This window comes from Tiliqua scincoides, chromosome 6 (genome assembly GCF_035046505.1).
Source record: "Tiliqua scincoides isolate rTilSci1 chromosome 6, rTilSci1.hap2, whole genome shotgun sequence".
NCBI classification, from domain to species: domain Eukaryota; kingdom Metazoa; phylum Chordata; class Lepidosauria; order Squamata; family Scincidae; genus Tiliqua; species Tiliqua scincoides.
The window spans coordinates 71357032-71429120 of record NC_089826.1 but is presented as its reverse complement, the minus strand read 5'-3'; the positions used below and the strand labels follow the sequence as shown (position 1 = coordinate 71429120).

General features: G+C 42.8%; 2 protein-coding genes across 2 annotated transcripts in view; one reads left to right on the top strand and one right to left on the bottom strand.

Annotated features, from left to right (window-relative positions):
- SMIM14 (small integral membrane protein 14) overlaps positions 1-20232 on the bottom strand; it is a 26332-nt gene extending 6100 nt beyond the window's left edge. Inside the window, exons 1-3 of the mRNA XM_066632686.1 lie at positions 20090-20232; positions 10024-10140; positions 6183-6231 (exon numbers count right to left, since the gene is read on the bottom strand). Of these exons, the coding sequence (XP_066488783.1) occupies positions 6183-6231; positions 10024-10098 (124 nt within the window). The 5' untranslated portion in view covers positions 10099-10140; positions 20090-20232. The remainder of the gene's footprint in view (positions 1-6182; positions 6232-10023; positions 10141-20089) is intronic.
- A 9834-nt stretch (positions 20233-30066) lies between these two features.
- On the top strand, positions 30067-64147 carry UBE2K (ubiquitin conjugating enzyme E2 K). The gene is given in 8 exon segments (XM_066632371.1): positions 30067-30152; positions 30154-30283; positions 53649-53742; positions 56459-56517; positions 58846-58928; positions 59752-59851; positions 62400-62528; positions 63164-64147. Coding segments are annotated over 8 exon segments (756 nt in total). The 3' UTR covers positions 63239-64147.
- The last annotated feature ends 7942 nt before the right edge of the window (positions 64148-72089 follow it).

The following is a 72089-nucleotide window of genomic DNA, read 5'->3' as shown; positions in this document are numbered from 1 at the left end:
CCTTGCACGAGTTCTCCTTAGAGGAGATCCTTTGGGATCCGGCCATCATCCATTCTCACGACATGACCGAGCCAACGCAGGCGTCTCTGTTTCAGCAGTGCATACATGCTAGGGATTCCAGCACGTTCCTACATGGTATCAAAAACTAATATCAACATGTAATCCAACATGTAGGATGAAATAAATTTCTTGGTCACATGATGGTGCTGAATTCAGCCCTCTCCTGAATTCCAAAATGTGATTCTAAAACCAACATGTAATCCAATATCTTTAGATTAACATTTTAATTTAATTCTAAATTACAGTTTAAATAATATTTTTTTTAAATAAAAGAACCAAGCTCTGCATTTAAACCTCCATGCATAGAAGGACAAGAACATTTTTTTTAGTTTCCTTTGCTGTGTAAAGTGGCATATATTCTCAATACAGTATTATTTTTAATGCTGAAAAACTGGAAGTGCCTTTCTGAAGCATTTGGGAGGCCTTCTGAGGTACAGGGAGGCCATGCATTACCTCCCCACATCTCAGAAAACCTCCTGAAAGTGATTGGAAGGCACTTGAGAGCCTCCAGATGCAGGCTCAGCACTGGTGATGTCAAATCCGTGAGTGCCAAACCCATGGATTAGGAGGGTCCACTGTATAAGGCAGCTATTTTCAACCTTTCACTGACAAGGTCCTAAAATTGTCAAGGCACACCATCAGTGTTTCGACAATTGACAAGGCACACCAATTGACAGCAGGGGCTCGCATCCCTCAGTGGTCCTACTAACAAATGACTCTCCCCCAAACTCTTGTGGCACAGCTGCAGACCATCTGCGGCGCACCAGTGTGCCATAGCACCGTGGTTGAAAATGGCTGGTATAAGTATTGGCCACTGAAAGAAGAAACACATGGCAGGAAAGGGCTGAATTCAGCACCATCATGTGACCAAGAAATTTATTTCATCCTAGTTCTTGGGCAGAAAACTGGATAAGCCAATAGTCTGTTCCCTAGCCCTGTTATTTCTGCCTACCTCATCTCTTCTCAGTTTCCTAATTAATAGCACCATTTAATACAACTCTGGCTATGAAATATTAAGTGCAGAGGTTGGATCTCTGGGCTGCTGTGCAAAAAGATGTTCCCAGAAAATCCACAAAATATCTTCAAAGCATGTAACCTGCAAAAGGGGGGGGGGAGAGAAAGAGTGTGAGAGAAAAACCTGTAAGCACACACCACTTGAGCCCCTGATTCCAAGGACAGTATCAAGGGCTCCTTATCTGAATCAAAATAGCCTCCAGTAGACGTTGACTATTTGCATATTCCAAACCCAGCATATCTCCATGACATCCTTTTTAATGAAAGGACTATTTGTCAAACTGTGAAAGGTACCTTCAGCTTCACTGGGCAAAGGCATTAGCTGTCTGCTTCAGAGAACAAGGCTTACCAGGAAATACCCAAGCATGCACAGTTAAATGCACTTTTCAAGCCTCTGGATCAAGGATTCCTTCTGTCTTGATGACATGCTCTGTTCACTTACTACACACTGCCCCACTGACTCCCAACTACTCCTTCAAGGCTTTGCAGGAATATGAATGCTATGCAGGTGTAAATCAAGAGGTAAATAGAAAAGACTACTGTTAACATTTCTATGACCTGTTATGAGAATTCCTCATGATATGAGGACTGTATGAGATATTGTATATGAGGCATTTTGTATATTGTATATGAGGCATCTCATATACAATATGAGATAATGTATATGAGGCATTTTGAACACCTGAAGCATTCAAAGCACTTCAAACATTTTAACAATAATCTTTACAACAGCCTGTAAGATAGGCCAGTAAGGAGGCTAAGGATGAGAGACTAGCCATTTGCCTAAGATCACTGAATGAATTCATAGCTAAAATGATATTGAACTGGTGACTCCCCATTCACAGCTCACATTCTACAGTACAATCTTATGCATGTCTACTGAGAAACAATTCTCACTGAATTCAATAAGACTTGCTCCCAGGAAAGTATGTACAGCATAGGACTGCACCCTTAGGTACTATATCACATCAATTTGGACAAGGACAATGCTAGAATCCCAAGGCATGATCTGAGGTTCCTTGATATAATCACCTTGTGGTAGTTAAACAAGTGTGCATCTGGTCAGGGCCTGGATGAGTGACTACTTGAGAACCCCAAGTATGCTACCTTAAGCTCCATGATGGAAGAAGGATTTTATACACACATAAAACAGAATGAAGGATCATCTGGAAGTATAATATCTTCAGACAAGTGCACTGCAAATTCTATGCTTGGGATCATTAGAAAAGGTATTGAGAACAAAATGGCTAATATTATAATGCCGTTGTACAAATCGATGGTAAGGCCACACCTAGATTATTGTGTCCAGTTCTGGTCGCCACATCTCAAAAAGGAGATAGTAGGAATGGAAAAGGTGCAAAAGAGAGCGACTAAGATGATTACTGGGATAGGACACCTTCCTTATGAGGAAAGGCTACGGTGTTTGGGCCTCTTCAGCCTAGAAAAGAGACACCTGAGGGGGGACATGATTGAGACATACAAAATTATGCATGGGAAGGATAAAGTGGATAGAGAGATGCTCTTTACACTCTCACATAACACCAGAACTAGGGGACATCCACTAAAATTGCGTGTTGGGAGGGTTAGGATAGACAAAAGAAAATATTTCTTCACTCAGCGTGTGGTCAGTCTGTGGAACTCCTTGCCGCAGGATGTGGTGATGGCATCTGGCCTGGATGCCTTTAAAAGGGATTGGACAAGTTTCTGGAGGAAAAATCCATCATGGGTTATAAGTCATGATGTGTATGTGCAACCTCCTGATTTTAGAAATGGGCTATGTCAGAACGCCAATGCAAGGGAGGGCACCAGGATGCAGGTCTCTTGTTATCTGGTGTGCTTCCTGGGGCATTTGGTGGGCCACTGTGAGATACAGGAAGCTGGACTAGATGGCCTATGGCCTGATCCAGTGGGGTTGTTCTTATGTTCTTATTTTGTTCACTCAGTTCCTTGCTTTGGACACAAGACAATCTGGATTACGTGGGTTAAACCAGTGACAGTAGGATGTCACGGTTCTATACGAAAACATTTATGGTCAGTTAATATCATGGTTTGCTTCTCAAACCATCCTATATTCACTTTCTCATTGTGTGTTGAGGTACAGTACACTGGTGAGATGTGAGAGAACCAGTAGCGTGCTACAAGAATTAAATAATTAAAAGACTCTGTTGGGCATGCTTCAGTTCATTCCTCCTCTTACCTGGGCAGGTGATTCTGCTGTCTCTCTGTATTGGCTGCAACTGAACTAGCCAGTCACATATGATCCAGAAACATAACAGAATGACCTGCCTTCAAAGAAGCCTCCACATGGGGATTGCCTCTTTCCCATCTTTTGAGATGCAAAGATGAAATAGCAAAATAATATTTCTCGGGTCTCACAAGTTGCTATATGATTATCTCAAAACAACTATGAGACAACATGTTTTTTTGTCAAGCTGCTTCAGTGTGTCTGATGCAAAAACCGAAACAAATCTCACACCCTCATTCACAGAAAGACTGTGAATCTGCAAAATTCAGAGACTTTCTCCTCCCGTCTGGATTTTATGACTGTTTCGTTGGTAACAACATAACAACAGACGTCATTCTGACTTCAGCCACAGGCCGTCTGCTTCTCAAACCAAACCAAGCCCCACCTACATCCCAGCTGTGACTGCAGTATCTGTAACCAAAAGAAGGGGTTGTTTATAAGAGAAGCAGTTATGATATATCAGACAGGAAGCAAAAGAATCACAGGAATGAAGAGCTGAAGGAGTGTAGCAAGTAGTTTGGAAGTCAGATGGGGCAAGGAAACCAGAAAGAATAATTCGCCTCCATGTCTTCCTAGTTCCTGGGTCTTGCACATCCAGGAAATAACTATGTATCTGCTAGGATCTACACTCCTCCCAGCTAGGGGAAAGTAAGTGTTAAGGCAGACAGTGTCAGGGACTGCAGTTTGAACTGAGGGGTCTGGGTTAAGAAGTTAGCCTAATTGATATATGGATTGTGCATACACAGGCCTCAGAAACTTCCAAGAGCAGAAGTGTGCAACATCAGCTCCTGTGATTGGCCTACAAGCAGTCACTGGATTGACTGGGCCTGATGTAAATACTAGAAACTTGACCCCCTGCTGTTGCTTGCTGAACAGAACAATGCATTCTTCCCCTATTTAAGTATAAACTGACCAAGGCTATTCTGGGGGGGGGGGGAGGGAGAGAGAGAGAGAGATTATTTATATATATATAAATCTGGCTTTCTATGTGTGACGTCACTGCCAAATGTCCAGAGACACCACTGTGCAGCCATGGAAGGGGCCCATGCAGTGGCAGGGATTCCTTAGGGAGCACTACCAAGCACCTCCTCTCACTTCCTAGTTAGTTCTTTTAATTGTGTGGGCAAGACTGCTCATCTGAATCACATATCATGGTGTGGTTCAGATAAACTGCCTCCCCACATGATTAAAGAAATTTCCATGGAAATACAAGGAGGTACAAGTACAAAGATAGCATGTACATCCTTCACTGTAAGGGGCTGGTATAGGGTTAAAAATATTTTGAAACAGCATCATTTAGAACCAGCTCCCACTGGAATCAGAATAATAGCCTGACCTACTGGGCTCTGCTACTGATGGAACTAGTGTTCTGACAGTGGTAGCTATTTTATGGCTGTTGCAAACAATGCCCTGGCAGTGTGTGAAACCATATGCTTCTGGAGTGCTGCTGGAGCAACAGTAGGGACAGGAGTGCCCACCATCAATGGTGAGAAGGCAGGGTGGACAGAACGGGACAGGGAGAGGGCTGAATGGGGAAGGGTGAGAGGCATATCAGAAGTGGGCCATTCCTCCTTTAAAAATTAAGTAGTGAGCAGGCCAGGATTTTGGTACTGTTTGCTTGTATTTTAAAGAAGACTGCACCAATGCTTACTGTATTCATAATCGACAGAACAGGCATGGATTTGAAGTTAGAACTTTGGTTTAAGTATCCTTTTCAACTCTTGAGTTTGCAACTCAATAACTTTCTTGAACGCCAAGATACAGAAATGAAATGTTGCACACATGTTCACACCACAGTTCTGTAGTTCATGTTCCAAAACCAGCTCAGCTGCCAACCCTGTTTTCAAAGGAGGAGGAAAATGCAAACTATATTGTAATTGGAGGCCTGCCCTGAAGACTGAGATTTCAGAAAAAAAGCTGGTGCACCCATTCAGGACACCAGTTAAGAGTTTTCATATCTCAACACAAGCTGCAACCCTTGAATCCGTATTTAAGAAGCCCTGGAAAGCTGTGAATCACATTGGAATGCAGTTTCCCTCTTGTGTACTGGTACAATAGAATGGAATTTAGTCTTTCAACACAATTCTCTGGTTGCAGTCCAAGCACCTACTTGATCCCCACACCCATTTTCAAGAGTGGGAAAAGAATAAAATAAACTGTATTGCAATATTTGAGGAGAGGACTCCAAGGCTTCATGGGTACTTCAGTACCTGTACCCCTAATTGAAATGCTAATGCTCACTAAGATGTAGTACTTCACACCCAGGAAAAAATCAACTGTTCCCTGTTTGCTCTGGCCCAAAGTGCCAGCAGGTCAAGCCAGACAAGAGGGATGCATTCTTTATAAAATTACCCAGGTTTCTCACATTTTGGATCCAAAACACATGTCTTGAAATTTCTCAAGAAGCTGGTTGATGCCCTTAGGAACAAAATGTATCATGCCCAATACAATAAATAAATACGGCCAAGCTGTACGAAGCTTCCTATCCTTCCAGCTTATTGCAATGACTTTCTTATAAAACAGAGGCTGAAACCCTAAGAAAAATATCAGGAAGGAAAGCGCTTCTTAATCCTCTCCCCTCCTGCAGATTTTTAAATAGAAAAACTCAAAGGAAGAGGTTAAGAAGTTAGACAAAACATCCTCTTCCTCCCTCATCCCCAACCACAGCCCACCCTGCAGATCTTCCATTTTAGATTGTAGCCTCCACAACTGCATTTTGTAAAACATACACACACACACACACACCCCTCCAGGGGGAAGACTACTTGCAACTCAACATCACATGTATTTGGTCCTCAGACATCACATTTTACTTTGTAATCGTTTGCCAGCAGCCATTATCCCAGCCTTCCCCATTACTCACGTTCCTGAAGGCATTCAGTGTCTGTGCAGTAGGCCTGGGATTGTCGTAACTGAAACGAAGAAAAACAAGAGAGTCGTAGTTGGCAAAAGCAGACTTGATAAGCTCTGAAGTTTGATGGAAAGTCTTCTGAAATAAAGCAATTTTGGAAACATGTGAAAGTTCTAAGAGCCCCAATGAAATGAATTAGTGCTGGACAAGAGACCTTTGCAAAGCTCTCATTAATTTCAATGGGACTTCTACACGATGCATCATGGTGCAAACTATCAGAAATAATTACTCACCAGGTAAAAGGAGCAATCTAGGAAGATACCATTCTGCAGCCTTCAAACATCATTTTAAAGGGGCTAAGAAAACATGCACACTGCAGTGCCAACCCTTCACCAAAAGAGGGCAATAGTGGCATAAACAAGGATCATAACCATAAGGGGGAAGGAACATAGGTAGTATGAATAAGCTCTCCAGAGGCCAACTTGCCCTTATTATGCAAATACTTAAGATAAATGTGTAGAAGCAGTGGCAAATGAGTACCTCAGCTTTTGACCTAAAATTGGGTTCTACTTCTTGGATTGAGATGGTGGGTTCCAAAATTTCGTTCCCTGAACTTTGGCTTTATTAAAAGCCAAAGAAGAAAGAATCAGTTGCATCCTTGTGTGCTGAAGCTGGCTTTGGGCCTGCCTCTTTTTCCTAAGGTTAAGTGCTGGTTCAGTATTAAAAAAATTTTTTTAGAGTTATATAAAAGTTGGTCACCAGTGCATAACCTAGGGACAGTTCTATTGTAGTTCAGTTAGATGTAGCAGGAGAAGTTAATGGGGGTTGACACCATGAGACAGGGTGACACCAAGTGATGCCACTGATGAGAAGGTTGGGCATTGTTGGTCACTGACCTTTAAAGTGGATTCTAAACATTCATGGTAGACTATAGTCTGTCAGTGGTTATTAACCACGATGACTACATTGAACTTCCAGATGCAGGGGCAGTAAGTCACTGAGTACTACGTGCAGAGGAGTAATAGCAGGGGAGGGCACTGATGTTCATCCATTGCTTGGGAGGAAATATTTTCTGGTGATTGTTACGTATTATTCATTTATGTCATTACTATTACTGTCTCTCAGCTTCATCTACCTCACAGGGTTGTTGTAAAGACAAAAGAAAAGGAGGAAACACATGACACTGAGTGCCTTAGAGGGAGGGTGGTATAAAAATGTTTAAAATATAAATTAATTAATTAAATAATTGTGTTGTATGGGGGTGCCAAAATCTAAGGGCACTGAGTGTCAAATTACCTAGCAACACCATTAAAGCTAGCCCAGACCAAAATCTCAAACTGCTCAATTCTATGGTACTTGAATAATATGTTTAGAGGAAAACTTTGTGAGACTGAAACATAAGAAGAGGTACAGGCACTCAGAGCCCAATCCTATGCATATCTACTCAGAAGTAAGTCCCACTATCGTCAATGGGGTTCACTCCCAGGCAAGTGTGGATAAGATTGCAGCCTTCATGCCAGTTTGGCTCATGTTTGTGGCTTGTGACTTTGCTATCTGGTAGCAGCTATCCTGAGTAAATGCCAGTGTTACAGTCAGTTAGTTCACTCCTGTTCTTGTGTGTTACAAGCCAGCCCAAGGCCAGATCTGAAAGCAGCTTCAGACATAACAGTTTCTGTGGTAAAGGAAATAGTAATTTCATACTTGTTCGGAAGTTTCATTTCATACAGCAATGTGGGAAACAGAGGCTCAAAAATCTCCCTATAGGATATGCATGAGCTGTTCCCCACATTGGAACATGGATCTTCATGAGGAAGATGCATGGCCCTCCATTTTGGATGTTAAGAACAGCAGCAGCAGGATAGAAAGTGCAAGGTTGTTGTGCTTCCTATTTGTTACGGAAGCTGCCATATCCAAACAAATATGAATAGGAGAAGTATATGGGCTCAGGTGTCAGTCACTCCACATTCGAACGCCACAGATTACGAAAGCACAAGATCACTCTAGGCTACAGTCCATTGCTTCAGAACAATGAGGTCATTGTTTCAGCTTGTTGGCTGACACATCTGTCCCAAGGACAGGAAAGATATATCAGGAAAGATATAAAACAAGACAATAAAGACAATTGCTGCAGGTGTAAAAGGCCAACACAGTAACATCCATTAGGTTTAAAGATGCAGAAAATGATACCAGAACGCATGACTCTTTTCCAATTTAGTAATGAAAAAAATCAAACATTAAAGATAGAAAAGAGAAGAGTGATGAATTGTCCCTTAAGCCATTTCTGCCCAATGTTGCTTATAGGGATCAAATGTGTACACCTGTGGGCAGGGCAGAAATGAGTTATCATGGCAGCAATCCTAACCTCACTTTCCTGGGAGTAAGTTCCATTGAACACAATAGGACTTACTTTTGAGTAGACCTGGTTAGGATTGTGCACTAAGCTATGCACATTAACCCAATGCACATTTAAGCCCCATTGAATACAGAAGAACTTACTTCTGAGGAAAACATGTATAGAGCCCATGTGATAATGTGGTAAAAATGCTGGGCTAGGACTGGGATGACCCAGGTTCAATCCCCACTCAGCCATAAAGCTCACTGAGTATCTTTTGGTCAGTAACTATCTCTTAGGTTAACTAATTTCATTGGGTTGTTTTTCAAGGATAAATAGAAACTCATGTGTGTCATCCTGAGATCCCTGAAGGAAAGGTGGGATGTAAATGTGAAAAAGTAACATATGGGATTTTGTTGCAAGTTTCTCAATGAACTCAATTAAAAAGGGGGAGGGGGGAGGAAATTGACTGCTACTATTCAAATCTACATATCCTGTGAAAATGCAAGACACATTGGGGACAGCATAAAATGTGATGTTTGATCAGCTGAGACAATATGTTCCTCTTGGCTTCTGTAGAGAAAGCCCCAAATAGTTCAAGATTTGTTGTTGTTCAGTCATTAAGTTGTGTCCAACTCTTCGTGACCCCATGGACCACAGCATGCCAGGCCCCCCTGGCTACCACTAACTTTCAGAGTGTGTCCAAATTCATAGTTCAGGATAGAGCTCTCTAAAATGAACATAAAGCTATCTGGCAGAGAAGCAAAGACAATCCCAAGAAGAAAATTATTTTCTTGGCCTCAAAAAACACAAGAAACAAAGGTTGCAAAAATTCCTGTATAAATCCCATTGAAGATAACAGGAGTTACCCCACACATACAGATGACAGGTCCATTGAGTGGCTAATACATAATAATAGCACCTCTATACATTGATTACAATATAGGAACTTTCATTGTGCATTATAACTCAACTCTTCACAAATAAGATGATGGTTTTTCATGGAAGAGAATCTCTGGTGCAGGTACAGACTCTTAAAAAAGAATTCCTCTCCTGTAACTGCAGAATCTCCTTTTGTTTTATTACTCCTTTGTTGCATGACCTATCTATGCCAAAAGCTGCCAGTTTGTCTTTAGTGTATAATGTATTCTACAAAGAAGTGCTTTGTGGGTATGACCTGGTTCATACAGGAGCCATAAACAGAGCCACCACAGGATCAGAAGGCTTCAGGTGTCTGTAACAGCTATCAGATATGACAGTTACTTCAGTCACTTGTAGCAATAGTGTAGCAAGGAATGGTCCGCCCTGGGTACCAGGCTGGAAAGGTGTGCCACAGGAAGCTCAGCTAAGATGGTAGCAGCAAGAAAAGCAGCTGCTGCAGCAGCCGTGATCATGTGGGAGGACAATCAGAAGAAAAAAATATATGGTTGACATACGTTTAGCACTAACTGTGACTCAATATCTACTGCTATCAGATATGAAAGAAACCAACAATGAAGCAAAAAAGAAAATCATCCTCACCAGGTTGATCAGCCTCCTCATGGCATATTCAGGTGAGCAAATGCATTCACAGGGATCAAATCCACCTTCTGCCATTTTTACCTGGGTGAACCTTAATTGGATCTTGAAAGGGAATGCCTGGTAAAAAAGACAGCATTGAGAATTAGTCGCGCTCATCTGCAATAATTTTTTTAACAAAGTTATCAGTTTTCATTCTGTATAAAGTAGATATCCATAAGGATGACCAGTGAATGGCCACAATCCCATAAAGGTCAGTCACAGTCACAGCTAGGATTGAATTGATATGTGACTTGATTGCAACTAACTTAAGTCAAATAGGACTTGTTACAATAACAACAACAACAACTAGGTATTTATATACCGCCTTTCTGGTCATCAGATTACTCCTCTGATTTTATTCAAGGTGGTTTACATAGGCAGGAGTTTCTAAATCCCTCAAGGGGGTTTTGACAATCATAAAGGTTCTCTCTTTCAAGAACCAACAACATTTCAGAATGGATCTTCCTGGTTTGGTCTCCCATGCAGGCTAACAAGCAGCTCCATCTCTCACATGGAGGGCAGCCAAGATGCTTCTTGCTCACACCAAGAATTACTCAGCTCGGCTTTGTCAGTTGCTTCAAGGCCTCACCATTCTCAGCTGTCAGGGAGCTGCTGGTGTCCTCAAACAGGTGAACTTCTGATGTTATCTTCGGGCTAATGGAGGCTCTACCCTCTAGACCAGACCTCCTGCCCACTACAAGAACAGTAGGCCCACAGTATCTGTGGGGATTTGGTTCCAGGATGGGGATGCTCAAGTTGCTTATTAAAATGGGTGAGGGGTGGTGAGGACGCTTACCTGGAAAGAGGCTAGAGAGCCCTCACAGTGGAGGCAACTTGGCCCAAAGTGAGCCCCTGTCCTGGGTGGCTCATGGGCAGCTGACACACTTCACTACTCCACCACTTCACATGCTCACCAAGACAGTATGCCAGCAACGCAAATGACATGTGTCTGAGCCTGCTGGCCAGTGGAGGAAAAGCTTCTATGGAAGCCCCATCCAGTTGTTAGCCCATGTCATATTGTGACCTGTGGGTCAAGATGATTACAGTCTCCGCAGGGTAAGCCTACACATCAGTGCTTGACATGTGGCAAACTTTTAAAAACATTTTTCAGTTCGCAGTTGAATCCTCAGATGCAGACACCATGGATTTGTAAGCCCACGGTATCTTCACTCTGAAGTGAGTCTCATTGATTTCACTGGAGTTTACTTACAAGTAAGTATGTTTACTCAGAAGTTTCTCATCTCATTCCACTGTCTTCCAGCTTCTCTTTACCCTTTATCAAACCACATCGTTCTCTTGTGTAAAAAAAAAAAACTTATGTGGTGCAAGTGACAGAAACTCCCTTGCTCCAAGATGCTAGGGAAAAGTACATCTAGCCTGGCTTTCTCCATGATGTGCCAGTATTCAATCCTGCAATCCCCCACCTGCAATCTAAAATCCAGATGTATATGCCCACTTCTGCTCTGGCTCCCAACCAACCAACTCTCTATAGATCCCTCTTCATTCCCTGAATATAACTTCAATCTAATGTTATCTATAGACAAGTTTATGCAGATGAAATTTTATGCCTCATGAAGAAACAATCACAATGTGACACGTATCCAAACAAGGGGACCCAGGATGATCTTGTGCTCTGTTGTTTTTCTGAGGGCGTTCATCTGGGAGCATAGAAATGCCTACATTTATGCACACAATGGAACATTCAACAGAGCTCAAGTAGTTCACCAGGTGTGGGAAAAATCATAAACTAATCATATGCCTTTCACAACCCCCAGAAAACTTTTATGAAGGCAAGAACATTCACTTCCAGTTGTACCTGCTTAATGGGTACAGTTCCTATCTTCTGTATTAGTAAAACAGAACCCAACTCCTTATTGGAACTCTCTTGCAGGTAATACCTGTTTAGCAGTCACAAGGCTACAAAGGAACTAGTGTGGATTCTGTTTGCTGCAAAAATTCTTGGAAAGCTACGTGGCCATTTTTCATAGTGCAACAATGAAAATATACGGATTTACAGCTTCAGAATACAAAAATGTGTTTGAGTTATACAGACATGTATTTTTTTTAAAATGACATTTCAAAAATCATTTTCTGATGTATACTAATACGATAGATGTGATAGTTTGGCTGGCTTGTTCACTACTTCACTTAAAATACGTACTCTTACTGGTTCAGAATAAAATTGTAGCCTACCCAGTATCTGTATATATGGGACAGGCATCTTCCATCAAATGCCTACCTTTTTTGTGGAGTGATCACACTCCAAGTTACGCTTATGTGCCAATTCAAACTGCGCTGTTTGAGTGTGTTTGAAGCAGTACACAAACAGGCCTTGTCTGAGGATTTGCTCACACTGAGTGACAATTAAAACCCATTTTTGCACAGCCCACAGGAGTACACATTTGATCCCTGTTGCGTATATGAAACATTGGGCAGAGATGGTTTAAAAAGGTCACATTTAAAGTGGTCACACTATACTCAGCAAGACTCAAAAGGAAACTGGCACAATACCCATGAGAAGCCTGAAAGCTAATACACTACCATAGATTTGTTCCTGGCTGCCACTAGAAATCCCTTCTTCACAATGGGAAGACTGTTAAAGTGTGTACAGTGAGAAACTCCACACTATTGTACTATTTGAGGCTATGTTCCTATGCTGCCTTCCCCCTTTCCAAGGTTGGTTTGCAACTCTGATTGATCAATATTGTGACCCATTTGTGTCTTGGCTTGCTCCGTACCGACCACTGTTATGAGGCTTTTTACACATCCCAAGTTTCAAAGTCAGAGGTAAACATCATATTTTATGAACTTTCTATCATCAGGTTGTGTTAGATTGTGTGTGCATCAAATTTCAAACTTTCTTTATCTCATGAAAATGCTGTAACCACTTCGAGACTATAATCAGTGGGGAAAGGCAAGAGAGGCTATATGAGGATCAACTCTTGAAATAGCTACAAGACTTCAATACTCTATCAAATAATGACACACATTTGATTTACAAACCACCTATATCACGACTTCTGCCAAAACCTACACTTTGTACATCTAGATGGTGTCTACTATTGTCCGGTTCTCAGGAGTCATTCATTGAACTTGCTTTAAGGCAGGTGCCCACATGTGTCTTCTTATTTTATTCAGCATTCTTGTGTTTACATTGGATGGAATTTCTCCTTTTCCCACCATACAGAAATCCCCCCCCCCCACAGTTTGTCTAACATACCACCTGAAGCAGGTGCAACTGAAATTGCTGGTACCCTCAAACAAACACCTTACCCCACAACAGCATTTTCAAGAGGCTGCCAGTGCTAAGAACTATGCACATGCATTCTGCCTTAACAGAACAATACATTGGGCGTAGCTAATATCGTATCCAGCCAAATCTTTAACAGACAAATTTAAGTTAAAGATGGTTGCAAAAGATGTAAATTGCAATATGAACTTCTACAGAATTAACAGCTCAGGTTGAAAAGTTGCAGTTAGAATGCAGGTGTTTAGGTTGAAACGTGATATCAATGTCACATGACATGATGATCTGCCAGTATCGCAATGACATGACATCAGTGCCACCTGAAAGGCGGATTTTGTGGGTGGCCATTGCTTGTTATAATCTAGTTACATAAATAGTGCAACACCTATTTATTTATTTATTACATTCCAACTTTCTTCCATGATGGAACTCAAGGCCTGCCCAAGACCTTCTGACACCTGAGGCAGCTTGCCAAATGCTGCCCCCCTTACCTGATGATGTGCTCCTCCCACTCTCCAATGTTCTGACTCAGCACTCTCCTCCCCTCCACATTTCCTCTTCCTTTTCCACTCCAGGAAGGTGGAGGAGGAGCAGTGGAGGCAAGTAGGCTGACAGAGATGGGTAATCCCACCAATCTGCTGCCTGTGGCAACAGCTTCGGTTGGCCTCATGGACAGGGCAGCCCTACTGGAACTCAAGGCAGCACACTGTATATGGAATTCCCAGATCCATTCTGGCACTGGCCAGCCTCAAGCCCGCTGAGTTTCAGCCAGGTTGCTGCCTCATGTGCCTTTGGGTAAGGAAGTTGTCCAAATCCTGAAAATCTCAGCCTTGTTTATTTACAATCTACTTGTGGGAAGTCTTTAACAAGTATGCCAATTTACATGTCAGAATAAATTATGATGTGTAAATGCTCTTTAAATATGACTACATTAACAATTAACTACAATCTACATTGTTAACTACATGTTAACTACATTAACAATTAACTACAATTAACTACAATCACAGACACAAATAAAACTTCCTATTATTAATACTGAGCATTTCCTATCAAGTTTTGTACTATTACATTATTAACCTCCTTTTGTTCAGACTTTTCATCTACAGGGAATACCTACCCTGCATGGAGCAATGGCATGCCATATAGCATTTGGGGGGCTCTTCTAGAGACCACAGTCAGAAACCAGGTTCATCATCAACCACAGGAACTGGTTTTGTTCATTAGAACATACTCACCAAGCCCCTAAATGGCAGGGAAAGATTAGCAGCAGAGAGCCAACTGTTAAGCCATTACTTCACCATGACTTATCTATTCATTGAGAAATCTCTTTTAAAAACCACAGATACAGAACATCACCAACAGCCACAAAAAATAACTGCCATCAAATACTGAAGCAGAATTAATGGTACTGTTTTGAAACAGGTGGATTGCTATGCAAATACAATACACTCACTGCTGCACTTTACATCCAAATATAAACGAAAGCAGGAAATGAGAAATTTACTGTAAGACCAAACACAAGCTTTGATTAAAAACAGGAACTTGCAGTTAAGAAAATGCAAATTATGCACAGCATCTATTTTTCTTTACTAAGCAGGGGTAATGCAATAATTATGCATTTAATTGCTTTTCACAACGTTGTTTATATTTGCAACACCTTCAGCAACCAAGTGCCCCAAGAAATACTTTGCAACCTTGCACACAGGTTGTGGACATTCAGGGTAAGGCTGCAGGCCATATGCCTTTGTTCTGACTCACTTGCAAGTAATGGCTTAAGATAAAGTCCAGCCTGCTTTGTTCTGAAACTTAAATACATTAGAGATGGAACTGAGATTAATGAATGAATGAATGAATGAATGAATGAATGAACTCAAATTTCCAGGATTTCTCCAAGCACCAACATAGCCCAAGAAATAAAACACACACTTAAATGCACCCCCATTCCCCCACCCCACAAGCACAACTCTGGTTGTGTTTGGTCATCTGGGCCACAGGTTCTCATGGGATCAGAGGCTGGCTGTGGGTCAGACAGAGGCTCTCCTCCAGCTGCATCTGGCCCCCAGGCCAGGGTTTGGAGACCCTGATATACACCAAAATCCTAAGATAGAGCTGTGTTTGCTTCAATCCTTCAGAGATGGACAAACACCAACAGAGTTTATATGAACCATTCTTAAAAGGAAAAAACCTACCAGGGGAAGTGAACAAAATTCCCTGACAAGGCCAGACAAGTGCCCAGCAATCACCAGCTGCAGGACAAGCCTTGCAGAGTAAAGAATGGACGCTAATGGATGGCCTCTGGGTAACAACTAAAACCTCCCTAATGCATAATCAAGGCACTACAGACTGTCCTGGAAGAGGACTTTCCTTCTCACATACCTTGAGAAGGACCTGTACTTGCTTACAGGCAGCCAGCCCGCCAACCTGTAGCTGCTCATCAGTAACAATGGCCCATTCATCAGGGACACAAACCTAGGAAATAGCTCCTTCAACAAACCCAGTGCCAAAATTGAGAGTGAGAGCCAGGGTGGTGGAGGTTGGGAGCTGGAGGTTAAAATCCCTGCTCAGCCATGAAGATTCCTCCGTGATTTTGGGCCAGTCACCTTCTTTCAGCCTCACCTACCTCACAGGGTTGTTGTGAGGACAAAAGGAGAGGAGGAACTATGTATACCATCCTGAACTCCTTGGAGGAAGGGCAGTATAAAAGTGTGAAAAATAAGTAAATAAACTGACCTGCATTTCTTTGAACAATGCCAACATGGGATAATATCAGTCATCAAGGCTGATCATCAAGGCTGAACATATTATTATTAAGAATATTTATATATTCTTTTTCAACAAAGAGTTAACAAAGGTTTATATAGTAAAAATAAATAAATATGGTTACCTGGCCCCAAAAGGCTCACAATAAAAAAAGATGCAGAAGAAACACTGGCAAACAGATGCTTTTGTGGGTTGCATAGGGATAGTGGCTATCTCCCCTGCTAAATACAAGAGTATCACCACTGTAAAAAGTGTGTTTTTGCCCAGGTAGCAGGGATCTAATAATCTGTTATATGGTCACATTATGAGATCTAACCCAATAACATCAAAGCTGATCAAGAACATCACAGTCTCACTCACTGACATGCACATCTTCTGACATGGCCTATACCACTACTGGTTAGCATTGTCTTTCACACTTTACACTGGGCAAACTTGACCATCTCTTCACAAGAGAACAGACAAAAGTCAGACACTTAAAATGGTAACATTCAGAGACCAATTCTGGAGCAGAGGGAACATTTCCTTCTCCCAACAAATTCAATACTAGACATGAAAGTGAGCATATGTTAATAAAAATCTAGATATCAAGGAGATTCTAGCCTGAAGCTGCTGGGTATTTGTATACAGATTTGATACTATCATACTGTATTTAGGCTGAATAGAGACTGAGAGATTATCTCACTACAAATTGTACTGTAATTGTCCCCTTTACATTCACTATTCATGTCATTTTGCAGATTGCTTACCAATTAGGAGTGGGTCACACCTACTCTGATTGGATCTTTTGCCCTGTTTACTGGATTTAATTTGCATATGTGTTGTACACTGTAATGAGATACACTTATCTCTTGCATTCCTGGACATTCTGGTCCTACTTTGTAAGAACATTCTCCCTTCCTGACCCCAATTACTGAATGACATAACAAGAACCAATCAAAAGCAAATATAAATCTGCTAGAATAAACTTTATTCTCAAGATGTGTTTATTTAGTTATTGTTTTAAACTCCCACCCTCATTCCATTTCACAAAAACCCTTTAGGGTAGATTAGGATGAGCCCATGGTCACCCAGTAAGCTTCACCATGAAGCAAATATCCCAGCCTTCCAACATTCTACCCACAACAATTACACTGGTCTTATTTTCTATACTAGCTACTACTGCCTCCCAAGGCGGTCTCAAAGTCTGTAGTGATTCAGATAGAAAAGCTGAATTGGTTATGTTGGATTATCAAATAAATTTGTTCATCACAGCCAAGAAACCTCACAACTAGATCAGTATATCTAAAATGGTTTTGAGCTTAAAAGGCCCTCCTCCTACATGTTGCACAAAGCTTCAGAAACTACAATATGGCAATGGGAGGGAAGGGTCTGCCATTTCAAGAAAATAAAAAAATCAAGAATTTAACTAGCCAAGTACAAGCTTAGGAAGTTCTGTAAGGAACAAGTAAGGGAGCATTTTATGGGGAACTTAATTCAAGGCATCTGTTGTTTATGGGGGTCATAAGTTGCAGTACCAGGAAGCAGAAGAACCAATTTATAGTTTGTATAGAAATTTTAATGCATGCATAATATTTTTAGTGGCTCTGATTGATATTTTAGAATACCTAATACAATCACTGGGCTGGTCAGTGAAATTCAAGAATTCTACCTCAAGATGGTTAAGATGGAATCAAGCATTACATTCAAGCATTCTGAAAAGCAAAGACATCGTGGGCCCAATTCTGTGGAACTTTCCAGCTGCAATGTAGCCACAAGCTAAGGGGACATTTGAAGAGGCCTCTGTCTTTCCACCACCACAGGACACAGCAACTGCACCATTGGCACAGTTGCATTAGTGATGGAAAGTTGGATAGGATGAGGTCCTGCATTAGATAAACTTGCAATTCTGCAACACTGTGAAGGCTACCACCATATAATCGTATCCTCCAAATACCTCTGAATGGTCAGTGCCAATAAAAGACATTAGCACACTGCTGGTGCTCCATAACAGTAATTATATTCCCATTTGCCAGGTTCTTACATTCAATTGTTGGACACCCACCTTCCCTTTCTGCACATGAAGCCTGATCCTAACATTTGGTGGGCCACCATAAGATAACAGGAAGATGGTCTACATGGGCCTATGGCCTGATCCAGTGGGCTGTTCTTATGTTCTTTTCTTAATTAAAAACTAAGTTCCACTGAATCCATAATTTCCTAGACTTCAAGGTCACAATATTTAAGACTGCAGACTTATACTGAATCAGAATCAAAAGCATAAGTGCACAACTAAAAGAGCAAAGTGATGAAAGTCAAGTGCATGAAAGTTATTACTATATAGCAGGCCCTCGAGGCCTCTCAATTCAGCCCTCAGGGAGCCCCCAGTCTCCAATGAGCCTCTGGCCCTCCAGAGATTTGTTGCAGCCCACACTGGCTGGACACAACTGCTCTTGGCCTGAAGACAACTGTTTGATCTTTTTGCGTGAGCTGTGGGATGAGGGCTTCCTCCACTACTTGCTCTTTCATGTCTGTGATGCAGTAGTGGCAGCAAAGGAAAGGCCAGCCATGCTTTGTGCAAGGCCTTTTATAGGCCTTGAGCTATTGCAAGACCATTCATTCATATAAGTTCATCTTTAATATATTCATTTATGTAAACTTATGTCAATTTATTCAAATTTTAAATGTAAATTAATTCTTTCTTTGCCGGCCTGACACAGTGTTGGAGAGATGATGTGGCCCTCCTGCCAAAAACTTTGGACACCCCTGCTATATAGCAACAAGAGAGATCTCAGAGGTTGACCAGGTTAATCACTGGCTAGGGCTCCACGCCTATCACACAGCCTACCTGCCAGGCCAACTTTTGAACCCTCACAGTTCCAGTGGGGGGGGGGGGGAATGCTCCATCACCAGGTAGGCATCTGGACCCCAGTTTAGGACTCTGTCCCAGGACTCCCAGGAGTGCTGGCGCTGCCTTATAGCACAAATGATTGCCTCCTTCTGGCCCACTTCCTGATGGGTGAAGTATCTCATCCTCACTAGGGAACATGGTGCAAGTTCAAGGGAACTACCTGCAAATGAATGTGCAATTCCCTCATAAAAATGAAGAAGGAAATGCTGGTTTAAAACTCAATCAACTGTGCACGAACCAAGGTTGCTAAATGAAGTGGAGAAGCATAACACTTATTTAGGTGATGTACAGCACAAATCCTAAACATGCATTCAGAACATGCATTTAATAACATTTACTTCCTAGTAAACATTCACAGAACAGCAGTCAGCTAGCCCAACCCCAGGCAGTTTCATGGGAGTAAATCCCAGTGAACTTAACTGCAGCTCCATCCATGCATGTTTACTCAGAATAAATTTCCATTACATCCAATAGGGCTTACTCCCTAGTAAGTGTGTTTAGGATTGCAACTCTAACCCAGTTTATTTCTGAGTAAATGTACACAGAGATCAGCCTGCAAGAGTCTGTCTAAAACGTTACTACGACTTGAAAGGAAGCAGGACTGAGTTCAGCTTAAACAAGCATTTCCCAAAAAAATCTAGAAATTCCTAAGGAGGGGTTAAGTATAACACAATATGGGAAATAAAAGAAAACAAGCCAGTGAGCAAAGGATTCACTTCCTCTTGTCACAGGCGGACTCCTATGAACACAAAATCGGTGGAAGGGGTTTGGCACCGATGGAGAAGTCCAGGAACAGGCTGGAAAGGAGAGATCCGGTTTAAAAGGAGACCACCTCCCCGAGGGATTGCAGCAGGACCGGGTTGAAGTGCTTGCAGCTGAGGGACTGGAGCCCGAGGTGCCCCTTTTTGGAAAAGCTGGCAGTGGTTTGCAAGAACAACCGGGAGCCAGAAGATCCAGGCTAGGCAAGGCAACCAGGGCAGGGAGATCTTTTCTGCTGCGCAACCGGGATTCTCTCCTCCCAAGGAACGAAACCCCGGGCATTCCTGCAGCCTCCCTTCCTCCAACACTCGCTTTCCAGGGGAAACGACAGCAGAAAGGGAAGAGGGAGGCCCCCCAGCGACACTCACCCGGGCTGGCTTGGCTGGCCGCTTGGCTCTGGAGCGCAAACAGAGCCGGAGATAACGGCGCGACCCTCCCTTCCCTCTCCTGGTTCGCTGGGAGAATTGACCACGTCAGTCTAGGCACCACGACCAGATCCGGCTCTGCCGGCTCGCAGAAGGGGAGTTCCCCTTCCTTAGTACCCTCCCCTCGGCTCACCTTCCCTGGTCCCCTCCCCTGGGCGCCCAAAAGCTCCGCGGTGGGCGGTGTGGCACCTCAGCTGCCAAGTGCCTCCAAGGAAAATCGGAGGCATCCAGTACACAGTACACAGAAGGCATCCATTCACAGCCCAATCCGATCCACACTTTCCTGGGAGTAAGCCGCATTGACTCTAATAGGACTTACTTCTGAGTAGTCATGCATCGGATTGGGCTGCCAGACGCCCCGGTGTGGCCACGTCCAGGACTCTGATCAGGACCAAGCAACACAGCTCCACGTCATTAGCTGCAGGCTTCCCAGTTCTTTGTAATTCTTCAGCATACTGGATGGACAAGCAGGGGGGAAAAAGAGGTGGGGGTCCAATCTTATCCAATTTTCCAGTGGAAATGCAGCCTTGCCGATGGGGCACGCACTGAATCCTGTGCATCAGGGGAGGCAATCACAGAGGCCTCCTCAGGGTATGGAAATATGTATTTGTTCTTCAGGGCTGCATTGCGGCTGCACCAGAGTTGGAAAGTTGGACAGCATTAGGCCTTGTGTGGCACCACAAGGCGCAGTGTTGCCATTATTCCAATGTGAAACATGCCCTGGATGACCAGATGTCCTCTTTTTCCAGGACACATTCTCTTTTTCAGCCTCATGTCCTGGAAAAGAACTTCAATATCCTCCTTTTCTCTGTGAGCAGGCAGCGCATTGCCTTCTTGGAATTAATAAATTATATGTAATAAATTGCATGTAACATAGTGTTTATATTTCATAAATAATATAGTGTTTACATTTTTTTGTTGGCAACCTTCAGTCTCGAAAGACTATGGTATCGCGCTCTGAAAGGTGGTTCTGGAACCGCGTCTAGTGTCTAGTGTTTTAAGCTTTTATTTTGACATGTCGTACGTTTTACTTGGGTGCCTACATTTTGGGGTGCCTTGTCCTCTTTTGCGGTTATGACATCTAATCACCCTGAACCCCATGACACACTGATACAGGGCCCAATCCTATCCAATTTTCCAGCACCCATGCAACTGCAATGCAGCCCCAAGGTAAGGGTACAAGTGTTCCCATATCTTGAGGAGGCCTCTGTAACTGCCCCACCACCATAGGATGCAGTGCATGCCCCACTGGCAGGGCTACACTATCACTGGAAAATTGGATAGGAATGGGCCCTAAGGCTGCATTCCTATGCCCCCTTTGTCACTGCTAAAGAGCCATTCATACATGTGGCACTACCAGAGAGACTGGGTGCAGATCTCTCCTTACAAAGTGATTGCTGTTCCTCTTCAGTTATTTAAATGTGGACCATTCATTTTGCTTTGCCAGTTCTTTCCTATTTGGTAGAACTGCAACAGAAGGCATCTATCTCTGGACCAGATCAGACGGAAAGCTCTTCAACCTCTCCAGACTGAGAGCAAAGTCCAAAGTCCAGCTGAAATGTCTGTGTGACTTCCTCTTTGCCGACGATGCAGCTGTCACTACCCACTCTGCCAAAGATCTCCAGCAGCTCATGGTTCGTTTTAGCAAGGCCTGCCAAGATTTTGGACTGATGATCAGCCTTAAGAAAACACAGGTCATGGTTCAGGATGTGGACTCACCTCCCTGCATTACAATCTCTGCACATGAACTGGAGGTTGTCCATGACTTTGTGTACCTTGGCTCAACAATCTCCGACACTCTTTCCCTCGATACCGAGCTAAACAAACGCATTGGTAAAGCAGCTACCACGTTTTCCAGACTCACAAAGAGAGTCTGGTCCAACAAGAAGCTGACGGAACATACCAAGATCCAGATCTACAGAGCTTGCATCCTGAGTACAGTTCTGTACTGCAGCGAGTCATGGACTCTTTGCTGACAACAGGAGAGGAAACTGAACGCTTTCCACATGCGCTGCCTCTGACGCATTCTTGGCATCACCTGGCAGGACAAAGTTCCAAACAACACAGCCCTGGAACGTACTGGAATCCCTAGCATGTATGCACTGCTGAAACAGAGACGCCTGCGTTGGCTCGGTCATGTTGTGAGAATGGATGATGGCCGGATCCCAAAGGATCTCCTCTATGGAAAACTCGTGCAAGGAAAGCACCCTACAGGTAGACCACAGCTGCAATACAAGGACATCTGCAAGAGGGATCTGAAGGCCTTAGGAGTGGACCTCAACAAGTGGGAAACCCTGGCCTCTGAGCAGCCCGCTTGGAGGCAGGCTGTGCAGCATGGCCTTTCCCAGTTTGAAGAGACACTTGGCCAACAGACTGAGGCAAAGAGGCAAAGAAGGAAGGCCCATAGCCAGGAAGACAGACCAGGGACAGACTGCACTTGTGTGGAAGGGATTGTCACTCCTGAATTGGCCTTTTCAGCTACACTAGATGCTGTTCCAGAACGACCATTCAGAGCGTGATACCATAGTCTTTCAAGACTGAAGGTTGCCAACATATTTGGCCTTCATTTTGGTTATGAATTCATTTTAAACATTGAATAACTAAGGGCGCAATCCTAACCTTATGTCAGTGCTTTCCAGCACTGGCATAGTAGTGCCAATGGGACGTGTGCTGCACCCTGCAGTTGGGTGTCACTCATGGAGGCCTCCTCAAAGTAAGGGAATGTTTGTTCCCTTACCTCAGAGCTGCATTGCCCTTATGTCAGTCCTGGAAAGCACTGACATAAGGGGTTAGGATTGCACCCTAAAGCAAATTAGCTATCATGACTTCCATGGTATTCAAGATTTACTGAATAAAATGAAAGCTCTTTAAAAAAAAAAAGGCACATTTAATCTGGAGTAAATGAAGGAGTTTTGATTGAGGAATGTAGACCCCCCCCCACCCCGTTTATATCTTGACTAGTTTCCTCTAAGCAGGCTCTTTTTAGGAAGGGTAGTGAGCCTCACACATGACTGGGCCACATCAACATGGGCAAAGAGCACACACAGACTCAGGGGAAAAGGAAAGGGAGGCTTCAGTGAACATTAAGCCCCTGGGCCTCTCAGGGTTTGTATAAGGTTCAGACCCTAAGGAAAAATATTCATATTTGAAATACACTAGGACATGAGGATCTAATCCCATCTGTAAATCTGCTTTGCACAGTTTGTTTTGTTTTCTGTCCATTTTGCTATGTGGTATGGCTCTGTTCTCTTGTTGTCAGTATCCAATGCTCTATTCTTAGCTAGTTTTTGCCTTTCTGCTTCCAGATCTGCTCATAGGTTATGGGTGAAGTCCTCAAAATAAACCACACTTAACACAATAGGACTTACTCCTTAGTAAATGTGCATAAGATAGGGAAGACCACAATTTCATGTTTTTATTTTTATTTTATTATATTTTTGTAAGCTATACACTTTTCTGGCACATAATGTTTTGTTCTTATTCAGGAATATGTTTGGTGCTTTTTTGTGCCTTACAGAAGCAAGGTCATCTTCCATCTTCCTCAGTTTCACAGTTGTATCATTTTGAGAAGTCTTTGTTTATTTCTTAATTCTTTGCAGGCTTTGCTCTCCTTCACTCTTGTGTGGGAATGCATGCCTACCTGGCTTAGAAAAAAAAACAAAGGGGGTAACTGTTAATGAAGTTACCCCCTCCCGAAATCTATTACATATGTATGGGATGTCCTGCTACTGTCATTGACAAAGGACTATAAAAGTATCATGTAATGGTTACCAGGGTTGGGATAATTGGTTTAAAAAAACATCCTTAGTGATGAAAAAATGCACTTTGCACATGCTCAAGGAATATGCCACATGTTCTGGGGTTCAGTTTTAGCCCTGCATGTTGACCACTGCCCAAAATAAAAGTAGCAGAATGTTATTTGTATTAGCCGTAAGCCATCACACACACAAGATAATAGGAGATATGGCAATCCAAACCAGGGAATTACTTAAAATGAAAAAAGTAACAAATAAGACACCTGGCTTATTCCCAGTGGGAAGTAAAAACATTGCATCACTCCCAAGTCCTTCATTTACCAGAAGCCTAATTAATTTTATCATAAGCCAATATGATCATAAGCCAGTTATGGCTTTATACATAAGCCACACATATAGCTATGAAAACTGTGACTGGGTGAGGCACTCTCAGCAAAGACATAAATTGAATTAATAATGTGTAGGGCAGGGGTGTCAAACATAAGGCCTGGGAGCCGGATGTGGCCCACAGAAGCTTTTTATATGGCCCTCAAGCCCTCAGCTGCTAAGCAGTGCTGAAGTGTTCCTTCTGAAAGGGCAGTCCACTTAAAAATTGGGCTCTCTAATATCTTGAAATATGATCAAGATTTGTGTGTTTTCTCTTCTGTCATTTGCAGCTAATGGGTTCCTAAGTGAGAAAAAGTGCTTATTTTTGGTTATGACCTGTTTAATAACATAATTTCCTACCTAATGACATCACTTCCAGCCCTCAGCAGGCATCATGAATGTTATTCGGCCCTCGATATGAAATGAGTTTGACACCCTTGGCTTAGGGCTTCAAGTAATATGTGTATCATTCCTATTCCAGAGATTCTTGGGAGCAGTGTTTCTCAAACTGTAGGTTGGGACCCACCAGGTGGGTTGCGAGCCAATCCCCATTCATTTCAATATTTTATTTTTAATATATTAGACTTGATGCTACCATGGGATGTGACTGCATTTGGGGAAATGTTACAGACCTGTACTTTTAACAAACTACCATGTATATTCTTTTAACAATGATAGTCAGTGGGACTTACTCCTGGGCACAGATGGGCAGGACATGTCATCCGCCGAACAGACGACCAGTGGAACACCAGAATCACGCACTGGATCCCATACCACATCAAAAGAACCCCCGGCCGACCGGCTACTCGCTGGTCAGATACCTTTTCCAGGTCATTTAAACAACAGGGACTGCCACACTGGACAACAGCTGCACTAGACCAAAAAACATGGAGTGAGTGTGGGCCACATTGGAAAGATTGCCAATGAGGACAGACCATCAGTGTATCAATATATGTATGTATTTGATTTGATTTTGTTGTATGGGGAGTGTTAAAAATTTTCCATCTCAATGATGTCACTTCTAGTCATGACATCACTTTCAGGTAATGACATCACTTCCAGTGGGTCCTGACAGATTGTCATTCTAATAAGTGGGTCCCAGTACTAAAAAGTTTGAGAACTACTACCTTAGAACACTGGATTTTGCAACTACAGTTCCAGAATACATTTGGATGGCAGTCATTGTACTGTGAAATACTACTCTGGAGTTTGTTGTAGTTAAAAAAAAAAGATAAAAAATCTCCTTGTTCTGTTTAAATAGCATCACCAATTTTTTTTTTTAATAATTATTCTTTAGTGCAGGGGTCTCCAAACTTTTTGGCCAGAGGGCCGCATCAAATATCTGGAGTGCTGTTGAGGGCCAGAAAAAGAATTTAAATATAAAATTAAAAAAATAAATTAGAGATGGAACTTATATGAGTAAATAAATCAATGAATGGGCTCATTCATTCAACCTCTCTGGCCCACAGAACACAGCTCTGGTCATGTTCAGTTGAGTAGGCCAGAGGCTTTCATAAGAACATAAGAACAGCCCCACTGGATCAGGTCATAGGCCCATCTAGTCCGGCTTCCTGTATCTCACAGCAGCCCACCAAATGCCCCAGGGAGCACACCAGATAACAAGAGACCTCATCCTGGTGCCCTCCCTTGCATCTGGCATTCTGACATAACCCATTTCTAAAATCAGGAGGTTGCGCATACACATCATGGCTTGTACCCCGTAATGGATTTTTCCTCCAGAAAAATAGGGGGACAAGAGGACAATTCAGGGGACAAGAGGCTGGTTGCAGGCCAGATAGAGGCTTGCTGCGGGCCGCATCTGCCTCCCCCCCCCCCCGCCGGGGTTTGGAGACCCCTGCTTTAGTGCCTTGAATGCTCTTTCCTGAAATTGTTCCTTCAAGGTAGTCAATTGAATCTGATATATGTTATCCTGCAGAGGGCAGTATTACACCTATTTTTCAGTCAATAGACGGAATAGCAGGTAATATTAAAGGTATCACACACACCAGGTTGCAAGGGAGGAGGCAGCAAAAGGATGACAAGGGATGTTATGGTGAAAATTCCTGTTTTTCACATTTTGGACCTTTTGAGCATCCCAGAGGTTGCTGTGATGCCTTAGCATCCTATAGGGACTGCAGACTAATTCAAATCAGTGTCCAAGTATGCTCTTATTTTGTTGTTGTTATAGCTGGAGCTGCTGCTTCTTCTCCACTGACCAATGAAGAAATTGTTTTGCACCAGCTCACCGGACCGAAGCCCACCTGATTTCAATGAGTGGGAAATTCAGGTGCCCAGCTGCCACCACCACCCCAACAGTGGAGCTGGGATCATCCTCATGTATTAAAAAAAGTGAAGTCATTCCCCTATTTGTGCATTTACTGCTTCATGTCTAATACTTCATGAAGGGGGTTTCCACCAGCTCACTTTGCTGCAAGTGTGAGTGCTAGGACTAGGACTCTGGACAGTGTAAGCAGAGTTGGTAAAGTATCCAGAGAAGTCATGTCAGAGTTTTTATTTACTTTCTGCTTGCCTTTTGGCATCCTTGCTAACCTTTGCATTTTCCCTCCATTGTTTGGGTTTTTGAGCCTTTTAATAAACCTATTTTACAGTTTACTGCCTGGTCTCAGTTCATTCTGGAGGGAGTAGGTTACCTTATCTACCAGACTGCCCATGTTGTTCTGAGGAACCAGATCTTGGGGTTCTCTGTTAACTTTAAAAGGAAGTTTTCCCAAGGCAGCTTCCTCTTGTCTGGTTTTTCTAGCTTTAAGCAGTGGCAAGGAAGACTATTTCTCCATGGTACAATCTCAGTTTATGCAGCAGAGGTTGAAGCAGTGTCAGCTGCTATGTTTTAGGTACTGCAACCCATCTTGCTCTCTGCCCTCTCTTTACAAAAGAACCAATGCTCTTGGTTGAAAGGTGATCTCACAGTAATGCATATGGGGTCTCTGTAAATATTGCTATCAAAATGCATTTAATGGGGGGGGTAGAAGGGTAGTTAATTTGATTTGTTTCATTCTAACAGTGTATTCCAAGATAGGAAATGCTATGTTTGAAAATTGTATCTAACAAATTTTCCTATGAATTATTATTGTTTTATTTTGGTTTTCCATTTATGTCTTTATTTGGACCTACGGGAGCTGCCAGGATACAGACAGACACTAGGACAGCTTCAATCCATGAGTCAGACATGAGATGCACCCTTACTTAAATGACTGGTACAAAATAGGGGACTGAAATATTTTGTCTTTAGGAATACGTAACAGCCCCATTATGTATTTCACCATAATAGAAATATCAGAACTCACAGTCTTGCAATGTTCTTCCATTTTTGAAACATTCTAAATTACCAAAACTAGAAATGGCCTTTGGGAAAAAAGGGTGTAAAGAGCATTAAGTGTCTGGCTCAAATGAAACTTTAAAAATTGTTATTTTTCTCTGCACATGCCAATCTCATCTGATCTCGGAAGCTAAGCAGAGTCAGGCCTGGTTAGTACTTGGATGGGAGACCACCTTGGAATACTGGGTGCTGTAGGCTTATACCATAGTCTTTTCTTTTGAGACTGAAGGTTGCCAACCATTTTTCTCCAGCATGTTCCAATGTTTGAGGGCCCAATTCTATCCAACTTTCCAGCACCGGTGCAACCACAGTGCAGCCCCGAGGTAAGGTAACAAATGTTCCCATGCCTTAAGGAGGCCTCTGTGACTGCCTCCCCACCACAGGATGCAGTGCATGCCCCATTGGCACAGCAGCACCGGCACCAGAAAACTGGATAGGATCGGGCCCTGACTCAGTTATAAATTTCACATGGTAGATTCTCCATGCCAAATTTTCTATGGATAGAACACACAGGCTTAATTTTATAATTAATACCATGTTCAGGTTTTATAATGATAGAATACTGAAACAAAAGGAAACAAAGAGCCCAATCCATACCCCTGGTTAGGTCCAGGGCTGTCACAAACATGTCATAAGACACGTCTGCAACAACTTGTGTGCCGGCCTAATGCCAAATCTGGCCTCCATGGTGCCAGTGAAAGGTAAGTTCATGCTGGCAGCAGGCCACTGGCACTAGCATCCAAGGAGGGCAAAGGGAGGGCAGAACAGGGGTGTTCCAGGGTAGAGGAGGGCTGGCAATGGGTGGGCCAGGCCCAGCAGGGAACTGGGTGCTAGGATCCTTGGACCAGATCCTAACCCCCTTCCTGGGCAGGCCAGCCTTACACTGGCCTGCTCAGATCTGTGCCACCAATTTGGGTGGCACAGATCCAAGTACCCCATTGGGGCAGCTGCCACATGACACAGGGTAAGGAAAATTGATTCTCCTTAGTCTGAGTTGTGCCATGGCCAGTTGTGCCATGGATACACAGCACAGGCTATGACTGGACTGTAAAACAAATACTGTAACTCCTTATCTTAACTGTACAGGCACTCTCATGACCTATAACCGCATCTGTATAATCTCTATAGGAGTTACAATGTATTCTGAAAATGCCATGATATACACGTGAGGATCTGCTCTAGAGTGACAAATTATAACATGAGGAGGATGAAGTTAAAGAAGTTTTTTGAACGTGACATGACAGAATTTTTGGACAGCCCCCTAGCAATTGCCTGAACTTCCTTTTAAGGTAAAAAGTTAAACTATGGTAATGCACTTTTTAAAGCGCACAACTACTAATCTGAGGAAGAATTTTTTGAAACCAAAATGGTCAAGTTACTAACTTCATTTCCAAAATATATTTACTGTATTGAAAATTTTTTTTTTACTCCAACTTCTTTTTACGAGAGCATACAGGCAAAAACACCACTCACCCAGTGACTTTTCAAATTCATTTGACGTATAAGATATTCAGTGCCCCAAAAAATTCAAAAATTCTTTTCCAAAAGTAATGCCACTCAAAACTGGGACATTCTGCCCTAGAAGGGACCTATGAGGAGTGGCCTCTGAGAAGCTGCTGCACTTTCTTTCAGGGCCATTTCAGAAACTGCCCCATTTGCTCTACTTTTTCTTTGTGAAGGAACAGGTGTGTGTGTGTGTGTGTGTGTGTGGATGTGAAGGAGCAGGAGTGAGTGTGTGGTTGTGAAGGAGCAGGGGTGTGTATGTGAAGGGTGTGTGTGTAAATGTTAAGGAACAGGTGTGAGTGTGTATAGGAACAGGGGTGAGTGCGTGTGGTTGTGAAGGAACAGGGGTGAGTGTGTATGTGAAGGAACATGTGTGTGGATGTGGAGGGTGTGAGTGTATGTGAAGGAACAAGTGTGTATGTGAAGGGTGTGAGTGTGTGTGAGAATGTGAAGGAACAGGTGTGAGTGTATGTGTATGTGAAGGGTTTGTGTGGATGTGAAGGAACAGGTGTGAGCCTGTGTGGTTATGAAGGAACAGGGGTGAGTGTGTGTGTATGTGAAGGGTGTGTGTGGGTGTGAAGGAACAGGGGTGAGTGTGTGTGTATGTGAAGGGTTTGTGTGGATGTGAAGGAACAGGGGTGAGTGTGTGTGTATGTGAAGGGTGTGTGTGGATGTTAAGGAACGGGGTGAGTGTGAGTTTATGTGAAGGAACAGGTGTGTGTGAGAGTCACGCAGTGGGCAGGCGCTCATCGCAATGAGTCCCCGGCCCTCATGCCCCCCCGAAGGGGGCGGTCCTGGGCAGGCGCTCCCCGCGGGGCAAAGGCGGTTGGCGGCGGCCGCGTTCTGGTTCTGCGCGGGGGAGGGGCGAGGCGGCGCGGCGCAGCGCAGAGGCGGTTTCGGGCGAGGGACCCGCCGCGCTGACGAGAGGAAGGGGCAGGCGCCCGGGTGCCGCAACGCGCATGCTCGGTGGCGGCGCCATTTTGGAAGGGCCGGGGAGCAGCCAGCGGGGAGCGGCGGCGGTGGCGGCGGGGACGGGTGGCGGAGCTCGGCCCGGCTCGGCTCGGCTCGGAGCAGGCGGCGGGGGCCTGGGGTGGGGCGGCGCCCGCTGCGGAGATGGCCAACATCGCGGTGCAGAGGATCAAGCGGGAGTTCAAGGAGGTGCTGAAGAGCGAGGAGGTCGGTCAGGCGGGCGGGCGCCTCGGCTGTCGGTGCAGCCCCTCGCTGGAGGGGCTGTCGTGGGGGGCAGAGCCTCCCCCGCCGTCCTCGCTCCCCCTGACCCCCTCCCGGGTGGGGGCATCCTCGCCCCTGGGGCTGCAAGGAGGAAGATGGAGGAGGGGGCAGCACAGGCCCTCCAGGGCAGGGGGCTGCTCCCACCCCTCCTCTGCCGCTGCTCTGGCTGTCCATGTAGGCCCACCCCAGGGAGACCAGTGCTTCCCAACCTCAGGGATGTGCGTGGGTGGGGAGGCAGGTGAGGCAGTGCCTCCCCGCTGGAGTCCTTCAAAAAGCGCCATCTGAGGTGCCCAGGCACCCACAACTGTTTACGTGGGTTGTGGGTGCCTGGGCACCTCACATGACTCCAGTGGGGAGGCACTGCCTCACTTGCCTCTCCACCCACCACACACCCCTGGTATATGTACCCCCCCAAGTGCATTTCCAGAACCTTCTGGTGGGGAGGCACTGCACCTCACCACCCACCGCACATCCCTGGTATATGTAACTCCCAGGTGTATTTCCAGGATCTTCCTGTGGGAAGGCACTGCCTTCCACCGAATGTCCCTGGTATGTGTACCCCTGGGGTACTTGCCAGGGCCTTCCAGTGAGGAGGCACTGCTTAACCTGCCTCTCCATCCCATCCACCACACATCCTTGGTACGTGTACCCTCCAGGGTACTTAGAAGGCACCCTTAGAAGGTACCCAAAAAAGAATTAAACAGTGGTGGAAAAAAGGCGAAATGTCTTACTGGACTGGCAAGGCAGGATGAAAGGCAGCTAGCTGACTATGAAAGCCCTGCCAATTTTGGATAATCAAATTGTGTTTTATCAGTAGTTGAATACGTAAAACACAGTAACTATATTAATTACAATCATTTTTGCTAATCCAAGGGGTACAATTTATGGAAATGAGGTACAGAAGTGAGAATAGTTGGGAGCCACTGTTATAGACCAGTTGCATGGGTGTGTATTTAAAACCATTTTCCAATTGTATCAGTTTTAATCTGTTTTCTCCCAAGTTGTAGTATTCCTGCTTTAAAATTATGGCAACACACCCTCACCAGGTAAGGTGAGAGGGGAAAAAACCTACCCCACCTGTTCTGGCCAAGAACATACTGCCCTGTGAGTAGGCTGGGATGCAATCTCTCTGTCAATATCCTTTGATTTAGGACAAGGGTGACAAACATAAGGTCCCTGGGCCAGGTGTTGCCCCTCCAGAAGCAATTTATCCGGCCCCTGGGCTCTCTCAAATCTTAAAATTATGTACAAAATTGCACCTATTCTGTCATTTGTGCTATTGAGTTTCTGTGTCAGAACAAAGTGCTTATCTCTGGCCATCATTGGCTTAATGATGTCTCTTCTGGCCCTCAGCAGGCACCATGATGCTGTCTGGCTCATTATATGAAATGAGTTTGACACTCCAGATTTAGAACATAAGAATATAAGAAGAGCCCTGCTGGATCAGGCCAAAGTCCCATCTAGTTCAGCTTCCTGTATTTCACAGTGGCCCACCAGATGCCTCAGAGAGCACACAAGACAACAAGACACCTGCATCCTGGTGCAACTCCCTTGCACCTAGCATTCAAAGATAGCCTGCTTCTAAAACCAGGAGGTTGCACAGACCCATCACGGCTTGTAACCTGTGATGGACTTTTCCTCCAGAAGTCTGTCCAATCTCCTTTAAAAGGTATCTGGGCCAGAAGCCATCACCACATCCTGTGGCAAGGTGTTCCACAGATTTTCCACCTCCCATTTCCTTCCATGTTTTTCCTGCTCTTTTTTCTGGTAATTTTTGCACGGATAGAAGCAACCTTTGCCAGTTTCTTTATAAAAGTATTAAAATTAAAAAGTGCTATAAGCACCAGAACCGATGTACATAGCTACTGTTTTGAAGGGATTTATATGGCTCCTGTGTAGTTGTCATTATGTCTTAAAAGGATACTTTGAAAGGCTGTTTCTTTATAAAGCTACTGTTTTAAGTATTACCATAACTGTGAGACACAGAAGCAAAATGTCAGTCTTTTTAACCAAGAGGGGCAAGTAGATGAGGCAAAATGTGTAGTATTTACTATTTAAAACCTACCTCTTGGGGAGGAGTATGTACTTCAGTTGCAGGCTTTGAGGACTGGGGAAAAAAGTATAATGACGCTTCACTGTTTTATTCTGTTTTCTACCACTCTACTCTCGCCATCCTAAACATGGCAGGAGTAATTCCCTGTGCTTTTCTGTATAATTAAGGACCATGTCACTACTTATGGCAAACCTGAGTTTGCCGCTTGCTTAATAAGAAGCTGTAGCTAATCCCAGCACTGCCGTGAGTGTACCTGTACAGTACACATGTTTTCATGTACATGTATCCCATTCACCCTCTACCTTGTTGGGTTCATCTCTAAAATATTCAGATGTGTTCCTGCAAGGTCATGTGTGTCTCCATCAGAAAGGTGAGCTCATACACAGGACATGATTTAGCCAAATTTAAACACTTTCATTTTCTGTTACTTCAGTGAAAGATGGCATGTGGTTATCTCTTGAAATGAAATCTGTGATATGCCCAAGGTCTTAATTTTGGCTGCATCATGTCTGTAGTGAATTTTATGTATACTTCCTGACCTGTACACTGATGACATAATAAACTCTTGAGCCATATTTCATCAAGGATGTTCATTTACACCAAGTCCCCAACTTATGTAAGCCTCAACTTACATAATTTTGATGTTATGCAAAGTTTGCAAAAACCTAGCCTCCATGCGAGTAGGAAGAGGGTACGTTTCCTAAAGACTACATTGCTGTTCAAGCCAGCCTTTGCATTTTTGCTAGCTGGGCAGAGGTGCTGAAGGTGCAGTACATGGGAGAGGGGTCCAGGCAGTGCTGCTGCCTGCCTGGCACTGATGGCCACTTCTTTTACAGAGTGCATGCTCAAGCTGCAGGTGGCGCATGGCAGAGTGCATGCTTTAGGGCTTGTTTGGCAGAGGCTGTGCAAGACAAAACCATCTGCACTTGCTGCTTGCAGTTCTATAAACACACCTGGAATAGCTCCTCTAGTTTAAAGAACCTGCACGGAGGAAGGGGCAAGAATGATTCCAACTTTGTTACAGAGTGGCAAGAATCACTCACAGCCTGAGCTTGTGCTGTCTCAGCCAGACAAGAAACAGCCACACTGCACAGTTACAAGCACCCCTCTTCCACATGCTGCACCTTCATCTACTTCAGTTGGTGAGAAGGCAAGGGCCAGGTCACTGTCGGCTGGGGATTGGACTGCAGTGATCTCATATCTTCCTCTGTGCGGGCTCCTTAAATGAAGATGAGCTTCCCAGCTTTGTTTTCAGAGTGACAAGCTTGGGGGGCTGCTCTTGCCTCTTGTGTTTCTGATGTACATAAACTTACATAAGGGTATCTGGAACAGAATCCTTGAATCCATGGTTCTCAAACTATTGGTAACTGAGACTCCCTCAGTTACTGTGACACCATCACTAGTTAGTTCTGGATTTAGAGACCCAAAACACCAAACAGAAGTAAGGGGGCCAAGGCAGGCAGGAGGGCTTTCCCCAGCATGCTTTTTTTGTGCAGACTGAAGGTCTTCCAGCCTTTTCGAGCCTCCAACTGCTTTTTAGAGTACCTCAGTCTCCCTGCTGGGGCAGTGGGCAGCTCGGTACGCCTTGGCAAGTGATGCCCCAAGATGTCATGACACACAGTTTGGGAACAGCACAGTTTGGAAATAATTTGAGGAGTGCCAGCATTTCTTCTACATGAACCTATTGATAGAAAATTGTTTGTAAGGACTGTTATTTCAAATAGTAAATTTGTGATTGAATTTCAAGTTTAGTGCCTCCCATTCAGTGCATGCTAATAGTGTGTATTACCTGTCCATGAAATGTGTTATTTGGAAGTGTTCCCCGTGTGTGTGTGTGTGTGTGTGTGTAGATGGGTATTCAAAGATTGAAACCTGTCAGTATTGTATGATTAATAAGACATGAGAAGTAGCGGGTATTTATCAGATTTGTGTCGTGTCTTTCCAAGCAGCTCAGGGTAACATAACCAACCTTCCTAGTAAGTCATGCAGCTTTATCAGAAACCTCATACAGTTGAAAATGGTTGCCATGTGCTTGGGCTGAATCCTCTCCCATTGCTCTCCCTCTCACTGCCCCAGAATAACCTTTCTCCTAGGGCTGTTTTGGTTTCTTTTGCAAGACCGAAGGGAGAGAAGCTGACTGAGTGCCAAGAGGCAGCCTTCTGTAAGCTGCATGGCCTCTCAGCTTGGTGATGACACCATTGCTGAGTGCTCCACAATTACCCCCACGCAGCTTTGGTAGAGCTCTGCACATGTGGGGATGAAATTAGAGGGAACATTGAATATAACATCACTTTATTTCACTTTGTCCTTGCAGTAGCTCTTTGAGTTAGGTTAAGCCAAACAATCATAACTAGCCCAGTTTGTTTCATGTTTAGGATTTTAGCACAGGTCCCCCTGTTCCAATTATCTCAGCCAGTGGTTCTCACACATTTAGCAACAGGACCCACTTTTTAGAATCAGAATCTGTCAGGACCCACTGGAAGTGATGTCATGACTGGAAGGGACATCATCAAGCAGGAAAATTTTTAACAATCCTAGGCTGCAATCCTACCACTTAGCCAGGAGTAAGTCCCATTTAGTATGTTAAAAGAATATACATAGTAGCTTGTTAAAAGTACAGGTCTGTAACATTTCCCCAAATGCAGTCACATCCCATGGTAGCATCAAGTCTAATAGATTAAAAATAAAATATTGAAATGAATGGGGTCCACCTGAAATTGGCTCATGACCCATCTAGTGAGTCCCAACCTAAGTTTGAGAAACTGATCTAAGCACGAAGTCTGTTTCTTCTCAACACTAAATGGCATAAATGTCAAACCAGACAGATTTGGATACTTATTTGTGATGAGGAGGGGCTGTATTTCTGTAATATACTAATCTAAATGCAAAACTCTGAAATGTGATTTAGTGTCTCATAGGAAGGAAGCAATGATGTTAACTTTGAGGATTTATAGAAACTTTTTTCTATAAATATAGATGATGGATTATTCTATTAAATTCTGCTAACAAAAGAAAGCATTGATGCCCAAAATTAACTTAGGAAATATGAAAAATTGCTTTTGTAGCTGATTTGCATGTGGAACTCCAGTTGATTCCACTGTAAACTTACTTATATGAAGATCACAAAATCAAGGCCTACATTAAAATTCCTGCATTTGCGACTGTATGCTTCCATATAAAAGTCAGAGTCTTTAACTTTTCATGATGAGTGTTAATGTGTACAGAACATACATTAATTTTCTACTTTCATTTATGTCAGTGATTTCATGGATACTCAAAATAACTGGAAAGGCAAGTACTGGTCAATGGGCAAACTTTTTATTACTGTCACAGAATTTATAGTAATTTTGGGTTAAGAATATGTTTAAGTATGTTTCACTTGCTTTTTCTAGAAAAGGAAAAACTAGTAGTTTGTTTTGATGAACAATTAGATATAGGTGTACACCTGTATCTGCAGGGGTTCTGTTCTGGAACCCCCCCACAGTTAAGTGAAACCACAGATACAGGTTAACGCTACCTCGCACCGTCCAGAACTGAAGTGCACTCTTCTCCGCAGGATCATGTGAGCCCAGCAGAGGCTGTGCGTGTCTGTCTGCGGCCTCTGCTAGGGTCAGACTGAGCCTTAGAGTGAAAAGCATGTGACTTCTTTTTTTTAAAAAAAGGACATTTTTTCATTAAAACAGATGCACGCGGGCTCAGATGACCCTCCAGAGGTGAGGGGACCAGAGCTCACACAACAATCTACTGATATAGGGCCCCCCTGTATTTACTGTGTAGCTTTTTTTAAACTTTCTATCTTTAGTGTGTGTGTTATTTAAAATGTATCCCACCATTCCATCAGTGTCCCTGTGATGACTTGCAACAAATAATCAAAACTATAATACAAAGTAGCAAATTATGATCAAAATCCACCACAAATGGTTGCCATCAAAAGTTTGAGCAAACAAAGCAGTTGTGATGGGCACCTGAAAGATAGCAGCATATGCGTCTGTCAAATGTGTCATGAAAGGGTGTTTCATAGTTTTCTTGTGGCCAACGCAGTGAACGCCCTCTGAAGATATATACTGACAGATTCATTTGGGAGCCGGGGATCTTTCAGGTTAATATCCTGAAATCAGAGTAGAATTTTAAAGTTCAAAACTATCACTTTGGATTGTCACTGAAAATGAACTAGTAGCATTTGAACATTGTCGGGACGTGATCTGCTCTACAGGTCCTAGTTAATGATCTGTTCCCTGTGTTTTCAACCAACTGAAGTTTCTAAATGTTTTTTTATAGGTAGTCCCATACATAGTGTATTGCAGTAGTCTAATTTGGATGCTACTGAAGCATATGGCGAGGTCAAGGTTTCCCAGGAAAGGCTGTAGCAGTTGCATCAACTAAAGTTGATGAAGGTGAAAGTTGATAAAGGTGAAAGGCATTTCAGGCTACTGATGACATATGGGTGTCAGTTTTCAAGGCCTGAAATAACACCCCTGTGCCATGAGCCTGATATTTTAACAGGCATCAGTCCCCATCCTAAACATCGCCTTCCTGATCAACCTACCAACAGCTTTGTCATCTTATCCAAACTGAGCTTAGGTTTACTGGCTGCCTTGGCACTTGTTCAGAACAGTCACTGCTGCACCTGGGTCAAATGAAAAGGACAGATAGAGCTGGGTGTCCGTGGTTTACAAAAGGCACCTCATTTCACATTCCCCTTCATAGACTCATGTAGGTGTTAAAGTAGTGTGTGAGGGAGTCAGAATGGAACTCTGTGACACTCTGTAAATGCCATGAAGAGGAACAGCAGCTCCTTAGCATCACTTCCTACATAGCAGTTTGCCAGCTGGAACTGCCTGCTTTGGAACGGAAGCACTGGATCACTGTGCCTGAATTCCTTTCTGAGACAGGTGATCTAGCAGAGTAATAATGAAAATCATTTAGAGGCCAGGAGGATCAACTCTTTCTCCCATAAGGTTTAGACTGTCAGTGTGACCAAGATAGTTTCAGTCTCAAAACCAGACCAGAAGTTGGACTGAACTGGGTTGAAGTAATCCATGTCATCCAGGAAATTCTAGTTAGCCACCGCTATTGAGTGTGTTGCCCTCAAAGGGATGGCTAACGAACTGCTGAATGCTTAGTATTGTGGGACATATTCTAGAGTACACATTTGGGCTGACAGTCCACTTTTGGTACATTGTAAAATACTTCCACCATAAGTAAAGCTCAATAGTGATGGGCTTTCTAAAGCTTGTGTGCCATAACTGACCTCTGTAAGGAACTCCTGATACATTTTCAAACAGCAGAATCCCCTGGAACACAACTTGAATACTATTCTGTAGAAAACTTGACTTAACCCCATTGCTGTGCTGGAAGCACAAAGTAGCTAAATCTAAGACTTTGCTTATTGTCACATGTGTCTTTGTTTAGAAACAACTAAGGGCTCAGAACTTTTCAGAAATAAGGGCTGTTGGTGACTGGTCAGGGCTGTTTGTTTTCATAAAATGAAAATCGCCTTATTTGCTTAGAGTGAGGGTTCATAATTTGAGAACTGAGCAAATTGCAAGGGTTAAGTAGTTTAAAGCACATAGAAATAAGAGTCTACCAGATCACCTAAGTAAATATAGTGGGTGATTCTCCTACTGAACCATGGTGGGTGAGTGTCTCCTGCAACCAGGAGCTGGATTCTAGTGCCTGTGATCACATGTCAGTCTTTGGCCTCCAGTATTAAATGCAGTAACATAATATATGACCTATTTTTGCCATATTTATGAAGACTTACCTCAAAAAATATTTTCCTTGAAAAGGAATCTTCATTTGTGTGTTGAAGGCCATTGTTAGCTTTCAGAGAATGTACATTTAGGCTTTAGCTTTCAGAGAATATACATTTAGGCTTTAACACTACTTGAATGTAACTTAACCCACACTATTTTTCAAAAAAGAACTAATGATTTTAGACTAATGAGCCTAAAAAACTTTATGGTTTAAGAAAAATATTTTTCCCTCTTATTGACATCTGACTTTCAGAGCATGGATAAAGGTCATACTGTGGTATGCCAATGATATATTTGTGGCTATATGGCAAAAATGCTTTTGGTGTTTACTGAAAAGCTGTTGCTGTAGCCACAGTCCAGCAACGTGTATATACTGTATTCAGGTATGTGTCTGGGTTTAAATTAGTTCCATTTTTTTCCTTTGGAGAGTTCACATGTTGGTTTTCAATTACTGTTTTGTACAAAATTAAAGGCTTTGAAAAATGACTTGATAGCATGCTGGAACATTAGAAGCTGGCTTATACTGAGTCAGACCATTGATCCATCTGGCTCAGTACTGTTGATGCTGACTGGCAGCAGCTCCTCAAATTTTCAGACAGGAATTTTCCTCTGTCCTACCTGGAGATTGACCCTTGGATCTTCTGCATCCGAAGCAGTTGTTCTTCCACTGTTCTAGGGCTCCTTCTGTTTTGTTGCCTGTCACCCATTTACAGTCTTCATTGAAGCAGGACCTAGTTTGGCAGATGCAGAAATATGCCTTAAATTTCTTAGTTGTGTGTGTATTGGTTCAATAGTTTGTACACCAGTTGCTAGGTGGCTTAATTCAAGGGTGGACTTGACTCTAGGCTTGCAGTATCTCCTTTGCCAGTTAGTTGCTAGAACCTCTAGGTCAGCCATTTTCAACCACTGTGCCGTGGCACACTGGAGTGTCATGAATGGTCTGTAGGTGTGATGTGGGAGTTTGGGTAAGGATAATTTATTAGTAGGGCCATTGGGGGATGTGAACCCCCAACCAACAGCATGGTGTGCCTTGTCAATTGTCAAAAAACTGATGATGTGCCTTGACAATTTTAGTATCTTGTCAGTGTGCTGTGAGGCAAAAAAATGTTGAAAATCACTGCTCTAGGTCCACAACCTAACCTGGTGAAAACTAGTGGCTGTAGGGAGTAGACATGCACTTAGAATTCAGGATCAGGGTGTTTAGCTCACGAATTTGTTTTAAAGCCAGAACTTCCACACAAAAATCTACTCCTAGTTTTCCTCCAAGCTTTTGTTTATTTTAGCAGCTTCATGGGGAGAAGTCTTTTTTGTTGCTATTGTTCAACAACTGGGACTCAGTTCTTGCTGCTCTATTGCAAAGATCTAGAAATGTATCACTAGATTACAGTCCACCTTCTGCTGCCCTCTTGCTTCAATATATTCATCTTTAAGCTTTTGAAAATTTTCAATATCTTGAGCATTCTTCTTAATAGTTGTTCACATATTGTCATCCAAAAATTAGACTAGTAGTCTTTGAACTTCTTTGTACAGTACTGCTGCCCTGTATTGTTCTGTTTCTAGTATGGATGGACTGTTAGCAGTATTGATGGTACAGTTGGCACAGGAAGCAGGAGTTTCTGGCACACCTGAACAGGAGGAAGAGGTCTCCTGGACCTGGCTATGCATAGACTGAGGCCTTCAATCTTGCTACTCTTCCTGCATCTTATTCCATGCTTATATAGCCTGGAGGCAAAACTACTTGTAGCTTGTAGGACTGCATATTTATTATGGTGTACAGTAGTGTCTTCTACTTGTACTGAACTTATAGCATCCTTGCCAAAAAGAGTTCATCAACATTGAGATTTAATGTCATAAAAATGCTGAGTGACTGGTGCCTTCAAGTTTTTTTTCCCTTCCTACTGAAGACAGAAACTGGAGTTCTTACAATAATTTGCTTTTGTGCTCTAGAGTGCAGTGTCTGAAAACCTTGCTGGATAGCAGAGATTTATATACTTAGAATATCATAGCACTCTTTTGCTGTTTTTTATTTATTTATACAGGTATTTATATACCGCCTTTCTTTGGTCGTCAGATTTCTCCTCAGACTTTAATCCAAGGCGGTTTACATAGGCAGGCTGTTCTAAACCCCCCTTGGGATTTTTACAATTGAATAGTTCTAGTCTTTCATAGAACTCCTTGTTCCAACTGGATTCCTTCCCGGTCTGGCCTCTCTCTGGTCCTTCGCCTCACACGCTCCACTTGCGGCAACTCCTCTCTGCCACCGACGGTCAGCTCATCAGTATATCAGCGTGTAGTCAGTTCTCAGGTACTTCCGGTTGTTTCGAACTGGCAGCCTCAGATCTTCAGGCATACAAGGCGGCAGCTCTACCAGTTGAGCCAGACCTCCTGTTGCACTATGGTCATTAAATTAGTGCAACTTCCTAAATGTATGTGCCTGAAAATGGGCACCTGTTTCTGAGAGCAGTAGTACTTAACAAATACAAAGATCATCCTCTACAATTCTTGTTTCAGTATTACTAAATATTGCAATTGCGTGTTATCTGCATTTTCAAGACATGCAGAAAGTGTTGTCATGAGGAGGATAACTACAATTGCAAACTTCTCAAGACAAGCGGTGTGTTCACAGTAAAATAGATTGATAGCTTATTGCAAAATGTTTCCGCCTGTAAGAGGAAACAGATGTCTGTTAGGGAAGGACTAATTCTAGGAAATTCTACCATTAGAGGAGGTACCTCCATCTCAAGGACTCTGTAAACCTGAAGATATAAATTGTTGTGAATTTCTGTATATCTTCAGGGGTTTTCCATGCAGTTTAAATTGGAAAACTAAAATAGGACTACCTGCATGTTGTACTGAAATATTTCAATTACAGTGGGCCCTCTTTCTCTGTGGATTTGAACATCCATGGATGCTGAACCCATGCCTCAGAGGGCCTCCCCTCTGATTTGTATCTAAAAATACAAAACTAGTCTTCTCTCTTTGAACGGACAATCTGTTGTTCACCTCAGGCAAGAGAATGATGGGAAAAAACTATTCTTTTGCTTTGCACTTTGGCGACTAGTTATGCCATACATGTTGTTTGAAAGTACATAAAATTGAGAATTGTTTTGTATTCTTCATTTTGACTCCTTTCTCTGTAGTGCCATGACGTTTGTCAACCTGTCCTAAACGAAGTATGTAACACAAGAGAGAGCCAGCATAGAGCCCAATCCTATCCAGTTTTCCAGGGCCAGTGCAGTAGTATCAGTGGCATGTGAGCTCATCCTTTGGTGGGGAAGCAGTCACAGAGGCCTGCTCAAAGTAAGGGAACATTTGTTCCCTTATCTCTGGGCTGCATTGCGGCTGCACCACTGCTGGAATGTTGGATAGGATTGGGCCCTGAGTGTGTTGGAACTAGGGAGACTCCAGTTGAAATTTGACCACCAATAACAAACAAAAACAAACTGGCCCTCACTGGGCCAGTCATTATTTCTTACCCTTTCATGCTTCCCTTATAAAATCTGGTAAAGGTCACTGCCACCCAGACTACTAAACAGAAAAACCTGTTGATTGAGACCAATAAGATACTTTTAAGTACAGTGAACCCTCAAATTAATAGACAGGTAGAGGGGAAGGGACATCTGTTAATGCCAAAAGTTCTTTAAATCTGGATATCCTTTCCTTCCTTTAAAAGGGGTCTTTTAAACCCTAACTTAAAAAGCTTCCCAAGTGTAGGGTGACCAGATAGAGTGGAGGACAGAGTGCCTATACCTTTAACCACTGTGTAGAAGAGGGAATTTTGGCATGTGCAGCTCAACATGGAAGCGTTTATAAAGCTACACCTGCCAAAACTCCCTTTTCCATACAATGGTTAAAAATATAGGCACAATGTCATCCATTGTATCTGGTCACCCTGCCTCAGTGCTGCTGTTCTGCTCTTTCCCCCCCTAGAGTGCTCTAAGAATGGAGGAATGTCTGCATTCCTAGATTGCATCCATGGTAGAGAGAGGAGTAGCAGCACTGACAGAGCTCTCTTGAGGGCGCAATCCTAACCCCTTAGGTCAGTGCTTTCCAGCACTGGCTTAGCGGTGCCAATGGGACATGTACTGCGTCCTGCAGTTGGGTGTCACTCACTGAGGCCTCCTCAAAGTAAGGGAATGTTTGTTCCCTTACCTCAGAGCTGTGTTGCCCTTATGTCAGTCCTGGAAAAAAACTGACATAAGGGATTAGGATTGTGCCCTAAGGTAGTTAACTGTTGGAAGGGGGTTTGAAGGCAGGCTCACCTACTTTCTAGGACTACCTTTAGCAGGCTGCTCTGGGAATAGAGATGTTTCTCCATTCCTGAGGCTTCTTTGGGAATTGAGAACTCAGGAAGCACGTCCCAGGAGTTCTACTTCTTGGGGAACTTTCCATTCCTAGTGCATCCTGCTTGAAGGAGAAAAGGAGTGTTCTTGGACAAGTGCTGAGAGAGTCCTGGAAGGGAGGTGAGCTTCCAACACTTTCTGACAGAGTGCTGATCAGGAAGTTCTGTAAGGCACAGTTTAACAGACTTCCAAAGATATCAGAAATCATGTTATTTCTGAAGTCTGTGGAATTGAAGTATGTTCATTTACCTTGCTATAACACTGACAACAATACAGTAATAATGTATAAAAGCCTCTGTTTAGAACGTGGTTATATAAAAACGACATTGAAGATGGAAGGCAAGATGGTAAAAATAACGTTGACTTTGTCCTTTTAAAATGGTCTCTTGAGACAAGTGTAGGCTTAGAAAATCGACTTTGTGATTATGTGTTTAACCAGTGAAGGAAAACAATACATTGCAAGTCAAGGTTGTAATCCTACCCTCCCCTATGTGCTCCTGTAGTTATGCAATCTTCTGCTCATCCCAGAAAAATAAAGGTGTTGAGTTTGCAGAAGAATGTATAGGTTCTGTAAAAAGTGAGGGAGAATAGCATCCAGATTTATACGTATAACTTCTGAAGTAAGAAATGTCACCCACCTCCCAATAATATTGGAAACCTTCCATTACTCTCCTGCTAGGGAAAACTAGAGAAAACTTCATGTGGGTGTGTGTTAAGCATTGCACAAGTAGTACTTTGGTAGCCCTGTATGGCTACTGGATGGGAGTTCGCTGTTTGCAGTGTAAATATTATAATCAATATACTGAAAGCCTTACTGAAAGCTCACTTTAATAGGTACCCAAAGAAAAATTTGTGGCATGGTGTGGGTGTTTGACCTAGCAAATTTTTTGTTTTAATAATTAGTTCATAGTGTGGTGTGCGAAAAGGAGGAAGGTCTGAGGCAGTTTGCATGTAGGAAGTGTATTTCCTTGTTCAGAAGGTAGGATCTTATGAGCAGACCTCAATTTAGAAGGCTTACACATATTTTGAGGTGATATCTTTTAAATTACAAAACGCAATATAGTCAAGGCTGCATCATATATGCCATTAACTTGTACGAGTTCAAGTATATGCATTCACAAAAAAAGAGAAAAACAATTCTGCCTGCCTTTCTTCTTGGCGAGTATATGCCCCAGAGAGGGCATGAGATGGCAGAATGAATCTGCTTATACCCCTAGGTTCCCTCAGATGTCTCAATTCCTGCACGTCTCTTTTAGTGTGATGTTAATTTAAAAAATAGTATGTATTTTTGGGGATTTAAGGTAGTTTCTCAACTATATGTGATTTCCCCTTTATATGATGACTTCAGAACCTAACCCTTGCATATCATGCTACTTATCTGTATAATCAAAAGTGAAAGCACTTCCATGAGCAGTACTACTGTTAGTTTAAATCAAGGTAAGAAACTAAATTGTTTGTGTATCAATCTCTTGTCATTTCCTATTCTTGTAATTGGATTCTTGGTTTATTAAAGGAAGTTCCTGTGGATCTGGGTGACTTTTGGGTGTGGTGGAGAATCTTAGCTCTAAAAGCTGTAAAAAATTTTCTTACAAGTAGGCTAGGAGTATAGATTTTTGAAGTCCTTTGGGGAGGGAAAGGATTATGAAATATCTGGTCCAGCCCTTATCTAATTCAGCATATTCTGTGCAACACTCCACTGCAGCAAATAACTGCTACGTATCCACTAATCCTCCACCTCCGAACCATAGCATGTTATAAAAAGAGGGCGAGAGTAGCTGATGTGACCCATGTAAAAAGTCCTTGCATAGTTCAAGATACAATGTATAAAAAAGAAAGAGTCCATTTAGTGTGTCACATGATAAACAGGAAAGGAGTAGCAAAGCCTCTGACAAAAGGAGAATTGGCCAAAATGGATCAATATGTGACAAAGGGAGGAAGGAGTTTTTATAAAAAGTCTTGTGTGGCATATTTAGAGATGGCGCCAAAGATATGCATAACTCAAGCAAGTGAACCAACAAACTACAGTGTTTCAGGTATTGGGCTGTAGTTCCCAAGCTGTGGACCTTAGACCACAGGTAGTCTGTGACACCCTGATAAGTGGTCTGCAAGGTCTCAGACAAAAAAAGATGATTGGCTTGAATCACCACTATTGTCTTGCTGAGCAAACACTCCACCACGGACCACCAGAGAGGGCAAAGAATGGACAACCTTCAGTTAGCACTTCCAGCGTCTTCCTAAGCACTCATCCACTACCAAATTTAATTGTATTTTTCAATGGCTTGCATATGGTCCATGACAATTCCAGCTTTTTCTTTAGTGGTCCACAGGCTTCTAAAGTTGGGGAGCATAAAAAACCAAGATGAGTGGCTAATCTGTCTGAGAGCAATCAGGAGGAATTCCATTGGGGTTGTTAAAATCAGTTAAACTCTGGATGTGAAACCAGCCTCTTTAAGAGAGAATATTTATGACTTCTCACACTAAAAAGTATCATTTCCCCAGGTCATTCCATCATGATTGGCAGTGATTCACCATTGGAACAGGCTGGTAGAACAAAACCCTTCTCCAAAATAGTATAAAAACATCAGTTGACTTTGCTTTGTATAAAATTAATGGTATATTTTGTAAATAAATACAAGTCTGTTGCAAAGGCAGGCCTGGAATCCTGGCTGGAGGAAAGCCACTCCCCCCTTTAAAAAATGAGTGAAATGCAGAGAAAAGTGATGGGCAGGGAAGTGGTTAAGCATTCTGCCCACTTGCTGTTTCTTCCCTCCAAATCTTCCCTCTCCCAGTTCCTTTTTGAAGATGAGAAGCAGCAGCCAGAGTTTTGAGATCTGTGGAACAATTGGTATCTCTTGGCCACTGTGCTGCAGTAGCTTTATATTGCAATACAAATGGCCCAATCCTATCCTCCAGCTGAAGTATGTGGATTTTGGTGAAAGTGATGTTCCACTGGCCAGTGCAATGAGGGTGCCAGTGAATTGTTGTTGGGGAGGGGACAGTAATTTCTGTAGCTGGCAATATTTATTACTATTTGAGATTCAAATACCAGTGACTTTCAGGGATTCTAAAGTCAGTGTAGACATGGGTCATCTATTGCTCTCTTAAAATTTCAGTTTATGATTCTGCTAGGTGGAGATCAGGCTATGTGACTATTTCTTCAGTTGTGTCCTGAAAATAGGTTGTACCATTTACAAGATCGGCATGAACTCCTATGGTTGCTTAGTTTAAAGGAAGTCAGACTTGATTAACCTGTCTTGAAAAACCAGCTGGTTTAGCAAAGCAAAAATCTTGCCAGGGTGAGTGGGCAGGAGCGATGCTAGAGAGCAGGGTGAGGCAAGGCAGCAAAACATATCCAGGCATCAGGTGTGTGAATACTGTAATGAGTGGGCGACCCACATAAAACATCTTTATGGAAGGATTACAAGTTTATTTTTTCAGTCTGCTATGAATCAAGTTGGTGTGTGAAGCCAATTCATGTCTTGGAAAAGTATTCCTGTATTAGTGGGGGTGAATGAATCTTAAGAAATACAATGTAATGTAAGCAGAAAAGCATGTCAGCTATTCCCAAGTCCCTTTTGTGTATATGTCTCTCATATTTTCTTTGGCTTCTTCTATATTGGCATTGCCTTGCCACCTTTCCATTCTCATTTAAACAGGGTAAAAATTTAGAACTGGTTTTGGAATGAGAATGTTTCCATCCTGCTGGGATCTGCTTTACTGACTTGCACCTCAGTCCAGGGCATAGTTTTTGTAACTATGACACATATGAGCTGCTGCAGCTCTTTTCCTTCGTTTGCCATTGGATAACAGAAAGCCCTAAACCACATGGGAGGAGAAGTTCATGCTGCAGCTTCTGCCAGTGCCATTGTTAATCATGTTTCTAGAGGATTGCTGCTGGTGCCAGGAAAAACCATAATGTGGAATTCTCCTGCCTGATCTGGGTTTTCTTGGTAAGTTATCCTGGCACAGTGAGAATCATTGGCACTGCAGCAGCTTCCAGTTCACTGCAGTTGCATAAGAATCTACCATCCAGTGTAAAAGTGTCTAGAATTATAGTCCTGATTTGATTAGAAAATGGCAAAGATCTTTATTCTGTCTGCTATTGGTCCAGTCGTACATATGGCAGCAGGTACAGCAGTAGCAGGCGCCACCTGCTCTCTGTATGGAAGGCAAAACCTGATAACCACTGGGAGGTAGCACAGTAGAGACTGAAAACTTTGGTGGGCACTGTGCAAATACACAATTCCTTACTGGCTGTCAACTTGTACTGGTATCAGCAATCCATTCTGGGGACTGCTAGGCAGTTGGCAACAATGTACTTGCATGATGCTAACCAGTACATCAACTGCCTCCACTGCCTCTGGGAACCAAGTGCCTCGGGAACTAAGTGCCAGGTAAGGCACAAGAGTTTAGCATCTGGGCGAGGAGAAGGCAAGGAGACCTCTGAGTTTTGGAAAAGGAGAGGAGGAGGAGCAGGAGGAGGAGGTAAGTGTACTCATTCTAACGCTTTGTCTTTCTAACTCCCTGTCTTCTAACCTTAACCTTACCTTTAAAGCAACCTTAAATCAAAATTGAAAGTTAGCACCTAAGGGAGGTACATAGGTCTACTCTGAGCAGGAGCAGAGTCCTACTCGTGAGTAAGAGCCCAAGGGTCAGGCATTTAAATCAAAGTTGAAAGTTAACTGCACCTAAGGTAGCACCTAATCGAAGGAAGGGAGGAGGATAAAGTGGAAAGCAGGTTTTTCTACTTGTTTAAATTAAACCTATACTTAACTCAGGTTAAACTTAATCTAAGTTAGAACATAACCTAAACAGGTCAGTAAATTGGGACACAGGATCTAGAGGGCAATAAATAATTAAACCCAAATAAAAACTAGCTTGAGGTTACAAAAACAGTCCAGCCTAAGAGAACAGAACTAGGAGGGAAAGAACCTAGGAAGGGCCAATTCCCAACCCATTAAGAGCCCCATTAGGCTAATCCAAGCAGTCCATTCAGGAGCCTGCAGAGTAGGTCACGCCCATCAGCAGCCATTTGCCTTCCTGAGCTTTTGTAAACTCACCTGGGAAGGCCAGCCCCCTTTCAATCAGGAAGGAAGGAGGGAGGAGGAGCCAGCCAGGAGTATAAAGCTAGGCTGGCCATCGCGTGAGGCTCTCTGCAGACGCGTGTGGCCTCTGGGAACCCAGTGCCTCGGGAACTAAGTGCCAGGTAAGGCATAAGAGTTTAGCATCTGGGCGAGTTCAGCAGCAGGGCGAGGAAGCCAGGGCCCCATACACTGCCCTTCCTCTTCCCTTGAGAAAAGGGCTGCTATCCAGTGTACGGTTTTTAAAAGGACCCCTAAATAAAACTACTACAACAACAAAAAAGCTATGCAGTCAGACAGCCAGCAGCAGGGTGGGGGCTATCCAGTGTTCTGCATCGAGTGCCACATGTATGATTATATGCCTCTGGGGCATAAGTCATGGGTGTGTCCTCGGTGCAAGGAGCTCCAGGCTCTCAGGGAACGCGTCCGCTCCCTTGAAGCCTTGGTGGCCGACCTGGAGAAGCGCAGGCAGCCAGAGGAGGACCGTGGGGAGACTTCCGGGGACGATCAGGCTTCGTCCCAACCTCAGGCGTGCAGCTCCTCGGCTGCCCGGGTGGGAAGTCTCGGGACTGGAGGACGTCATCCTGGAGAGGAGGAAACAATCCCCTAGGGGGGACCCCTTCTCCAGGGGATGGGCCCGTATCCGAGCGCACTCGGGATACTCCTCGGCGGGAGGGGGGTCGGGGGCTTCTTGTAGTGGGGGATTCGATTATTAGAAACATAGAGAGGGGGGTTTGCGATGGATGTGAGGACCGCATGGTGACTTGCCTGCCTGGTGCGAAGGTTGCGGACATCACATCTCGTCTAGACAGGCTAGTAGACAGTGCTGGAGGAGAGGTAGCGGCTGTGGTGCATGTCGGCACCAACGACGTGGGCAAGTGTAGCTGGGAGGTCCTGGAGGCCAAATTTAGGCTTTTAGGCAGGAAGCTGAAAGCCAGGACCTCAAAGGTAGCGTTCTCTGAAGTGCTACCTGTTCCACGCGCAGAGCCAGCTAGGCAGGCGGAGATCAGGGGTCTCAATGCGTGGATGAGACGGTGGTGTAGGGAGGAGGGGTTTAGATTCGTTAGGCACTGGGGAACGTTTTGGGACAAGCGGGGCCTGTACAAGAGGGACGGGCTCCATTTGAACCAGAATGGAACCAGACTGCTGGCGCATAACATTAAAAAGGTGGCAGAGCAGCTTTTAAACTGATCCCTGGGGGAAGGCTGACAGGAGCTGAGGGGCATCCGGTTCGGGACTCCTCATCCCTATGGGATGAGGATGGGGAGGTTAGAGAACAACAAGACAAAGGCAGGGTAGGAGAAGATATTGGGAAAGGTAGGGTGATGGGATGTGATAGACGGTTTGGCACAATGAGAGGATGCGGGGACAAAGGAGCAAATAAGCAGCCCATCCTGGGGCATTCCGTGTATAAATGCTTTTATGCGAATGCCCGAAGTCTACGAGCAAAGGTGGGAGAACTGGAATGTCTGGTGACAAGGGAAATTATTGACATAGTGGGCATAATGGAAACCTGGTGGAATGCGGAGAATCAGTGGGATACCGCAATCCCGGGCTATAAACTCTACAGGAGGGACAGGCAGGGGCGTGTTGGAGGTGGGGTGGCCCTTTATGTTAAGGAAGGGATAGAATCCAGCAAAGTAGAGATTGAAGGTGAGTCCGACTCCACCGTAGAATCTCTGTGGGTTAAATTACCAGGCTTGTGCAGCGATGTAATACTGGGGGCGTGCTATCGTCCTCCAGACCAGAAATCTGATGGGGACCTTGAAATGAGGAAACAGATCAGGGAGGTGACAAGGAGGGACAGGGTTGTAATCATGGGGGACTTCAATTATCCTCATATTGACTGGGTCAATTTGTGTTCTGGTCACGATAAGGAAACCGGATTTCTTGACGTGCTAAATGACTGTGGCTTAGATCAGCTAGTCACGGAGCCCACCAGAGGACAGGTGACTCTGGATTTAATTTTGTGCGGTACGCAGGACCTGGTTAGAGATGTAAACGTTACTGAGCCATTGGGGAACAGTGATCATGCTGCGATCCGTTTTGACGTGCACGTTGGGGGAAGAATACCAGGCAAATCTCTAACAAAAACCCTTGACTTCCGACGTGCGGACTTCCCTCAAATGAGGAGGCTGGTTAGAAGGAGGTTGAAAGGGAGGGTAAAAAGAGTCCAATCTCTCCAGAGTGCATGGAGGCTGCTTAAAACAACAGTAATAGAGGCCCAGCAGAGGTGTATACCGCAAAGAAAGAAGGGTTCCACTAAATCCAGGAGGGTGCCCGCATGGCTAACCAGCCAAGTTAGAGAGGCTGTGAAGGGCAAGGAAGCTTCCTTCTGTAAATGGAAGTCTTGCCCTAATGAGGAGAATAAAAAGGAACATAAACTGTGGCAAAAGAAATGTAAGAAGGTGATATGGGAGGCCAAGAGAGACTATGAGGAACGCATGGCCAGCAACATTAAGGGGAATAATAAAAGCTTCTTCAAATATGTTAGAAGCAGGAAACCCGTCAGAGAAGCGGTTGGCCCTCTGGATGGTGAGGGAGGGAAAGGGGAGATAAAAGGAGACTTAGAGATGGCAGAGAAATTAAATGAGTTCTTTGCATCTGTCTTCACGGCAGAAGACCTCGGGCAGATACCGCTGCCCGAACGGCCCCTCCTAACCGAGGAGTTAAGTCAGATAGAGGTTAAAAGAGAAGATGTTTCAGACCTCATTGATAAATTAAAGATCAATAAGTCACCGGGCCCTGATGGCATCCACCCAAGGGTTATTAAGGAATTGAAGAATGAAGTTGCAGATCTCTTGACTAAGGTATGCAACTTGTCCCTCAAAACGGCCACGGTGCCAGAAGATTGGAGGATAGCAAATGTCACGCCTATTTTTAAAAAGGGAAAGGGGGGACCCGGGAAACTATAGGCCGGTCAGCCTGACATCCATACCGGGTAAGATGGTGGAATGCCTCATCAAAGATAGGATCTCAAAACACATAGACGAACAGGCCTTGCTGAGGGAGAGTCAGCATGGCTTCTGTAAGGGTAAGTCTTGCCTCACAAACCTTATAGAATTCTTTGAAAAGGTCAACAGGCATGTGGATGCGGGAGAACCCGTGGACATTATATATCTGGACTTTCAGAAGGCGTTTGACACGGTCCCTCACCAAAGGCTACTGAAAAAACTCCACAATCAGGGAATTAGAGGACAGGTCCTCTCGTGGATTGAGAACTGGTTGGAGGCCAGGAAGCAGAGAGTGGGTGTCAATGGGCAATTTTCACAGTGGAGAGAGGTGAAAAGCGGTGTGCCCCAAGGATCTGTCCTGGGACCGGTGCTTTTCAACCTCTTCATAAATGACCTGGAGACAGGGTTGAGCAGTGAAGTGGCTAAGTTTGCAGACGACACCAAACTTTTCCGAGTGGTAAAGACCAGAAGTGATTGTGAGGAACTCCAGAAGGATCTCTCCAGACTTGCAGAATGGGCAGCAAAATGGCAGATGCGCTTCAATGTCAGTAAGTGTAAAGTCATGCACATTGGGGCAGAAAATCAAAACTTTAGATATAGGCTGATGGGTTCTGAGCTGTCTGTGACAGATCAGGAGAGAGATCATGGGGTGGTAGTGGACAGGTCGATGAAAGTGTCGACTCAATGTGCGGCGGCAGTGAAGAAGGCCAATTCTATGCTTGGGATCATTAGGAAGGGTATTGAGAACAAAACGGCTAGTATTATAATGCCGTTGTACAAATCTATGGTAAGGCCACACCTGGAGTATCGTGTCCAGTTCTGGTCGCCGCATCTCAAAAAAGACATAGTGGAACTGGAGAAGGTGCAAAAGAGAGCGACTAAGATGATTACGGGGCTGGGGCACCTTCCTTACGAGGAAAGGCTACGGCGTTTGGGCCTCTTCAACCTAGAAAAGAGATGCCTGAGGGGGGACATGATTGAGACATACAAAATTATGCAGGGAATGGACAGAGTGGATAGGGAGATGCTCTTTACACCCTCACATAATACCAGAACCAGGGGACATCCACTAAAATTGAGTGTTGGGCGGGTTAGGACAGACAAAAGAAAATATTTCTTTACTCAGCGTGTGGTCGGTCTGTGGAACTCCTTGCCACAGGATGTGGTGCTGGCGTCTAGCCTAGACGCCTTTAAAAGGGGATTGGACAAGTTTCTGGAGGAAAAATCCATTATGGGGTACAAGCCATGATGTGTATGCGCAACCTCCTGATTTTAGCAATGGGTTAAGTCAGAATGCCAGATGTAGGGGAGGGCACCAGGATGAGGTCTCTTGTTATCTGGTGTGCTCCCTGGGGCATTTGGTGGGCCGCTGTGAGATACAGGAAGCTGGACTAGATGGGTCTATGGCCTGATCCAGTGGGGCTGTTCTTATGTTCTTATGTTCACTGTTATATCCAAACCTGTCACCCCCTCCCACCTCAGTGCCCAGCAGCAATAGCAAACAGTTCCTGTCAACAAACTTTCTCACCAGCTGTATTGACTAGGCTATTTTGCCACCCTGCTTCCAAGCTTCCCTCCACAAACCCTTTCAGTTTACCGCAGGTTATATTGGTCCCCAAGGCTTTTAGGGCAGTTGTGTGGTTGCTATTAAATCCTGAGATTACCAACATCCTTTTGTTAAAGGAACCTTCTAGCTAGTGCATCTGCTTGCCCTCTTTATTTATGAGACTTTGCTGCTTCAAACACAAATGGTGTTTGATTTCTTCAGATTATTAAACATTTTGTTTGCCATAGGTGCATTTCCTGCTCCTCCCCTCCCAACAATGTTGTATGAAATACTGGAGTGAAATGGTTGCAAGTCAAATGTGTGTGAGAATGTGGCTGAATCTAAGCTGTTTGGCTCTGCCAAGTATCCACGTGTACAGACAGACAGAAATAATGTTATACTTGTAACACATTGATACTTCCTTGCTGACTCCGTAATTAAAATGATCTAATCCCATTTTTTAAGCACCAGCCTAAAACTCTGCTGTAGTGTTAAACTAGACATGTATTCAAATGTGTGCTTCTGGATCTTGATTTAAAAAAAAAATCTTTTAAAACAAATAGCATGGGTGCCTGAAACAGTGGTAGGAGTACTTTAGCACTTAGCTCCTGCTAGTTCCTAGCCTGATCGTGTACTCCCCATATTCTGTTGGTGATTTCAATTTAAACATTTCAATTTAAAACTAAAAGTTTTTTGAAAACTATAAATAACACCTTGCAGCTCATGCAGTTGGGTTAGGAACTGTGACAGGGCTGAGTCCTAAAGCCTCCTTGTGCCACCATGGTTTTGGAACATTTCTCGTGCTTCTTCCCATTCTGTTAGAAAAGACCAAAACATTAAGGGTCAAAATCATACATTTGTGTTCACATCTAATTTGATCTTTAAAACAGACTTGTGAACTACTTTGGGAGGTCCTTGTACTGCCTTGGGATTAATAATTGCTGGATGAAAGTGTGTCTTAATTGGATCGTTTTTAATGTCAATTTTTTTATGTCTGGGGTGCACCTGCAATTTAAATAATCACTGGCAATTTTAAAAAACAGACTGAAATCCTATACACATTTAGGTTACTTAAATCACATTGAGTGAGATTAAGGGCGCAGTCCTAACCAGCTTCCCAGCACTGGCCTAGCCGCAATGCAGTCTCAAGGTAAGGTAACAAACATGCCTTTACCTTGAGGAGGCCCCCTTGACTGCCTCCTCACCGAAGGATGCAGTGCATGCCACATTGGCACAGCTAGGCCAGTGCTGGAAAGTTGGTTAGGATTGTGCCCTTAAGCAGCTTATCCATGAGCAAGTTTGGAGCTGTAGTCCAATTAATAATTTCAGCTAGAGATACTGCCTATGTTCTTTGTGCCAAAACTTATTTTAATAGATGCATAAATAGTATTTCAGCATTATATTTGGTGGTGATTATTATTATTAAAATTGTTTATGTGGGTTTGGGTGTGAATCTATGCATTGCCTTTTTTTTTCAGATTACTGTAAATCTACTGTAAATCTATATGAGAAAAATTAAGGAAATTCTAAGAGACAATCAAGTACATATTAGCATCTAATTTTTTTCTTTTTTTAAAGACAAGCAAAAATCAAATCAAAGTAGATCTTGTAGATGAAAATTTTACGGAACTAAGAGGAGAAATAGCAGGACCTCCAGACACTCCATATGAAGGCAAGTAATATTTTTTTTATAAACTGACAATTCAGATCTTTTAGTTCTGCAGTTTAAGTTTGTAAAAAATAATATGTATCAAAATGGGAACAATTGAACTAAAATACTTTAGTCATTCAAGTGAGTAAAGATTACTTCCTTGATGCTTTTGTTGGTGTGTTCGCATTTTCACATCATTTTTGACTGGAATTTTGTGGGCAGCCAGTTGAGTTCAGATGTGTTCAGATAGAAACTGAAACATCCAAATACTTAAGAGGTCCCAGGGCATGGTCTTAGGGCACTCAATATAGTCATGTTGCTGAAGCTATAATTCTCTGTCTGGTCTGTGCTTAGATTGGTGGCTTCCTGAGAATCCCATATATTGTATGTTGTCTTCCACCATAGATGAAAGACAAAATACAGTCATCCCCTCTTAGTCATGGAAGATAGGTTCCTGCTGCTTCCATGGATACCGGAAACCGTGGATAGCATTGAACCCTATTCAAATTTCCCCCATTGCATTTATGACTCACCTCTTCCTTTGCAAATGCTTTGCAGAATGCAGCTATTTTGCTTTGCTTGCTACAAAACACTGAGAAAATGAAAATAGACACTGAGAACCCTAGACTTAAAGCTGGTAGACTGAGGCTACTGGAAGCAGCCAAGAGAACACTAACTGAAAGTGGAGTCTATTTACAACAACATGCTATTTATTGAACAAGTCAACACAGAAGAAAGTTATATTTCTCTGTGTTGATAATGGCCAGTTAGCTGCAGGGTGCAATTTGCAAAACTGGATGACCTGACCACTCAGGAAGTAGTACTGGGCCCTGGAGGCCAGGTTCCCAGATTAAGCATGCCTTCCCTGTCTGGAAGGGAACTCCATTACTACCTAAAGTAGTGGTTCCCAAACTATCTGGGTGTGTATGCAGGGAGGGGCGATCACATGATTACATCGCTGACAGGGCCAAAAGGGTTTTTTCAGACTTGCCTGTGGCAGCGCTGGCCTCTGAGGTGTGTGGGGAGCCCCACAGATGCCTCTGCATGGGTCCCCAAGCCTCAATATGGCAGTTTTAGTAAAAATATTGCTACTTTCGGTTTTTGTTGTTTTTTACTGTTTGCAGCAGTTTTGAGGCTTGGGGAGCCCTGCAGTATCCCCAGAGGCCTGTGCTTCCATAAGTAAGTCTGAAAAAAACCATTTTGGCCTCAGCATCGATGTGATCATGGCAATTGCGTTGCTGCCGTTGCCATTGTCCCACCCCCAAAGGGTGCAGACACAGGGCTTCCCCAATTTAAGAACCTCTGACCTAAAGTGATTACCATTTCAAGCAAACCTTCAGAATGTCCATGACAGTTTGACATGAGGCAACCATGCCCAAAGGTTCTATATCTAGTTGAGCAGGTTTCCCCAGAGTAAAGAGGGTTAGAAATCCCATGAGCTTTAGGTTATGAGCAATAATGAGGAATGAAATCTAAGAGAATAACAGCTTCCATCCATTTGCAATTTGAATCCAGTGCAATTGCTACCAATGCTTGTTCTAGAGAAGCATATTCAGAATGGCTACAAAAATCTAATTTGAAACCTTTCCAGCTAAATGTATTAATGGAAAGTTTGTAAATCTTAATGTTCTTAAATATTTGTAAGCTAATGCAATTACACTGTTCAATCCTCTAGCATTTCTTTTTCCACCTCCCAAAGTGTATTGTAATGTGACTTTTCCTGTTCAGATATCATGCTGTCTTTTCAGCTTGAATTTGCCTTACTTGAATGTAGGTATCCGAAGCCGGGGAACTGTATTCTCTCCAATACAGTGTGCACCATTAATACTGTTTTATTTCTTTGACTCTGTTGTGCTGGTTACATTTTTAGAAAAATGTAGAAAAAATCCTGTGCTTTGCAGTTGCATCATGTGCTGCCTCATTGTCATTTGTGATTGGTAAAGGTTTCCAGATAGTTCTTCCTCAGTTTCTAAAAGAGTTCTCATCCAGTGTTAACAACATTTATTGTTAGCCTATTCTGCTGAAGATCTAATGATTTTAACGTCCTGTTCATTCTGATTAACTTAAATGGACTATGTACTACTGTTACTAATCATCCTCCGTGAATGTTATTAAAGTACTCCTACTTCCCTTTCAAATAATTACATTACTGAACATAAAGTATCCCAAGGTTGATTAAGGGAGGGAGGTTCTTTGAAGTAGAAAATTTGCCTTTTGCCTGGATTGACCATTTTTCTTAATTCAAGTAATTAAATGGTATTGAATCAGAGATTTTGGTTAAAATTCAAAACCTGGCAATTTTTGTTGCCATAAGGTCATACTTTGAGACAAAAAAACCTGTATGTTGATGCTTAATATCATGGGTTGTGACCTGTTTTTGCATCTGGGCTTTGTTATGTTGTTGTCTCATGGGCTGTCACTTAATTGAAATAAATGCGAATCTTAGTGAATTGACTCAGAGGGTGACCAGTTCAGAATAAGGGAGCAATGACCATATGAAATATTCCAGAAAATCATTAGTACAGTCTGTGGCTAGCACTATGAAAAAAATCTGCATTTCACATAGAGAGAAAACTCTGGAAACATTCACATTTTGATTATTTCTGTCTGAAATTGAATGAGCATAAAATTACTTATTTTTCCAAGAATGCCGCTTGATTCGCTTTATCAGAGGACATCATGTTCAGGTAAGACAACTCTAGGAAAGAATATAACACCTATGTTTTGTCTCTTGTAGGAGGAAGATATCAACTAGAAATAAAAATTCCAGAAACATATCCATTTAATCCTCCGAAGGTACTGTGAGCATAATTCCTCTGAATAATTTAGTCTGGATTGCTTCTGTTTAGTACAGTGGTTCCCAACATTTGTACCCCTTCATATTAGCACAATATTTGTAATTAATATAGTTGCTATTATTTCAAATTTATATATTTTCAGCTACTGTATATCTGATGATACATGAATTGATGACCAGAAACTAGCAGGTGCTGGGACTCTTGCAGCACCTGGCTTGCCAGCCCCACAAAGCATTCCAATATAGACTTGCCTTTTTCTGCCATTATTCAGTTATTACTCAAGTACTCCTAAATGTCCTGGCGTGTACCCCAGGTTGGGAACCACTGGTATTGTAAATACTTTGGGCAGGAGGTCTGGTCTAGAGGGTAGAGCCTCCATTTGCCTGAAGATTAACATCCACAAGGTCGCCAGTTCGAGGCCACCGGCACCGTGCGACCTTGAAGCAGCTGGCAAGCTGCAGCTGAGCTGTTCCATCTGCTCGGAGCATGGGAGGATGGAGGCCAGAATGTTAAACCAGATTGGAGTGTAACACCTTGAATGTAGTGGTTCTTGAAAGAAAGAACCTTCTTTCAATTTGTAAAAATCCCTGCGTGGATTTAATAAGCCTGCCTATGTAAACCGTCTTGAATAAAGACCAAGAAAGGCGGTATATAAATACTGTATATTATTATTATTATTATTACTTTGTTATATATAGCTATGTAGGGTGTGTGTGTGTGTGATTCCCCCCCCCCCCCCACAATCTTTCTAAATAGGTAGAAAAATCAGTTGCTTTTTGTCAATAGTCTTTGGTCACAAAATACTGCACAAAAACAAAGCACTGGTACAACTGCAAAACAATATTGCCTTAAAATAGCTTTGTTGCGAGAGACAGGTCTGCCTATGTTGTGCATGGATTTGGAACTCGTGGATTCCTTTATCTGTGGGACCTCCCAAACCTTTGGACGGGCAGACTTGGACTCTCCAGAGGCGATGGGAGCTGAGCTCTCTTCGCCCCAGGAGAGTCTTCTAAGGCCCACAAAGGCAGCACATGACTGCCTGCTGCCTCCGCGGGCCTCAGAATGGCCATTTTGGCCAAATAAATAAAACATACCAGTTTCCCTTGGGAAGACCAAACCCCTGCGGATAACCTGGGCCCACTGCACTTTTTTTTTGTCTCCTTGCTTGATAACTTATGCAAAGGCCATTGCTTTTTGATCTGGGTAGGATAATTTAGCCTGCAGTGCTGTGCACACTTTTGTTGGAGTAGACCCAGTTGAACACAGTGGATTGTGTAGGATTGTGCTGCAAGAATATTCTTTTTAAAAATATGTACCTGCGTTGAGGGTGTGTATTGATTGGGAATTGAAGACTATTTTCTTGGTTCTTTATCATGATGAAACCATACGCCATTATTGAACTAGGTGACAGTTGCAGTTCCCTGGTAGAGGAAAGGGGGGCATTCCTTATAGAATGGGCACGCCCTTGCACCAGCACAAGGTACGGTCAACTGAGTAATGAAGTTTTCTCACGTGGAGGACTGACCATTAGCTGCAGTCTGGCCCTACCTCAGTAAAGAGTGGATGTGAGCTTCTGGGCTTATTGCCCACACATTTACTTTCAAATTATTTTTTTTCTTTCGTTTCATTGGAATTTGAGTCTCTTCCTCTTTCTCCCCACTTGCCTTGTAGTTAGGGCGCAGGGGGAGAGAGATATTTCGGTGGCAGCTCCTCAGGAGAAGCTGCATCAGCGTCTGGAATTGTGACATGCCTGTGCGTATCTAAAGGCAGCCAACTTTGTAGCAGAGTCCAAATCTGTCCAACAGGCAGCGTTAATTGACAGACCAACGAGCAAGTGTCACAGAACTCAAATTTGTAGTCTTGTTACAGGCCTCCAAGTTGATAGATTCCTTTCTTATCTACAGACCTTGGTTCTCTAGATGCTCATAGGACCCAAGCTATGGAATGTAATATGTGTTCATCCCCAAAGCAATCCAGATGACCGGAATGATGTTTTACCTGTTTTTGGACTGCACTTTTCCATGAAAAAACAGTCCTGTATATAGAAAACTAGTGTCTCAGAGAGAGAGGGCTTGGCCATTCTCTCTGCCATCTAGTGTTCTATATGCAGAGATATTTACTTTTTTAGTATAGAGAAGCATTCAGTCATGTGAATCCACACCTGTGGTCTGAAGCTGTGCCATCAAGACACAGGTTTACAACCTCAGCAGCTGTTTGTGAAAATTTGTCTAATGGAAAAACCATGTTGCATTTAGAAGCTGTTCGGAATCCTCTAGTTGTGCTGCTTAGCAGCTACATTTATAGAAGTTTTTGTTTTATTTTCTAGGTGCGGTTTATCACCAAAATATGGCATCCTAATATTAGCTCTGTCACTGGGGCTATTTGTTTGGATATTCTAAAAGATCAATGGTAAGTTAATTCATAATCTTTGAATAATTGGACTGCCATCTGTTGCATATATTGAATATGATTGAAGAAACCTTGTAGTACATATGAATAGTTAATTTTTAGTCTTAGTTCCTGACTTACGATTTCAGTAAAAAATATAGGAGGTGATTACTTAAGGTTGACTGAACAATACCAAAATAGGATTTGTCAATCAGGATCACTCCTATAGGTTTCCTCCTGCACTTCCTGTTTTTCTTCTAACCATAATTTACCAGTGTCTGAATTCACAAAGCATGGTTAGTAAAGTAACCCTTACTTACAAATATGCTTCAGATTCAAATCATGGCTTGCTTCAGTCAACGTTTTGAACAAGAAGCGTTTTAGCCTAGCCTTCTCCTTGACATGCTAATTTATGTGGAGGAACTATCATCTCTTCTCTCATCCGGAAACATTCTACTGTGTAAGCCCCCCACCTGCAGTTTGAAACTATATTGTTCAGATCCAGGTTTGCTATCTCCGTGAGAAAGAGGCCATAGTTTCAGCACTGATGAAAAGTATGCAACATGTATTCACTACTATATTCAGCAAACTGGCAAAATGTGGCAAATAAGTAACTGAGAGCTCTCCTGTTGAACACTGAGGTTAATGTTTAGGCAAGGCTGTGAGTGGTAAGATAAGCCATGTACTATCGGACCGGCAAAGATGTGTTGAACTGCACAGTTGTATATTCTAATAGTATTTTTTGTATGGTGTGTGATATGTATGGCTATTGCTTCTACTTACTGTGCAATATAGAGGAGGAACCAGGCTCCATATGAACTTGTTTTCAAACTTTGTGTTTCAGGGCAGCAGCAATGACTTTACGGACAGTGTTGTTATCACTACAAGCACTCTTGGCAGCCGCAGAACCCGATGACCCACAAGATGCAGTGGTGGCAAATCAGGTATGATGCCTGAGGAAGTTATTTTTCTCTCTTCCTGCGGTAGAAGGATGCTAATAGTTGCCAAGTTGACCTGATCTATAATTACCTATTTTAGGGCGCAATCCTAACCCCTCATGTCAGTGCTTTCCAGCACTGGCAAGGCAGTGCCAATGGGACGTGTGCTGCACCCTGCAGTTGGGTGGCACTTACGGAGGCCTCCTCAAAGTAAGGGAATGTTTGTTCCCTTACCTTGGATCTGCATTGCCCTGATGTCAGTGCTGACAAGGATTGCGCCCTTAATGTATTAAATCTGCATGAAATGGACTAGTGAAATAAATGCCTGTTTCCAAAGTGAGCATTCCGGATGAGAAAGACACCTGTGTTGTTCTCCACAATTCTAGGATGAAAAAACTGAGAAAGAAAACGGCTCTGGTCAGAGCAGAATGGAAAAGAAACAAGATCATAAGACTTATTTTCAGCTAATCAGACAGACCATTCAGTTGCTAACTTTTAATCCTGTAGAAATGTATGGGCTATAATCAAGGGGCATGTGCATGCATATGCATTTATTTGAGAGAGTGCCTCTCAGAAACTGCTTGCATAGGAGCCCCCAACTTCAAAAAGCAGTTTGGGAACTTCATAGACTTTTAAAAAGACAACTTTGCTGGTAAGAGCACTTGCTCCCTTTGAACATTTTCTTTACTAACAGAGCAATCCTATGGGTGTTTACTCTGCAGGAAGTTCCACTGTATTCATTGGGACTTAGTTCTAGGTAAATGTGAACAGGATTTTAGTCCACATGCTCAACATACTTGCATTCAACTGTGTTCACTTTCTCTGTTTGTTGTTAAGATACTTATACAGGATTTTAAACAAATTGATATCCAAGCAACGTCAGTAGTGGCTTAAAAAACCAATTATATAATGGTTTTGAACTTGTCTCATAGCCACAAGTAATATACAAATTAATTAGGAGTGTGTGCATCATATTTATGTCATCAGAGCAGTTGAGCCAAATTCTGCAGTCGTACTGTGTAACTTAAGGCAAGGAGCAATTTCCTACACATGGTACATCTCGAAACTATTATTCTGAAAACTTTCAGAATCAGTCCAATCAGTGGGAACAAGTTGTGCGTGGACACTGTGTAATCTGAAAGGGAGTAGAGAAGAGGGTGAAGTGAGGATGAATGCAGCTGGACAGGTCTGCTGTGAGCTGTTGTCACATCTAGGGTAAATGGTACTGTCTTTGGCAGTAGGTATCTAACACTACTGCGATACATTTGCCTTCAGGTTAACAAGTCCCAAATACTGACTGTCCATCATGCTTTGCCACATCCACTCTTACTTACAAATGTTGTCATTTAACAGACTTGATCACATTTGATTGGTAGATCAGCGCTTTGTATGAATATAAAGTTTCAAACTGGGAATTTCCCAAAGTTAAATGCTTGCCGGCATCTGAATTTATCCAAAAGATTTTTCACCCAGTTCCCTACTTTCTATGTAGTATACTGTGTTCGTTGTGCGTGTCTAGTTGGACCCCATAAGGTTCACCAACTGAAGTGGGTGTGTGCACACCCACAGTATCTATGTAGGAATTTTGTCTTGTTTGAAGAAGAAAAGAAGGAGAAAAAAAGCTTTTCACTTTTGTCAGCATTAGCAACCATTTTCATTAAAAGTTCTAAGCGGTTCATACGTGTTACTTTGTTTAAGAACCTATTTAAACATTCTGTAAATGTGAGATTATTTTGGAAATGCACTTGGGCTGTGAGAAGGAAAAACTAGTACAGGTTGGCCATCCCTAATCTGGAACTCTGAAATCTGATGTATTTAATAAACTGCAGTTTTTTTGATCGCCTACATGACTTTAAAACTTCTGATTTTTTTGCAGTCTGGCAGGTGCCTGTCAGCATTGCACACTGAGGCACTAAGGAAACCTCAAACCTGGCAGCTTTTGTGCTGGGTGTTCCCCCTGCTGCAATCTCTTAGTTCACCCTCCCCTCCCCCCGCAGCAATCTCGCAGGCTCAGCGGAGTGTGCTTTTTCTTGGCCCCAGCATCATTACAGAGCTCTGCTCTCCCCTGAACTGCCGCTGCTCTTAGCACTGCCACTGCGGCTGAAGAAGCAGTCAGACTTGCAAGAGAGGTGCCGCTCCTTGCAAGCTTACATGTGAAGTCCTGTGGGCCTCTGCTTTGGCTCTGCTGAAATTTTACATGTTCTCCATTCAGACCATTACTGTTGCTGAGAAGCTATCAGGTGTGCAAATACAGTACTAAAAAATCTGGAATACTTCTGGTCCCAGATATTTCGTATAAGGGATACTCAACCTCAAACTGGAGGTTTGTACCTCAAACTGGAGTCTTGTTTTGCTGAGGTATTTTCACATACGTTGCAATTGTTGCTTGATAACATGTATCTACAAGCAGAAAACTTGGGCATATGTAACTTGAATACATGTCAAGCTAAGGCCAGGAAGTTAAGACCCTGTGATAAGCTGAGGTGATCTGAACATACAGACTTCCTGAAGTTTGACAGTTGTATGAATTCACTTTTTTCTTTCTTTGATATAGTACAAACAGAATCCTGAAATGTTTAAACAGACAGCTCGACTTTGGGCACACGTGTATGCTGGAGCACCAGTTTCTAGTCCAGAATACACCAAAAAGATAGAAAACCTTTGTGCTATGGGTTTTGATAGGGTAAGCATAACTTCTTATGTACATAACAAGACAATAGCATGCATTCCTGCTATGGGCTGGAGATAGCTTCGGATTAAAAGGTGCTTACTTAAGATACTGTTTTGCTGTCTCTTTCCTTGCTTACAGAACACTGAAGCTTCTGTTAAAAAGATTCTTAACTGGGGATATCCGTACCCGTAGGGGATGTTGGACCAAAATGTTGGGGGTATGGGACTCAATCTCTGAACACTTAAAAAAAACAAACTATTGTTAGATTAGGTTAACTATCACCATTATCAATACAGATTAAGGTGTTCTGCTCCTAGCCATCCAGACATTTGGCTCCTCAACCAGACTATTTGTCTATCTAGCTCTGTATTGTCTACAGTGACTGGTAATGCATTTCCAGGGTTTTAGACATGTCTTTTGCAGTCTTACCAGAGATGCCAGGAATTGAACCTAATACTTTCATGTGCTTCTACATTAGTTCAATGTAGATCCCCTCCCCTTGTTTGCTGCTTCAAATATTCAGGGAAACCTAGCTAACACATGATTGTCTGTTAAGTGTATAACCTTAATTTCACAATCAAGCTGATATGTTATTTTTCCTTCATTACAACGTTACAGGGGTCCTCTCACTTTTTTTGTCTTCACAGAATGCAGTAATAGTGGCCTTGTCATCAAAATCATGGGATGTAGAGACGGCAACAGAACTACTTCTGAGTAACTGAGCCATGTGTAGAGAACTGCTTCTGTAGTCCAGCTCACCTCTCCTTGAGGATCGTCACCATCTCTTATTTTTAGGTTTCGATATAGATTCTCTTTTAAAACCAGCATTCTTGCCTGATGCTATCTGGGCACTATTGGAGACTGAAAAAACTGCTCTGTAAATAAAGCTAATTAAACGTCTGTGTAAATTAAAAAGGGGGAAATACTTTAATTTTTTCTTACTAAATATTGTAAATTCCTTGAACTTGGCTAAAACGATGGGGGACATTATGTCTACTTTAGTGTTAGCAATGTGACCAAGATTAGCAGGAATTTGAGTCAGGATTTTGACTTTAAGAGTTATTCAGAACACATCTGATTGTGTCCATAGTCATCAGTTGTTGTCACTCATCCCAGCTACCTTACCGTTTTTTAAAATGGATCCTATGTGCCTGTGGACTGACCTTATATTTGCATGCTTGTACTTTACGTAGACACTTAAAAAACAAAAACAAAATAGGGTAAACTGAACAGAGCACCATTTGAAGTACTACAGTGTTCATTCTAGTAACTTTCCTAAGACTTTCCAGATGTGCTCATAGATAACAATGACGGCCTACTCAGAAATGTTTTCACCATCTTATGAGTAGCAGTCTGGCATACCTTCCTCCCTTATCCCCTACTCCACCTGCACACACAAATCTCACACTAGAATCTCTTCAGAATCTGTGGGTATGTGCCATTTAAAGTAGCCTAGTTTTCCACTTTAAGTGGTATATTTTGAATAACCGGTAAAAGTGTTTCAACCATTGTAATTTCTACACAGTTGTATAAAGGTTTGGTATATTTGGACATAGCACAAACAAGTGGACCTGCTCTTTTGTTTTCTTATGCAGAAATCAAACCTCTCAATAAATTCTGGATAGAATGAATTACTTGGGAATAACTGATTCTCTGTTAACACTGAGAATGCCATCTCTTTTTTCTAGTATTTGCTGTGATGCAATCAGTTTTTTGGCAATAGCTACCTAGTTCTATTTTGGGTATTAATTTTAGGTAGGGGTTACTTATGAAGAATCTTATAAGTCACTCTTGTGTGCGTTTTTCCCTGGTTGACACTTGGAAGTCTTGTTGGATTTATTTTTTTTTAACTGTACATATGTTAAATGCCAGTAGATGTTTCTTCTAGATTGATGTTTCTGCTAACACACTTGTACATACAGTCAGTCTTTCTGTTCGTTATGAGATATCTGAACCTCCAAATCATTAGTTTTATAAGTCCAAACAGTTGTGTACCTTTGTTGAAAGGTGTAATCATTACAGAACTGCATCAGGAATTACGTTTGAACTAGATGCGGAGATGTGAGGGTACAATCTGAGGTTATCGAATTCTACAAGCTAATTTTTTCCCACTCTTTTGTACAGTAGATAGGAAAGTTTACATCAGCCCATTTTTTTGCTTGAAGAACAGACAATGGACTGCATCATCACTTTCATTCATGTGTCAGGTTCCATAGCTGTTAAGCATCTGATGCAAAATAGAAAAAGAAATGGGCCTGCATAACTGATGCAGGATTATTTTCTGCAGTAATGTCTACCTTGTCCATAGTTTTCGAATTAATAGGACAAGAAAAGTCTATTGTAGGTTGTTATCTGTGTAACATGGAATGCAGCTGATCTCTTCACATCCTATTTATGCATTCAGTGATTGCGTGCTTTTTTCTTGCAGTCATGTAAATCATTTTCAGATGCCAAAGGAAATGTGATTTTTTTGGTCATTCCTTGATATTTATTTATTTTTTTAAGCAAGCTGCTGCTGCTCAACAAATAATAACCAGGGCAAACATAACCCTGGCGGTCTGCCATTTGTGTTTGTATTTTTTTTTAATGGTCTATATTTTAGATGTGTTCATCTACAACATTGTTTACCCTGGTGGTAATTGTGTAAATGGCTAATGGATTACATTGTTCCTTGTTCTTTACAATTTATTAAAGAAAAGAACATGGAAATTGTTAGATGGGATAAAATGTCTTCTGCTTTTCCATCTGGATGATGATAATCCTTCTAGGGAAGCTTTCTGTGATTGTGTCAAATAAGACTAGAGAGGCTTTGAACACAGGAGAAAAAGCTTACGCTCTACACCATAGCTATGCCTTTTTCCTCTTGGCTACATTGCTCCTTACATAACTCTGTGTGTGTGTGTGTGTGTGTGTGAGAGAGAGAGAGAGAGAGAGAGAGAGAGAATCATGAGTGCACAGGTGCTAGGTTTCCCTTCCATGGTTCTAGTCCCCACAGTGGTTTTGTCATGGCACTGAGACAGCAGAAGTTTCTGGAGAGTCAGAAAATGCTTCGTTGAGCAAGAATTCTTGACTGAGGTCAGTGGCAACTAGGAATTTCAGTGTTGGTAAAGGACTTGTTTTGTGCTTGGTGGTAGCTGATTGAACAGAATAGATGTAAAATACTGTTAGAATCAGACTAAATGCAGCAGGGTTTTGACTTGAGAATGATGGTTATTCAGTGGATCTTCATTGGTTTCTCATTATTCCAAACAAAACAAAATCATTTATTAGTACCCTTACCATCACGGTCTGTCCATTTATGGTGGAGGAACTGCTGCACAATTTACCTATTCATATTAATTGATGCTGTGATTTGTCACTTGCAGCTGATTATGCAAGACTCTCTTAATGGGAGATTTAGACAGCCCATATGTTGCAAACAAATTAAGATGGCTGGAACTGATTGGTATCAGTGGATACTAAGAAGAATCCCAGTCTGTGTGAGTTCAGTCTTCTCTCACTAATTACCAAGGCAAGAGAGAGAAGAACTGCCCTTCCCATTGTTGAAGGTCTCATCGGGTCCTCATAAGTGCCTAAAACACCAAACCTCTAATTGGATTCAAAAAGGTTCTAATAGAAAGCCAACTGGAGTAATAGTGAATTTGGCTGTGTGTTAACCTGTGAAACTGCCATTGAAGACCTGACAAAATGAAGTCCTCGTGTTTTGTACAAATTAGTTCCTGCTGATTTCCAGCCCAATCCTATGCTTTTTGGCACCCACTGGAGCAGCGGTGCTAAAGCGGCTACCTCTGTATACAGCGGGCACTGGGAGTCTCCTCAGGGGAAGGGGACTTTTGTCCCCTTGCCCCAAGGAAAGCCCTGGCAATGGGTCTTCGGCTGTTTTGCTCGGGCAGACACGAGAGCCTCCATGTTGGGCCTTCTGGGGGCTGTGAACTTACCCTGGCATCCGTGCATCCTCCTGCTGCCAGTTCTCGGCCTGGCACCTGATTAGCACCAGCCCAGTGCCAGCACTCCCTACTCTTCAGGTGCCATAAATGTGCTTTGCAGCATGTTTACAGCACCTGATGCTAGGGCTCAGTGCTGGCACTAGGGAAGTATAGGATTGGGTTCTTAAATTCTAAAAACACAAAGCTTTTCAGCAGCATTGAAACTCAGCTACTGCTTTTGAGCAATCAGATATTTACTGTATTACAGACACATCTTTTTGTTATATCTGAATGGGAATACCTGAAGCAGTGGTTCCTAAACTGTGAGCTGTGGCTCCCCAGGGAGCTGCGGAATCCTTGTGAAAAACCAACCACTCTATATAATGTGTAGGATTGTAGCTCTAATGGGGAGCTGTGGCTAATGGACCTATAGGTCAAGGTAGCTGCCAGTTGAAAGTTCAGGAACCTCTGACCTGAAGAATAGAACTGTGGCCTTTTATTTGAAAAGAAAAATTGAGTGGCTGAAAGGAAACTGTCTTCAAAGAAGCAATGTGAACAAACTATGCAACACTGTCTCTGGAAAGTATAAAGTTAGACATTTGTAGAATATGCATGTTGCTTTCAAAAAAAGCAGCATCAAACAATTCTTCTCCCATCTACCATTTAATGGTGTCAATGACTCCTGGATTAAAAGACACAACAGTACAGTCTTTGTTGAGCACAGTGCAGGCTGTTTTTGTAAAGGTTATCTAGAACAGTGATTTTCAACCTTTTCCATCTCAGGGCACACTGACAAGGCACTAAAATGGTCAATGCACACCACCAGGTTTTTGACAATTGACAAGGCACATCATGTTGCTAGTGGGGGTTCACATCTCCCATTTGCCCTATTAATAAATTACCTTCCCCCAAATTCCTGTGGCACACCTGTGGACCACTCACAGCACACCAGTGTGCCATGGCACAGTGGTTGAAAATGGCTGGTCTAGAATATGCCGTTCCTCTGCAAGACAAGGCAAATGCCATGAAGTGAACCATATGTGGGTATCTACAAGGTGTCACCCTACATTTAGAATACTTATCAATAAGTTTTCTCAAGTGGATTCAGATAACACTTTCTTCAACTGCAAACTGGTGTTTGCCATTGCTGTGAAAGGAACAGGGTTTTCCAAAGAGTTGCAACTCTTGATGGGCCCCATCAATCATGCCTTCACCAAGTTTATTGGTTTGCGATACACATGATGGCTGTGCAATCAATCATGCATGGAATTTGTTCAGGCAGTCTAGTTCTACAGGGGTCCCTTAATGCACTAACTCTAAAAAAAAAAAAAAAAAACAGTGGGGAAGATTTTTACACAGGTAGTTTCAGGCTACCTTCAGGAAGTCTGGCTAAATTAAGACTGAGTTCATTTTGCATATACTGTATGCAAAGAGAAAAGTCCTATTGCAAAAGTAGCAGCGGTTGTGCTTAGAGAGCAAGGTGTCTTTTCTCTATCACACACACTTGTGATGCTTCAACAGTAACATGACCAGGTCGATGGTGGGTAACAGACTCGTAGGTGGCTGCGTGGGGATTGCGCCCAGTGAACACAGTTCATGCTTGCTGGCTTAGTTTGTGCTGCTAACTTCATATGCTGGTTGTTCTCAAGTATGCTCAAGAGCCCATACTTGTGTGTTTCTCCATTGACTTGGAATCTATTCCCAAAGGATAAAAGGTTTTAGTCTACATCTATTGTTCTATAGTGCTCCTTTGGTCATCTGCTTTGTAGCCATTGTGGGGGAAAAAATCTGCCCATTAGTTTGAAATGTAGCCATTCATTTAATATATTTCAAAATAATGCCAAAAAGAATGAAGGTACTATTAATCTATTATAAAGTGTGCAACATGGTGCTCTCCATTGCTGTCTAGAGAGGACTCTTTTCAGACAAGTGATTTGTATGTCTGTTGGAAGGTCCTTGCTGGCAAGTTACCATATTCCATCTCAATTTGTTGAGTGGTTTTTTTTTGTCTCCCAACCCAGATGACATAAGGGTACTTGTAGGACACTCTCAACTGAACGTTTGACTTCCTTGTAAGCACTGAGTGGGTTGGAATGCAGCTTTGGAGTGGGTGCGTCTCTTGAGAATAAAAACTACACAACACTTTTGTACACAAATTTTTTAAATAAATACACATTTTAAAAAATGTTGATTTCCATTGCAAATGCTTAACAATAAATGCATGTTTCCCTGAAAAAGCTTTTCATCTTATTTTATGGTAATAAATCTCTCCAGAACAGGAAATAGTGCACTGGTGTCATTTTACATGCCTGGAATAGTAACCAATAGACCAGCAGTGAATAACTCCTAATCTAGGTTGATGTAATGAATGAGGCAGGCATGTGGATGGGTGAAATCCATTTAGAGTATGTGTGAGAGGTTTTTACAAGTTCCTGGTCTAGGAACTGGCATCTGAGTCAGACTCTGAGAAGTCTTATAAGAAGTGATGACTTGCAGGATTAGCAAAATCCTATCGAGTATACATAATGCATGCTCCTGTACTATGAAAAAGTGAGCCTCACTGCAGGGGTTGAATAATGCCTGAATTGTCGGCATGGGCTCACAGGAGATCATAAATGTTTTGTGCGCCTGGTGTGCAATAAAATTCCAACCTGCTAAATGATAAAGACAAGCAAGCTACTCACCATGACAGTGGGAATTTATTCCAAAAGGTGTTTGTATGAGCGAAGTGTCAAGGAAGAACCTGTACTCTTTAAATGGGTAGGATAAATAATGTTTATTTATGATAGAACATAAATATATGTTCTATCATATAGCTGAATAAATCCCTCAGTGACTCTAAAGTAGTCAATTTGTATTTAGTTTTAAACAAATATTCATTTCCAAAAAGCTAGTTTAAGCACCTGACAGTAATGCCACTTTTTCCGGAGCTTGGTCTAGCACAGCATTTCTCAACCAGTGGTACTTGAGGTGGTATCCAGTGGTAGCTGGACCCCCACCCCCCACCATGCCTGGCAGCAAGACAAGCAGCAGTAGGAGGCAAGGCTTGCTGGGCAGAACTTCAGCATGCCTTTTTTCCCACGCCTCTTTCTGGTGTTTGTCAAATTGTTGCTGGTCTTCCACTTTGAAAGTACCTGACAATGACATAATTGCTGGTAACTTCGGGTGGTACTGCCAATAGGTGGGCCATGCAAAGTGGTACAGTGGGGAACAAATGTTGAAATGCTAGTCTAGAGCAGGGGTGTCCAAACTTTTTGGCAGGAGAGTCACATCTCTCTGACAATGTTTTGGAGGCTGGGGAAAAAAATTAATTTACATTTAAAATTTGAATAAATTAACATATACAAATATATTAGACACAGAACTTTTATGAATGAAAGAAGGTCTTGCAATAGCACAAGGGCTATAAAAAGCCTTGCACAAAGCAAGGCCAGCCTTTCCTTTGCTGCTGCATCACAGACGTGAAACAGCAAGCAGTGGAGGGAGCCCTCGTCCCATAGCTCATGCGAGAGGTCAAACAGTTGACCTCATGCTGAGAGCCAAAGTCTCATTGGAGACTGGGGGCTCCCTGTGGGCCAGATTGGGAGTCTCCAAGGGCCACAAGTTGCCCCCAGGTTGGGGTTTGGGCACCCCTGGTCTAAAGCTTACACAATTTCAAACTCTTCTTTGCCTGCTCAGAGCTAATTGTGGTGGTATTTAACACCTGGACATTGCATATTTTAAGTGGCCGGCCACTCAGCTTTGTAAGTGCATCTGCCACTCAAAAAGTAAGTGGCTGTTCTTGTGTGTGTGTGTATAGCTCTCCTACAGTTTTGTGTTTTAGACAAAGAAATGCTCATAGATTTTCAACACTTAACAGTACTTTGAAGTCCCATTTTGTTCAGTGGGGCTTAAACCAGGCTTAGTTTATACTAGGAATACCTTTCTCAGGCTTGTTGGTGGAATTCTGGCATTTTTCCTCCAACACTAGAGTACTACTATTGCTGCTGATACTGTCAAAGGTTTTTTTCACCTTCTTGGAACAACCTATACTGCTATACAAGTTGACCTCAATGAGTTAAGATTTTAAACAGTATGTTACCCAACCTTTCAGGTAGCTAAATTATAGCCTTGGGCTTTGTGTTCAGGCACTTAAACTAAGCCAGAGGTGTCAAAAATAAAGCCCATGGTCTGGATATGGCCCCTCCATGATACTTGGGCTCTTGGACTACCACCATCAACTGCTCTCAACTGCAAACTGACACCTTGGCAGAAGTGCTGTTAAAAGGTTTGGCCTGTTTGATAACTGGGCTCTCCCATACCTTGAAAATATGATCAAGATTTGTCTATTTTCTGTAATTTGCAGCTAATAAGTTCCCAATTGAGGAGTGTGCTCATTTCTGGTCATCTATTTTAATTATACCACATCCTGCTTAATGAAGTGACCCTCAGCAGGTGCCATGAATGCTATTTGGCCTGCTGTTTGAGGTGAGTTTGTCACCCCTGAGCTAAGCTTTTGCAGCACAAGTATCTTCACAAATTGCTACCAGTAAAGATAATTCCATTTTAAAAAGGACTTGGAAGCACAGCAACTTACTGATTCTTAAACTGGCGCATAGTAGGGTGCTGCCTTTTTGTGTTAGGAAATAGCATACACACATGGTGATCTCCCTTTTCCCTGTCAAGTATTTTAACAAAAGGGGAGATGAAGATAATGCCAGGTGCTCCTTTTAAAGACTCCTAATGACTTGCATGTTGTCTTAAATCATACCGAGAACTTGTGAACACAATTCTGAAGTGGGAGGGGGGCAGGTCAACTGGTGCCTTAGCTAGAGCCAGGCCCTAGGCTAATATTTTCACAGGATGTCTGAATAGGGTCTGGCATAGCCCTACATAGCTTGTTCAATGAAGCAGTGAAACTCCATGCTGGCACCTTTTGCCACAAGTCAAGAATTGCTCCCATTGCACAGAACAACAGACTAAAATGGCTCTGCCTGTATGCCAGAACCTAGAGAAATACACACACTCTCCAGTATTTCACAGATAAAACAGAGCCATGCTTGTAACATGAAGTCCAGTATTAAGGATCACTGCTCATACCTTCTCCTCCACTGCTACCAGACTCTTATTCCATCTATTAGAGGTGCCATGGTTTATTCTGCTGTACACAATCACAAGTAGATAATTCTTTTGACTAGACAGCTGTTTGAAAAACACTCCATAGCATATTAACAATTCACAGTGTGCCTCAGCTGCACCACGACATGTCAGTATGTGCACTGTAAGCTGAGTATTCTTACCAATAGATGTGCAACTAGACAAGAGGTACATTTCCCCATGAATAAGTTTAATTTACAAAAATCCTGAATTACAATTACTGTATCATCTTAACCTAAGGTAGCATCCCACAAAGACAAAAACCAGGAATGATTACAGCAGGTGCTCCCAGGACAGGATGCTTGCTATGTTACTTCCAGCCTTTTGAGCAATCCTTACTATGCTGAAAGAATTGTGTTCTGAATAGCATCTTACTTAGCTGAGGTATCCATAACATTATCTTTTAGGTTAGCAGGGGCACCTAGAGATCTGTTTTACTATTATCAAACCAGGTTATCTATTGATAGCAGATTGATAGGGCTATGTAGTTAGATTCCATCTTAGATGGCTC